The sequence below is a fragment of the Coregonus lavaretus genome, assembly GCF_964263955.1.
Source record: "Coregonus lavaretus genome assembly, contig: HAP1_SCAFFOLD_564, whole genome shotgun sequence".
Lineage (NCBI taxonomy): Eukaryota > Metazoa > Chordata > Actinopteri > Salmoniformes > Salmonidae > Coregonus > Coregonus lavaretus.
Window position 1 is genome coordinate 127,115 of NW_028165848.1, and position 70,386 is coordinate 197,500.

The window sequence follows — 70,386 nt, forward strand, 5'->3', positions numbered from 1 at the left end:
CACCAAAGAATAGCAGTGTGATTTGAAAATTATTTGACTCTTTGCAGGCTGTCAGGCTGTGGATTCAAAGAGAAAGTCTGTGCTTCTCTGGTCTCAGCTCTGAAGTCAAATCCCTCACACCTGAGAGAGCTGGATCTGAGCTACAATCACCCAGGAGACTCAGGAGTCAGACTGCTCTCTGCTGGACTGGAGGATCCACACTGCAGACTGGAGAAACTCAAGTATGTAGAGGGTTTATGTCAATGTTCATATCAGACATGTTGAGTTATCAGGCTAGTTAAGACAAACATTCTGACCACCACTTGGACTAAGTTATATAAAGACTGTGTGTGTGTGTGTCCAGTGTGTGTGTGTGTGTGTGTGTGTTTGTGTGTGTGTGTGTCCAGTGTGTGTGTCCAGTGTGTGTGTGTCAGAATTCCTGTATCACACAATGAACACACACACACTGGACACACATACAGGACACACACACACTGGACACACACACACACATACAGGACACACACACTGGACACACAGACACACACACACATAAGGATTAATTTAGTAGTGTTTAGAAACATGTTATCTATTGTTAATAATGATGCATTCATTCATGTATATACAGTACCAGTCAAAAGTTTGGACACACCTACTCATTCAAGGGTTTTTCTTTATTTTTACAATTTTTTACTTTGTAGAATAATAGTGAAGACATCAAAACTATGAAATAACACATCTGGAATCATGTAGTAACCAAGAAAGTGTTAAACGAAATTCTTCAAATAACAACACTTTGCCTTGATGACAGCTTTGCACACTCTTGGCATTCTCTCAACCAGCTTCACCTGGAATGCTTTTCCAACAGTCTTGAAAGAGTTCCCACATATGCTGGGCACTTGTTGGCTGTTTTTCCTTCACTCTGCCGTCCGACTCATCCCAAACCATCTCAATTGGGTTGAGGTCGGGTGATTGTGGAGGCCAGGTCATCTGGTGCAGCACTCCATCACTCTCCTTCTTGGTAGAATAGCCCTCACACAGCGTGGAGGTGTGTTGGGTCATTGTCCTGTTGAAAAACAAATGATAGTCCCACTAAGCCCAATCCAGATGGGATGGCGTATCGCTGCAGAATGCTGTGGTAGCCATGCTGGTTAAGTGTGCCTTGAATTCTAAATAAATCACAGACAGTTTCACCAGCAAAGTACTCCAACACCATAACACCTCCTCCTCCATGCTTTACGGTGGGAAATACACATGCAGAGATCATCCGTTCACCCACACCGCGTCTCACAAATACACAGCGGTTGGAACCAAAAATCTCCCATTTGGACTCCAGACCAAAGGACAAATGTCCACAGGTCTAATGTCCATTGCTCGTGTTTCTTGGCCCAAGCAAGTCTCTTCTTCTTATTGGTGTCCTTTAGTAGTGTTTTCTTTGCAGCAATTCGACCATGAAGGCCTGATTCACACAGTGTCCTCTGAACAGTTGATGTTGAGATGTGTCTGTGACTTGAACTCTGTGATGCATTTATTTGGGCTGCAATTTCTGAAGCTGGTAACTCTAATGAACTTATCCTCTGCAGCAGAGGTAACTTTGGGTCTTCCATTCCTGTGACGGTCCTCATGAGATCCAGTTTCATCATAGCGCTTGATGTTTTTTGCGACTGCACTTGAAGAATCTTTCAAAGTTCTTGAAATGTTCCGTATTGACTGACCGTCATGTCTTAAAGTAATGATGGACTGTCATTTCTCTTTGCTTATTTGAGCTGTTCTTGCCATAATATGGATTTGGTCTATTACCAAATAGGGTTATCTTCTGTATACCCCCCTACATTGTCACAACACAACTGATTGGCTGAAACGCATTAACAAGGAAAGAAATTCCACAAATTAACTTTTAAGAAGGCCCACCTGTTAATTGAAATGCATTCCAGGTGACTACCTCATGAAGCTGGTTGAGAGAATGCCAAGAGTGTGCAAAGCTGTCATCAAGGCAAAGGGTGGCTGTTTGAAGAATCTCAAATATAAAATATATTTTGATTTGTTTAACACTTTTCTGGTTACTACATGATTCCATATGTGTTATTTCATAGTTTTGATGTCTTCACTATTATTCTACAATGTAAAAATAAAGAAAACCCCTTGAATGAGTCGGTGTGTTTAAACTTTTGACTGGTAGTGTATATATCAATATATGAATAGATATGGTTTCAGGACTCTGATTTATCTGAAAATGTTGAAAAAATATATTTTCACCACCAAAGAATAACAGTGTGATTTTAATATGATTTGACTCTTTGCAGGCTGTCAGGCTGTCTAGTCACAGAGGAAGGCTGTGCTTCTCTGGTCTCAGCTCTGAAGTCAAACCCCTCACACCTGAGAGAGCTGGATCTGAGTAACAATGACCTGAAGGATTCAGGAGTGAAGCTGCTCTCTGCTGGACTGGGGAATCCTCACTGTAAACTGGAGACTCTGAGGTCAGTATTCCTGTAGTTGGTCAACAAGTGATAACTGTTCACCAGATCCACATGTGTTTACCAGGAACACATAGTCCACACCATATGTGTTTGGACAGTGAAATTTACAGTTTTAAATTTGTTGCTATGCTCCAGCATTTTGGATTTGAGATAGAATGTTTCATATTAGGCGACAGTACAGAATGTCACCTTTTATTTGATGTTAATGGTGAGAGGTTAGCATGTTTTGTTGTAGCCTCTGTAACTTTCTCATTCATTATTATTCATGATTCATTCATTATTTTTATTAATCATGGCATCATTAGGATAATTTAGTAGTGTTTAGAAACATGTTATCTACTCACTTAGACAGAAAATTACTCCAGACATCATCCACCATTCAGTTACTATTGGACAAAACATAACCCAAAACACAACCAAAACAAACTGCAAATGCAACCAACGAGTTTGGGACCAAATACTAAACTTTTGACTAATTTAATACACAATGAGTGAATTGGTCAGAATATTTATGACTTCTTCAAATAGGGGGACTAGATACATAAAGTGCTTTCATTTCTAAACGGTGAAACAGATATGTATGAAAATACCCTAAAATAAAAGGTGACATTATATACTGTCACCTCATAGGAAACATTTGATCTCAAATCCAAAATGCTGGAGTATAGAGCCACATTTAAAATGTTAGCTTCACTGTCAAAATAGATATAGTGTGGACTGTATACTCAATACAATCTAAATCTGATACCTCACTGTCTGTCTTTTGACTGATACTGCTTTTTAAACTGGTCTGGTCAGTCTACTCAAATATTCGTAATATACATTTTACTCTCTACACACAATATTATGATTTTTTCTAATAATGATATATATATGGCAGGTTTCAGGACACTGGTATAAATGAAAATGTAGAAAAAATATACTGCCACTATTTTCAACACCAAAGAATAGCAGTGTGGTTTTAAAATGATTTGACTCTTTGCAGGCTGTCAGGCTGTCTAATCACAGAGGAAGGCTGTGCTTCTCTGGTCTCAGCTCTGAAGTCAAACCCCTCACACCTGAGAGAGCTGGATCTGAGTAACAATGACCTGAAGGATTCAGGAGTGAAGCTGCTCTCTGCTGGACTGGGGAATCCCCACTGTAAACTGGAGACTCTGAGGTCAGTATTCCTGTATCACTCAATGAACACACACTCATTGGACACACACACACACTGGACACGGACACACACACACACTGGACACACACACACACACAAGGATTAATTTAGTAGTGTTTAGAAACATGTTATCTACTGTTAATAATGATACATTAATTCATTAATTCATGTATATACAGTACCATTCAAAAGTTTGGACACACCTACTCATTCAAGGGTGTGTCTTTATTTTTACTATTTTTTACACTGTAGAATAATAGTGAAGACATTAAAACTATGAAATAACAAATATGGAATAATGTAGTAACCAAAAATTGTTAAACAAATGAAAATATATTTTATATTTGAAATTCTTCAAATAGCCACCCTTTGCCTTGATGACAGCTTTGCACACTCTTGGCATTCTCTCAACCAGCTTCACCTGGAATGCTTTTCCAACAGTCTTGAAGGAGTTCCCACATATGCTGAGCACTTGTTGGCTGCTTTTCCTTCACTCTGCCGTCCGACTCATCCCAAACCATCTTAATTGGGTTGAGGTCGGGTGATTATGGAGGCCAGGTCATCTGATGCAGCACTCAATCCCTCTCCTTACACAGTCTGGAAGTGTGTTGGGTCATTGTCCTGTTGAAAAACAAATGATAGTCCCACTAAGCCCAAACTAGATGGGATGGCGTATCGCTGCAGAATGCTGTGGTAGCCATGCTGGTAAAGTGTGCCTTGAATTCTAAATAAATCACAAACAGTGTCACCAGCAAAGCACCCCCACACCATAACACCTCCTCCTCCATGCTTTACGGTGGGAACTACACATGCCGAGATCATCCGTTCACCCACACCGCTTCTCACAAAGACACGGTGGTTGGAACCAAAAATCTCAAATTTGGACTCCAGGCCAAAGGACAAATGTCCACCTGTGTAATGTCCATTGCTCGTGATTCTTGGCCCAAGCAAGTCTCTTATTATTATTGGTGTCCTTTAGTAGTGTTTTCTTTGCAGCAATTCGACCATGAAGGCCTGATTCACACAGTCCCCTCTGAAAAGTTGATGTAGAGATGTGTCTGTGACTGGAACTCTGTGAAGAATTTATTTGGGCTGCAATTTCTGAGGCTGGTAACTCTGATGAACTTATCCTCTGCAGCAGAGGTAACTTTGGGTCTTCCATTCCTGTGGCGGGCCTCATGAGAGCCAGTTTCATCATAGCGCTTGATGTTTTTTGCGACTGCACTTGAAGAAACGTTCAAAGTTGTTGAAATGTTCCTTATTGAATGACCGTCATGTCTTAAAGTAATGATGGACTGTTGTTTCTCTTTGCTTATTTGAGCTGTTCTTGACATAATATGGACTTGGTCTTTTACCAAATAGGGCTATCTTCTGTATACCCCCCTACCTTGTCACAACACAACTGATTGGCTCAAACGCATTAAGAAGGAAATAAATTCAACAAATTAACTTTTAAGAAGGCACACCTGTTAATTGAAATGCCTTCCAGGTGACTACCTCATGAAGCTGGTTGAGAGAATGGCAAGAGTGTGCAAAGCTGTCATGAAGGCAAAGGGTGGCTATTTGAAGAATCTAAAATATATTTTGATTTGTTTAACACTTTTTTGGTTACTACATGATTCCATATGTGTTGTTTCATAGTTTTGATGTCTTCACTATTATTCTACAATGTAAAAAATCGTTTTAAAAAAACTAAACAAAAACTTGAATGAGTAGGTGTGTTCAAACTTTTCACTGATAGTGTATATATACATATATGAATAGATATGGCAGGTTTCAGGACTCTGATATATCTGAAAATGTTGAAAAAATATATTTTCACCACCAAAGAATTGCAGTGTGGTTTTAATATGATTTGACTCTTTGCAGGCTGTCAGGCTGTCTAGTCACAGAGGAAGGCTGTGCTTCTCTGGTCTCAGCTCTGAAGTCAAACCCCTCACACCTGAGAGAGCTGGATCTGAGTAACAATGACCTGAAGGATTCAGGAGTGAAGCTGCTCTCTGCTGTCCTGGGGAATCCCCACTGTAAACTGGAGACTCTGAGGTCAGTAGTCCTGTAGTTGGTCAACAAGTGATAACTAATCACCAGATCCACATGTGTTTGCCAGGCACACATAGTCCACACCATATGTGTTTGGACAGTGAAGCTTACAGTTTTACATTTGGTGCTATGCTCCAGCATTTTGGATTTGAGATAGAATGTTTCATATTAGGTGACAGTATATAATGTCACCTTTTATTTGAAGGTATTAATTCATATCTGTTTTACCGTTTAGAAATGAAAGCACTTTATGTGTCTAGTTCTCCCATTTGAAAAAGTCGTAATATTATGGACATATTCACTTATATTGTATTAAAGTAGTCATAAGTTTAGTATTTGGTCCCATATTCCTTACCTGCAGTGATTACATCAAGCTTGTGATTCTACAAATTTGTTGAATGCATTTGCAGTTTGTTTTGGTTGTGTTTTAGATTATGTTTTTCCCAATAGAAACTGAATGGTGAATAATGTCCTGTCATTTTGGAGTCACTTCACTTGTATTGTCAGTAAGAATAGAATATGTTTCTGAACACTTCTACATTCATGTGGATGCTACCATGATTATGAATATTCATGAATGAATGGTGAATGATGATGAATGAGAAAGTTACAGAGGAACAAGGATCATACCCCCTCTGTTATTGGTAATGGTGAGAGGTTAGCATGTTTTGTTGTAGCCTCTGTAACTTTCTCACTTATTATTATTCATGATTCATTCATGATTTTACTTAATCATGGCATCATCAGGATTCATTTAGTAGTGTTTAGAAACATGTTATCTACTCACTTAGACAGAAAATTACTCCAGTCATCATCCACCATTCAGTTACTATCGGGAAAAACATAACCCAAAACACAACCAAAACAAACTGCAAATGCAACCAACCGGTTTGGGACCAAATACTCAACTTTTGACTACTTTAATATACTATAAGTGAATTGGTCAGAATACTTATGACTTCTTCAAATGTGGGGACTAGATACATAAAGTGCTTTCATTTCTAAACGGTGAAACAGATATGTATTCAAATACCCTAAAATAAAAGGTGACATTATATACTGTCACCTCATATGAAACATTTGATCTCAAATCCAAAATGCTGGAGTACAGAGCCACATTAAAAATGTTAGCTTCACTGTCAAAATAGATATAGTGTGGACTGTATACTCAATACAATCTAAATCTGATACCTCACTGTCTGTCTTTTGACTGATACTGCTTTTTAAACTGCTCTGGTCAGTCTACTCAAATAATTGTAATATGCATTTTTCTATCTACAAGCAATACTTTGATCATTTGTCATTTCTAATAATGCTACATTAATTTATGAATAGATATGGCAGGTTTCAGGACACTGATGTATCTTAATATGTTGAAAAAAATATACTGCCACTATTTTCACCACCACATTTTTATATGATTTGACTCTTTGCAGGCTGTCAGGCTGTCTAGTCACAGAGGAAGGCTGTGCTTCTCTGGTCTCAGCTCTGAAGTCAAAACCCTCACACCTGAGAGAGCTGGACCTGAGCTACAATCACCCAGGAGACTCAGGAGTCAGACTGCTCTCTGCTGGACTGGAGGATCCACACTGCAGACTGGAGAAACTCAAGTATGTAGAGGGTTTATGTCAATGTTCATATGAGACATGTTGGAGTTATCAGGCTAGTTAAGACAAACATTCTGACCACCACTTGGACTAAGTTATATAAAGACTGTGTGTGTGTGTGTGTGTGTGTGTGTGTGTGTGTGTGTGTGTGTGTGTGTGTGTGTGTGTGTGTGTCCAGTGTGTGTCCAGTGTGTGTGTGTGTGTGTGTGTGTGTGTGTGTGTGTCCAATGTGTGTATGTGGGTCCTTTGTGTGTGTGTGTGTGTGTGTGTGTGGGGGGGGGGGGTCCTGTGTGTATGAATGTGTGTGTGTCCAGTGTGTGTGTCCAGTGTGTGTGTGTGTGGGTCCAGTGTGTGTGTGTTTGTCCAAACACACACACAAACAGATTGTACACACACACACACTGGACAAACACATACACACATACACACACACACTGGACACATACACATACACTGGACACACACACATTCACACACTGGACAAACACACACACACTGGACAAACACACACACACTGGACACACACACACACTGGACACACACACACTGGACACACACACACACACACACACACTAGACACACACACACACACTGGACACACACACACACACAAACACTTACACTGGACACACAAACACACACACACACACACTCTTTACACACAAACACTAAACACACACACAAACAGACTGTACACACACAGACACTGGACAAACACACACACACATACACACACTGGACACACACACACACACTGGACAAACACACACATGCTGGACAGACACACACACACACACTGGACACACACACACACACCGGACAAACACACACACACTGGACACACACACACACTGGACACACACACACACACACACTGGACACACACGCACACACACACTTACACACTGGACCCACACACACACACACACACACACACAGAGACACACACTGGCAAACACACACATACTGGACACACGCACTGGACACACTCACACAAACTGGACACACACACACACACACACTGGACACACACACACTCACACTGGACACACACAGACACACACTGGACACACACACACACACACACACACACACACTGGACACACACGCACATTGGACAAACACACACACACTGGATACACACACACTGGACACACACACTGGACACACGCACACACTGGACACACAAACACACTTACACACTGGACAAACACACACACACTGGACACACACACACACACACACTGGACACACACACACACTGGACACACACACACACACACACTGGACACACACGCACACACACTTACACACTGGACCCACACACACACACACACACACACACACACACACAGACACACACTGGCAAACACACACATACTGGACACACGCACTGGACACACTCACACACACTGGACACACACACACACACACACACACACACTGGACACACACACACTCACACTGGACACACACAGACACACACTGGACACACACACACACACACACACACACACACTGGACACACACGCACATTGGACAAACACACACACACTGGATACACACACACTGGACACACACACACACACTGGACACACACACACACTGGACACACGCACACACTGGACACACAAACACACTTACACACTGGACACACACACACACACACACACTCACACTGGACACATACACACACTGTACACACACACACAATGGACACATACACAAAGGACACACACACACTTGACACACATGCACACAAAGGACGCACACACACACACACTCACACACTGGACACACACACACAGAGTGGAAACACACACAAACACACACACACACACACACACACACACACACACTTGGACAAAGTTATAAGCTGACTGTGTGTGTGTGTGTGTGTGTGTGTGTGTGTGTGTGTGTGTGTGTGTGTGTGTGTGTGTGTGTGTGTGTGTGTGTGTGTGTGTGTGTGTGTGTGTGTGTGTGTGTGTGTGTGTGTGTGTGTGTGTGTGTGTGTGTGTGTGTGTGTGTGTGTGTGTGAGTTCAGGTGTATCCATCAATGACTGTCTGTTCTTCTGCTTACCACTACAGTGTGGAACATGGTGGAGAGAACACAATGAAACCTGGACTTAGAAAATGTGAGTGTTGACTGCTGTGAAGAATATGACTAAGAATAAGTCTTAATACAAGTGAAGTCAAAGTCAAAGACCACCATCATTACTTACTTGGTCATATTAAATATCAGCTGTAGTTCTACAGAAGCAGAAATCAGGGACACCAAAGTTTACAAAGAGTTGCTTTGACAATGTGTGTGTGTGTGTGTGTGGCGTGTTCCTGTTACATTAGAAATGTGTGTGTGTGTGTGTGTGTATTCAGTGTGTGTGTGTGTGTGTTCAGGATGTGTGTGTGTGTTCAGGATATGTGTGTGTTCAGGATGTGTGTGTGTGTGTGTGTTCAGGATGTGTGTGTGTGTGTAATTAATGGGAATAAGTGTATTTTATATTACCATACAGTATAACATATGATCATTCAACAAGTCTCAAGTTACCTTAACTTCTCCTTTTGATACCTAGAAACATCTACATTAAATGAATTAGTGAAACGTGAGTTAACATTCTAATGTGAATGATGATGATTTCTAATATTTTGTCTGGTTTCATCCATCAGATGTCTGTGATCTCACACTGGACCTAAACACAGTAAACATACGCCTCTCTCTGTCTAAGGAGAACAGAAAGGTGACATGTAGGAGAGAGAAGCAGCCGTATCCTGATCACCCAGAGAGATTTGAGGACTATCAACAGGTGCTGTGTAGAGAGGGTCTGACTGGGCGCTGTTACTGGGAGGTAGAGTGGAGTGGGAGAGGGGCTGGTATAGGAGTGACATATAAAGGAATTAGCAGGAGAGGAGGGGGTAATGACTGTGTGATTGGATCCAGTGACAAGTCCTGGAGTCTGTTCTGCTATGACAACAGTTACTCTGCCTGGCACAATAATAAGTCCACTACCATAGACGTCCCCTCCTCCAGCTCCCACAGAGTAGGAGTGTATCTGGACTGGCCAGCCGGCACTCTGTCCTTATACAGAGTCTCCTCTGACACACTGACCCTCCTGAACACATTCCACTCCACATTCACTGAGCCCCTCTATCCAGGGTTTTGGGTTAATGTTGACTCCTCAGTGTCCCTGTAAATAATAACCATGGTAACACTGACACACACACACACACTGGACACACACACACACACTGACACACTGGACACACACACACACACTGACACACTGGACACACACACTGGACACACACACACACTGGACACACACACACACTGGACACACACACACACACTAGACACACACACACACACACACTCGACACACACACACACACACTGGACACACAAACACACTGACACACTGGACACACACACACTGGACACACACACACACACACTGGACAAACACACACACACACACTGGACAAACACACACACTGGACAAACTCACACTGGACACACACACACACACACACCGGACACACACACACACACACATACACTGGACACACACACACACACACACTGGACACACACAAACACACACACACACACACACACACACACACTGGACACACACACTGGACACACACACACACACTGGACACACACACACACTGGACACACACACACACACACACACCGGACACACACACACACACACATATACACTGGACACACACACACACTAGATACACACACACTGGACACAAACACGCAGGACAAACACACACACTAGACAAACACACACACAGAACACACATACACACACACACACACACACACACACACTGTACACAAACACACACACACACTGGACACACACACACACTGGACACACACACACACACACACACCGGACACACACACACACACATATACACTGGACACACACACACACTAGATACACACACACTGGACACAAACACGCAGGACAAACACACACACTAGACAAACACACACACAGAACACACATACACACACACACACACACACACACACACACACTGGACACACACACACACACACACACACACACACACACTGGACACACACACTGGACACACACACTGGACACACACACACACACTGGACACACACACACACACACACACACACACACACACACACACACACACACACACACACTGGACACACACACACTGGACACACACACACACACACACACACACACACACTGGACACACACACACACAAACACACACACACACACACACACTGGACACACACACACACAAACACACACACACACACACTGGACACACACACACACTAGACACACACACACACACACACACACTGGACAAACACACACACACTGGACACACTCACACTGGACATACACACACACACACACTGGACACACACACACACTGTACAAATACACACACACACACACTGGACACACACACACTGGACACACTCACACTGGACACACACACACTGGAAACACACACTAGACACACACACACACTGGACAAACACACACACTGGACACACTCACACTGGACATACACACACACACACTGGACACACTCACACTGTACACCCACACACACTGGACACACACACACACACTCTGGACACACACACACACACAGTGGACAAACACACACACACACTGGACAAACACACACACACACACACTGGACAAACTCACACTGGACACACACACACACACACACCGGACACACACACACACACACATACACTGGACACACACACACACACACACACACACACACACACACATACTGGACAAACACACACACACTGGACACACACACACACTGGACACACACACACTGGACACACACACACACACACACTGAACACACACACTGGACACACACAAACACACACGCACACACACACACAGACTGGACACACACAAACACACAAACACACACTGGAAACACACACACTGGACACACTCACACTGGACATACACACACACACACACACACTGAACACACGCACACACACTGAACACACACACTGGACACAGACACACACTGGACACACACACACACACACTGGACACACACACACACACACACACACTGGACACAAACACACACACACACACACACACACACACTGGACACACACTGTACACACACACTGGACACAGACACACACTGGACACACACACACTGGACACACACACACACACACTGGACACACACACACACACACTGGACACACACAAACACACACACACACTGGACACACTCACACTGGACACACACACACACACACATACACACACACACACTAGACACACACACACACACACTGAACACACACACTGGACACACACACACACACACACACTGGACACACACACACTGAACACACACACACACTGAACACACACACACACACACACACTGGACACATTCTGGACACACACTGGACACACACACAAACTGGACATACACACACACACACACTGGACACACACACACATACACTGGACACACACACACTGAACACACACACACTGGACACACACACACTGAACACACACACACTCACACACTGGACACACACACACACACACACACAATGGATACACACACACACTGGACACACACACACACACACTGAACACACACACACACTGGACACACACACACTGAACACACACACACTGGGGACACACACACACACACTGGACACACACACACACACACACACACACACACTGGATACACACACACACTGGACACACACAAACAAACACACTTGATACACACACACACACACTGGACACACACACACTGGACACACACACACAGACACACACACACACACACAATGGACACACACACAAACAGTGGACACACACACGCACACACACTGGACACACACACACACACACAGGACAAACACACACACACACACGAGACACACACACACATACACACTGAACACACACACACACACACACACACACTGAACACACACACTGGACACACACACAAACACACTGAACACACACACACACACACACACAAGACACACACACACTGGACACACACACACTAAACACACACGCTGAACACACACTGGATACACACACACACACACAAACACACACACACTAGACACACACACACAATGGACACACACACAACCAGTGGACACACACACGCACACACACTGGACACACACACACACACTGGACATACACACACACTCACACACACACACACACACACACACACACAGGACACACACTGGACACACACACACACTTGACACACACACACACTGGACACACACACACATACACACTGGACACACACACACTTGTTATGTCACCTCTGTAACCAGTTATCAAACATACTGACCTTTCTGACCCTATCCCATGGCCCTACTTTCTACAACTGAACAATTAAATTCCTCTATGAGTTTTGTTTCGTGTCCATTTACTTATCTATGTATTTGTTGTATATTGGGGTTTTGCTGCAGAGCATCATGGGGGTTTTTATGTGTTGAGATGATCACGTTCCAGATAAATGGTTGAACTGATTCCTGTCTCCCATCTCATCATTATTGAATTGTTATACAGACGTGGTTATGAAACCCACGAGACATAACAAAAGATTGGTGATGAGTAAGTCTGAATCTACAGGAACTATTCTGTCTGGAAGAAGTGGGTTTTTACAACTGTTTAAAACTGTTATTTTCTGTGGTACAGTCTAGGCTAATGTTAGCACAGTGTATTGCTAGCAGAGGCAAGTGCATAGTCCAGCTAGCTAAGAAAGAGAGTTAACATCGTCATGACGTCAGAAATGGACTCGAGACGGACGTCGGAGCGGGAAAACAACGTGATTACAGTTTTTTCCTTACTGCTTACACACAAAATCTTTTCATGTCACACGATTTTTGAAACATCTCACTCAAAGTGCAAAACTACACACCACATCTCCAAATCCATAAGCCATTTCTCAGCCTTTGACTCAGTTGTCAATTGCATAAAACACTTTTTTCAAAACACTACACACAATTCTCTACCTAAAACACAAAAATCTAACAGGAAGTGACTAGCTTTCCTTTTCCAAACACAACCAATCAAAATGCTACACTTATTCACCAGGTCACACACACACTCCTCACATGTGCAAACACTAATTGCTTAACTGATCACTAACCAATCACTGCTTTACTGTAGTATAGGCCTATAAATAGGTCAAAGGTCAGATGACCTGTTTTGAACAATGGATGCCAACAATGGACAGAGAGCAAGAGGAGTAGGAGGGAGAGGCAGGGGACAACAACGAGGACAAATTCAAAGACGAAGAGTTGGAAGAGGAGGAGGAGGAGGAGTAGGAGGAAGAGGAAGAAGAGGACGAGGACGAGGGCAAAGAAGAGAAGGAAGGAGAGCCATCTCTGATGAGATTAGGGCAACACTTGTTGATCATGTGATCAACCACGGTTTGACCATGAGAGAAGCTGGATTGAGAGTCCAGCCCAACTTGAGTCGATTTACAGTGGCGTCCATAATTCGAACCTTCAGAAATGAGAACAGGTATGCAACTATCTAATGACTATTTTAGCATTACAGTAATGTACTGTAAAATACGTATGACTGCATAGTATTGCATAAACATTTGTAACTCTAAGCCATCCATTTACTGCACTGCATTGAATGAATGAGGTTGGTTATCATGCTGTACTACATTTTTGTGTACATTGTTTACAGTTCCTATGCTGAACACATACTGTGTTTGAATTCTGTACAGAGTGGAAAGGCAAAGACATCATGGAGGATGAGGACGCTTGTTTACAGATGTACAAGAGACTGCAATTATAAATATGGTTTTGGCCAACAATGCAGTTAGGATTCGAGAGATAAGAGAGCATATCTTGAATAATGACACCATATTTAACAACATCAATGCTGTAAGCCTGTCGACCATACAACGCATCCTCCAACGGCACCAAGTGACGATGAAACAACTTTACAAAGGTGCCATTTGAGAGAAACTCTGACAGAGTCAAGAATCTGCGACATGACTTTGTAGAGGTATGTATGCAACACTACTTCCAGTACTTCAGACATACCATATTTACTCATCTGTATGTCCTTTTGTCTGTTACAGAGAGTATTGGAGATGGATGCCCATGTAATTCGCCATTACAGTTTTTTCCAACTGCTTACACACGTTTTCAAAACTATGTCTCCTTTTTTCAAAACTCTACACACAATTCCCAAAACTGCACACACAAAATGCAAAATGCCTCACATCTCCTTCAAAATGTAACACTGCATTCAAAATGCCGTAAACACATGTCAGAATGAAGCATTTGCATCAAATGGCAAACACTTCTTTCATAATAGTACATTTTTGGATATACCATGTAAACACTGTTGTTCTAAATCTAAAGCTCTTTGGTCTTTCATAGGCTTATATCTACATTTCAATACAATGTTCTACAGTGAAAGTAATCTGCTGAGAGGGGTAACAAGTACACTGTAAACACCAATGCAATGTAGAAACAGAAAATATTTATTAGGCCAAACATTACTGTTGTATACAGTAGCACACAACAAAACCATAAACATATGTAAACCAAAAGTATATTCTTTAGAATACAGTAAAGAACACAATTGTGTGTGTGGGGTCCCGGGGGGCAGTCCAGGAATTGGTAGGGGGGTGGGCAGTCACCAGTGCTAAGCTACGCTTCATCTCTTCTCCGGGCTGGGTCTGGCCACAATACTTTGTCCACATCACAAGATACGTTTTCTCTTGCCAAACATCGAGGGAAGTATCTCCTAGCATGGCGTATCCAACCTTGGACAGAGGCAACCTCTATGTCCCCACATGCGTCCTCCATTGCCTGGAGAAGCGGCATGCGGGCATAGGGTTGGCAATCATACACTTTCCAGCGCCAGGCTGAGAACAATTCCTCTATGGGATTTAGAAAAGGTGAATATGAGGGTAGGTACAAAACTACAAATTGTGGATGGGTGGCAAACCAGTTTTGGACCAGAACAGCCCGGTGAAAACTAACATTGTCCCATATAACCACAAATCCAGCAGGCTCCTGATCTGGATCAGGGACAAGCATTGTGTAAATTGCATCCAGAAAAGTGAGCCTATGGCCGGTCTTGTACGGACCCAGTGTGGCATTGTGATGGAGGACCCCGTTTTGAGTGATGGCAGCACACATAGTTATATTACCCCCACGCTGTCCAGGGACATTGGTAATTGCCCTCTGTCCTTTTACATTTCTTCAGCGGCGCCTGGTTTTGGTGAGGTTGAAGCCAACCTCATCCACATAAATAAATCTCCTTCCTTCTCTTCTTTGCCCTCGTCCTCTTCTTCCTCTTCCTCTTCCTCTTCATTTTCCTCTTCCTCCTCCTCCTCCTCTTCCAACACTTCGTCTTTGAATTTGTCCTCGTTGTTGTCCCCTGCCTCTCCCTCCTACTCCTCTTGCTCTCTGTCCATTGTTGGCATCCATTGTTCAAAACAGGTAATCTGACCTTTTACCTATTTATAGGCCTATACTACAGTAAAGCAGTGATTGGTTAGTGATCAGTTAAGCAATTAGTGTTTGCACATGTGAAGAGTGTGTGTGTGACCTGGTGAATAAGTGTAGCATTTTGAATGGTTGTGTTTGGAAAAGGAAAGCAAGTCACTTCCTGTTAGATTTTTGTGTTTTAGGTAGAGAATTGTGTGTAGTGTTTTGAAAAAAGTGTTTTATGCAATTGACAACTGAGTCAAAGGCTGAGAAATAGCTTATGGTTTTGGAGATTTGGTGTGTAGTTTTGCACTTTGAGTGAGAGGTTTCAAAAATCGTGTGACATGAAAAGATTTTGTGTGTAAGCAGTCGGAAAAAACTGTAATTTATTTATGTGGATGAGGTTGGCTTCAACCTCACCAAAACCAGGCGCCGCGGAAGAAATGTAATAGGACAGAGGACAATTACCAATGTCCCTGGACAGCGTGGGGCTAATATAACTATGTGTGCTGCCATCACTCAAAACGGGGTCGTCCATCACAATGCCACACTGGGTCCGTACAACACTTTTCTGGATGCAATTTACACAATGCTTGTCCCTGATCCAGATCAGGAGCCTGCTAGATTTGTGGTTATATGGGACAATGTTAGTTTTCACCGGGCTGTTCTGGTCCAAAACTGGTTTGCCACCCATCCACAATTTGTAGTTTTGTACCTACCCCCATATTCACCTTTTCTAAATCCCATAGAGGAATTCTTCTCAGCCTGACACTGGAAAGTGTATGATTGCCAACCCTATGCTCGCATGCCGCATCTCCAGGCAATGGAGGACGCATGTGGTGACATAGAGGTTGCCTCTGTCCAAGGTTGGATACGCCATACTAGGAGATACTTCCCTCGATGTTTGGCAAGAGAAAACTTATCTTGTGATGTGGACGAAGTATTGTGGCCAGACCCAGCCCAGAGAAGAGATGAAGCGTAGCTTAGCACTGGTGACTGCCCCCCCCCACCAATTCCTGGACTGCCCCACCGGGATCCCACACAGACAATTGTGTTCTTTACTGTATTCTAAAGAATATACTTTTGGTTTACATATGTTTATGGTTTTGTTGTATGCTACTGTATACAACAGTAATGTTTGGCCTAATAAATATTTTCTGTTTCTACATTGCATTGGTGTTTACAGTGTACTTGTTACCCCTCTCAGCAGATTACTTTCACTGTAGAACATTGTATTGAAATGTAGATATAAGCCTATGAAAGACCAAAGAGCTTTAGATTTAGAACAACAGTGTTTACATGGTATATCCAAAAATGTACTATTATGAAATAAGTGTTTGCCATTTGATGCAAATGCTTCATTCTGACATGTGTTTATGGCATTTTGAATGCAGTGTTACATTTTGAAGGAGATGTGAGGCATTTTGCATTTTGTGTGTGCAGTTTTGCGAATTGTGTGTAGAGTTTTGAAAAAAGGAGACATAGTTTTGAAAACGTGTGTAAGCAGTTGGAAAAAACTGTAAACAATAGGTTTATATTTCAATACATCAACGCAACAAGTTGAACAGATTACATTACCGAAAAGGGGTTATAGATTTGCATATTTTGAGAGATTTTATGTCTTCTTCTGGAGTAGTTGGGATGTTTCAAAGGTCTGTGGGCTAGGGGGAGCAGTTAGTAAAATTAGGCAGTCTTATAATTAGGTCATAAGAGGGAGCTACCAAATTAAATAAGGCCTGGCTAGTTTTGTTTGTTGTTATCCAATAGGGTTTTTCAAATAACCACACACAACCCACCTATTATAATGGTTATATAGGGTTGTTATTTTGATTTTAGGGGGTTTTAACGGGTCAAAGAAGATAAGTCTTAAAGGAACACACACATGGAACTTTCTGAAGTTTTTTGTTTTATATGTGAGTTTTGGGTAAACACGTGATTTATTTTGAGAAGAAATGTAATGAGGACTTACTGTACACTGGGGATGCAAAACATTTATGAAATGTTTTGACTGTGATTAATGATTAGTTTATACTATACAATGGAACACTTCTTTGAAGGGTTTGAATGACCTCTGAACTCTGTCTTGACTTTCTAGTGTGAATTGATCACCCACACTGGAAAGCCAAGAGGCAGAGGATGAGAAATTTAAGGTAATTTATTATACAGAGTTTAGGGTAATTTATAATACTGATAATTATGAAGAATTGTATAATTTGGCAATAGTCATATCTATGATTCAGACCATACTAAGGTCAGAGTGAGAGAGCTAGTCCTGAATGAGGAACACATGGCGCTAGTCAATGTTGATATTACTTGAATTACTTAATGGGATACAATTAAGTTAAGGTATTATCAAATGTTGTCATTTTAATTTCATTTATTATTTTGGTTTAACAGGCAATGTTGTTATTTTGGTTTTTTGAATGCAATAATCACCATGTGAGTCATGTGTCCAAAGGGGGGAAGTAGTGCTCGCATGAGGCTTTTTGGTAAATATGCAAATTGTATTAAGAATATGAGCAGTAGTGATTAATGTGTTATGGGTTAGATTACATGTTTTAGGTGAAAGTGTATTTGTGGTATAAGGCAGGATGTAGGGGAGGCCTGTTTATGAAACTAGTGACTTATAACTTCCTAATATCAAGGCTTCTCCTGACTGATAGGAAGACAGGGTATGGTAGCATATGGTGTCTCACCTAATAATGTGCCTAAGACTTCCCACGGGTGAAGGCTTCTCTGCCAAACCTAACAGGAGAATCTGGACATTGTATGCACCCTGGAGACTGGCGGTAAAAGATTAAAGAAGTCAGAGATGGACAAAACCCAGGTGGGGAGGTCAGTACTAGGTGTTGCTGGTTACCTCTATGGAGGGGAAAGTACCAGAGAGAGATACCTGCATCAATCCCACTGTAGGAACCCAGGATGTAGGGGAGCAAAACAAGTCGACAATATTTATTTTACTACAACATTTGGTCTGGTCTTACCATCTTCCTTAGACTTCACTGGTACCAGACAAGGTGGTTTCTGGTCTCACCATCTTCCTTAGGTTTCACTGGTACCAGAAAAGGTGGTTTCTGGTCTCACCATCTTCCTTAGGCTTCATTGGTACCAGACAAGGTGGTTTCTGGTCTTACCATCTTCCTTAGGTTTCACTGGTACCAGACGAGGGGGTTTCTTGCAAGAGAGTTCTGAACAACCTTCGCTGGCTTCTGATCCTGGATCCAAGTCTTCTTGGGCCTCTTTCTGGTTTCTCTGTCTTGACTCTGTAGTGAGCTTTTTCTGTCCTTTCTGATGCTTGCCTGAAAAACTAAAAAGATATGGAACATACAGATGATGAACAACAAATCTACATCTAATGTTCTTCTTAGTCAGTGGTCACCAAACGGTCGATCCCAATCAACTGGTTGATCTCCAAGGCATTCCAATTAGATGGCCAAACATTTATATAAAAACCCCAACGATAAAGCCTTTCGTTACTACTTTTTTAATTTGTTTGGCACTGTTGGCAATAGGTGCCCTTGATTCAGCTGCGCTGCGTGTCGGGTAGGCGAAGTGATCACATTTTTAACCATTTAATGTGTCTGAAAGTACAAACTCCGCCTACCCGCCGGGTCTGGAGCTCAAATCAAGTGCACCTATAGGCCCCCTACTGGCCAATCAGATCAATCAGATTACTGTGTCTGCAGCTCCTTGAGCGGACAGCAAAGTTGATACTCTGAGATTTCAAAACTTCTAAAACCATGACTAGAGAAGAGTCTTTGCTGTATTCTTTGACACAGTGCAGTACATGTAGAAGTTTTTATTCAGCACTGTCAACACTTTTATTCAAAAAAAAATTCAGCCAAGATATGCACTTCTACCTCCACTCTACAACCAGCAAACCAGCACTGCAGTTTCAATGAATGAGTAAAAATGAATGGATTAGTGAGAAAAGGTGGAAGAGAGGATGAGAGAGAGAAGAGATACGAGAGAGAGAAGAGAGGATGAAAGAGAGAAGAGAGGATGAGAGAGAGAGAAGAGAGGATGAGAGAGAAGAGAGAAGAGAGGATGAGAGAGAGGAGAGGATGAGAGAGAAGAGAGGATGAGAGAGAGAAGAGAGGATGAGAGAGAGAAGAGAGGATGAGAGAGAGAAGAGAGGACGAGAGAGAGAAGAGAGGATGAGAGAGAGAAGAGAGGATGAGAGAGAGAAGAGAGGATGAGAGAGAGAAGAGAGGATGAGAGAGAGAAGAGAGAAGAGAGGATGAGAGAGAGAAGAGAGGATGAGAGAGAAGAGAGGATGAGAGAGAGAAGAGAGGATGAGAGAGAGAAGAGAGGATGAGAGAGAGAAGAGAGGATGAGAGAGAGAAGAGAGGATGAGAGAGAGAAGAGAGGATGAGAGAGAAGAGAGGATGAGAGAGAGAAGAGAGGATGAGAGAGAGAAGAGAGGATGAGAGTAGGAGTGAGGGAGGAAACGAGAGCAAAAAAAGAAAAGTCCCTTTTTCAATATACTGAGCTTTACTAAACGTCCCTGAGTTTTACTAGGATCATTCTGAACCTAACACGCTTAAGGTGTTGGCTTGACAGTTGATGGACCCAGGTTCAAAACGCATTTTGGGCTACCCCCTGAATTCACTACAATATATTTGTTTGCCTATGGGCAGGGAGACCCGGGTTTGAGACGAAAGGGGAATTACACCGTTGCTGTTTGCAAAAAAAACACTACATTGGGGGAATCAGTGGAATGGTGCCTTGGGAGAGGTGTGTACATTTCATGGGCAGGATCTGTACCCAGGTGTCCCATGGGAAAAACCAGTGTCTTGACCATTAGACCAAGAGGTAATGCCCTCTTGACCTGAGGGTGACACTGATTTTGAAGTTGAAGGCAGGACTACCTCATTACCAGATCATGAGACAGACTCATGTTTTCTACACACATGGGATAGTGTAAAAGGAAATTTGCCTAGGAAGCAATGAAATAATAGAATTATGAAATAGGCTGAATCAAAATTGTGTTTACATATGTTTAAGACTCACACTTACCTCAGCCTGTTTCTTCCACTTCATGATCTGGGTATCATAGCCGACCCTCAACCTGTTAACATGTCCTCTAGTGGCATCAGAACATAGGCAGATGGCCATGGAGTTCAGAGTGAAGAATATCTTCTCACAGCATCCTCCCCTCCACAGCTCCATCTCCAGGCATGTTGGTACAAACTTCATTTTATTTTGCCTGCTGGTGAACAAGGCCATTGACAGCACCATCCATGTCCCTCTGTCAAGGAGGTCCTGCTTCTTACGTTGAAAGTCGTCTCTGAAAAGAGGAGACATTAGAAGGTTTCTTCTCTTAGTTTAGTCTTTTGTCTCGGACAAGGCTTACATGTCAGAGGCGTACTTACTTTACTAAGTTACTTGTAGAAACGGTACAACTATATACAACATGTCAATTGTGAAATGATTGATATTGGATATCTAGTGTGAACATGATATTGGGTTAATCCTCACATTGTGGTGATTTCTCTACCTTTGATGAGGTCTACTTTGAGGTTTCTGGCCTGGGGAAGGGTTGCCCTCTAACAGGTGGTCATCAAAGGTGCCTTCTCCTCTGCCCCACGCCAGAGTCTCACTCCAGGAAAAGGTCTGAAAGACCTCTGTCTCCACCGGTTGGGACAAGGGACCATCCTTTTCTCTGAAAGTACATAGAAATCACACAAACCTATGATCCTACATTGTAGATGTATGGTATGGCATATCAACTGAATTATAATCTCAAGTCTAAAAAATAATCACTCTCATCACATACTTCTACTACCTTACCTCTTGATGATTTCCTCTTTGTACTTCTTCACGTGTGACCTCATAAACAAAGCATGGAGGTATTGATGGCAATCCAGGTAATATCTGGCCATGGCAAGGGGACCAGACCCATAGACTGGAGGTGTCCTCTTCCCCTCGGGGACAGGGGACTTTGTTGGTCTTAAAGTCAATAAAGTTATGCACCACATTCTGTGTTTACTGATGCCTGTAATGATCTGCGAAATGTTGATTGGTTGACACCCCATCTGTAGTGTCACGGATCCCCCCGGTACTGCTGCTCATTCCGTTCACCAGCTCCGGAGGTCTACGTCACCGGCTTTCTAGGCGCCACTGACATGGATCATTACCACCAACCCCGGACTGTCTTGTCTCATTACCACACCTGGTTCCCATTCCCCCTGATTAGTATGTGTATATATGTGCCCTCTGTTCCCCATTGACCTTGTCCATTATTGTCCCATGTCCGTTGGTCTCCTGAGTACCGTGTATTGTGCTCTTGTTATTACGGGTCTCATCCCGTGTATTATATAGAGGTTTACAGCTCACTCCTTTGTTTGGGTTACAGCCCTGTGTTATATATATATATATATATATATATATATGTATATACGTGTTTGGGTTACAGCCCTGTGTTATATATATATATATATATATATATATATATATATATATATATGTGTTTGGGTTACAGCCCTGTGTTATATATATATATATGTGTGTATATATATATATATATATATATATATATATATATATATATATATATATATATATATATATATATAAATATATACGTGTTTGGGTTACAGCCCTGTGTTATATATATATTTAGAGCTCTATCATACTATCCAGGTCTGTGCCCAAACAGTTTGAGCTTCTACTTCTAAAAATCCACCTTTCCAGAAATAAGTCTCTCACTGTTGCCGCTTGCTACAGACCCCCCTCAGCCCCCAGCTGTGCCCTGGACACCATATGTGAATTGATTGCCCCCCATTTATCCTCAGAGTTTGTACTGCTTGGTGACCTAAATTGGGATATGCTTAATACCCCAGCCATCCTACAATCCAAGCTAGATGCCCTCAACCTCACGCAAATTATCAACGAACCTACCAGGTACAACCCTAAATCCGTAAACATGGGTACCCTCATAGATATCATCCTGACTAACATACCCTCTAAATACACCTCAGCTGTCTTCAACCATGATCTCAGCGATCACTGCCTTATTGCCTGCGTCCGTAACGGGTCAGCGATCAAACGACCGCCCCTCATCACTGTCAAACGCTCCCTAAAACACTTTAGCGAGGAGGCCTTCCTAATTGACCTGGCCCAGGTATCCTGGATGATATAGATCTCATTCCGTCAGTAGAGGATGCCTGGTTGTTCCTTAAAAGTAATTTCCTCTCAATCTTAAATAAACATGCCCCATTCAAAAAATACAGAACTAAGAACCGATATAGCCCCTGGTTCTCCTCAGACTTGACTGCCCTTGACCAGCACAAAAATATACTGTGGCGTACAGCATTAGCATCAAATAGCCCCCGCGATATGCAACTTTTCAGGGAAGTTAGGAACCAATATACACAAGCAGTCAGGAAAGCAAAGGCTCACTTTTTCAAACAGAAATTTGCATCCTGTAGCACTAACTCCAAAAAGTTTTGGGACACTGTAAAGTCCATGGAGAATAAGAGCACTTCCTCCCAGCTGCCCACTGCACTGAGGCTAGGAAACACTATCACCACCGATAAATCTACAATAATCGAGAATTTCAACAATCATTTTGCTACAGCTGGCCATGCTTTCCATCTGGCTACCACTAACCCGGCCACCAACTCTGCACCCTCTGCTGCAACTTACCCATGCCCCCCCCGCTTCTCCTTCACACAAATTCAGACAGCTGATGTTTTGAAAGCGCTGCAAAATCTGGACCCCTACAAATCAGCTGGGCTAGACAATCTGGACCCTTTCTTTCTAAAACTAGCCGCCGAAATTGTCGCTACCCCTATTACTAGTCTGTTCAACCTCTCTTTCATAACGTCTGAGATCCCCAGAGATTGGAAAGCTGCCGCGGTCATCCCCCTCTTCAAAGGGGGTGACACTCTAGATCCAAACTGCTACAGACCTATATCCATCCTGCCCTGCCTTTCGAAAGTATTCGAAAGCCAAGTTAACAAACAGATCATCGACCATTTCGAATACCACCGTACCTTCTCCGCTATGCAATCCGGTTTCCGAGCTGGTCACGGGTGCACTTCAGCCACGCTCAAGGTCCTAAACGATATTATAACCGCGATTGATAATAGACAGTACTGTGCAGCCGTCTTCATCGACCTGGCCAAGGCTTTCGACTCTGTCAACCACCGCATTCTTATTGGCAGACTAAATAGCCTTGGTTTCTCAAATGACTGCCTCGCCTGGTTCACCAACTACTTCTCAGATAGAGTTCAGTGTGTCAAATCGGAGGGCCTGTTGTCTGGACCTATTGCAGTCTCTATGGGGGTGCCACAGGGTTCAATTCTTGGGCCGACACTTTTCTCCGTGTATATCAATGATGTCGCTCTTGCTGCTGGTGACTCTCAGATCCACCTCTACGCAGATGACACCATTTTGTATATATCTGGCCCTTCATTGGACACTGTGTTAACAAACCTCCAAACGAGCTTCAATGCCATACAACAATCCTTCAGTAGCCTCCAACTGCTCTTAAACACTAGTAAAACTAAATGCATGCTTTTCAATCGAACGCTGCTGGCACCCGCCCACCCGACTAGAATCACCACTCTCGACGGGTCTGACCTAGAGTATGTGGACAACTACAAATACCTAGGTGTCTGGTTGGACTGTAAACTCAACTTCCAGACTCACGTAAAGAATCTCCAATCCAAAGTTAAATCTAGAATCGGCTTCCTATTTCGCAATAAAGCCTCCTTCACTCATGCTGCCAAACATGCCCTCGTAAAACTGACTATCCTACCAATCCTTGACTTCGGCGATGTCATTTACAAAATAGCCTCCAACACTCTACTCAGCAAATTGGATGTAGTCTATCACAGTGCCATCCGTTTTGTCTCCAAAGCCCCATACTCTACCCACCACTGTGACCTGTACGCTCTTGTTGGCTGGTCCTCACTACATGTTCGTCGTCAAACCCACTGGCTCCAGGCCATCTATAAATCACTGCTAGGCAAATCCCCGCCTTATCTTAGCTCATTGGTCACCATAGCAGCACCCACCCGTAGTCTGCGCTCCAGCAGGTATATCTCACTGGTCATTCCCAAAGCCAACACCTCCTTTGGCCGCCATTCCTTCCAGTTCTCTGCTGCCAATGACTGGAACGAATTGCAAAAATCTCTGAAGCTGGAGACTCTTATCTCCCTCAATAACTTTAAGCATCAGTTGTCAGAGCACCTTACCGATCACTGCACCTGTACACAGCCCATCTGAAATTAGCCCACCCAACTACCTCATCCCTATATTGTTATTTATTTTGCTCTTTTGCACCCCAGTATCTCTATTTGCACATAATCTCTTGCACATCTAGCATTCCAGTGTTAATACTATTGTAATTATTCTGCACTATAGCCTATTTATTGCCTTACCTCCATAACTTGCTACATTTGCACACACTGTATATATATTTTCTGTTGTATTTCTGACTTTATGTTTTTTACCCCATATGTAACTCTGTGTTATTTTTATTGCACTGCTTTGCTTTATCTTGGCCAGGTCGCAGTTGTAAATGAGAACCTGTTCTCAACTGGCTTACCTGGTTAAATAAAGGTGAAATAAAATAAAAATAAAAATATATAAATATATATAGGTGTTTGGGTTACAGCCCTGTGTTATATATATATATATATATATATATATATATATATATATATATATATATATATATATATATATATATATATATATATATATATATATATATATATATATATAAATATATATAGGTGTTTGGGTTACAGCCCTGTGTTATATATATATATATATATATATATATATATATATATATATATATATATATATACGTGTTTGGGTTACAGCCCTGTGTTATATATATATATATATATAAATATATATGTGTTTGTTTTGGGCTTCGTCCCCATCGTTGTTCATGACGTACCTTGTGTTGGGGGGAGAAAATAAAACCCCTATTACCTATTCCTGTCTTCAAATCCTTATACAACGTGACATGTAGATTGTGTGATTTGATTGGATAACGAGTATTTGGAGACCTAGGCCTAAGTCAATGGATATTCAATTGACACATGCTCATTCGCGCTGAGTTTCCACCTTCAAGAAACAGAAAGGAGCGGAAAGTCTGGGTTTTACAGTGGGGGAAAAAAGTATTTAGTCAGCCACCAATTGTGCAAGTTCTCCCACTTAAAAAGATGATAGAGGCCTGTACCTTTCATCATAGGTACACGTCAACTATGACAGACAAAATGAGGGAAAAAAATCCAGAAAATCATATTGTAGGATTTTTTATGATTTTATTTGCAAATTATGGTGGAAAATAAGTATTTGGTCAATAACAAAAGTTTCTCAATACTTTGTTATATACCCTTTGTTGGCAATGACACAGGTCAAACGTTTTCTGTAAGTCTTCACAAGGTTTTCACACACTGTTGCTGGTATTTTGGCCCATTCCACCATGCAGATCTCCTCTAGAGCAGTGATGTTTTGGGGGCTGTCGCTGGGCAACACAGACTTTCAACTCCCTCCAAAGATTTCCTATGGGGTTGAGATCTGGAGAATGGCTAGAACACTCCAGGACCTTGAAATGCTTCTTACGAAGCCACTCCTTCGTTGCCCGGGCGGTGTGTTTGGGATCATTGTCATGCTGAAAGACCCAGCCACGTTTCATCTTCAATGCCCTTGCTGATGGAAGGAGGTTTTCACTCAAAATCTCACGATACATGGGCCCATTCATTCTTTCCTTTACACGGATCTGTCGTCCTGGTCCCTTTGCAGAAAAACAGCCCCAAAGCATGATGTTTCCACCCCCATGCTTCACAGTAGGTATGGTGTTCTTTGGATGCAACTCAGCATTCTTTGTCCTCCAAACACGACGAGTTGAGTTTTTACCAAAAAGTTATATTTTGGTTTCATCTGACCATATGACATTCTCCCAATCCTCCTCTGGATCATCCAAATGCACTCTAGCAAACTTCAGACGGGCCTGGACATGTACTGGCTTAAGCAGGGGGACACGTCTGGCACTGCAGGATTTGAGTCCCTGGCGACGTAGTGTGTTACTGATGGTAGGCTTTGTTACTTTGGTCCCAGCTCTCTGCAGGTCATTCACTAGGTCCCCCCGTGTGGTTCTGGGATTTTTGCTCACCGTTCTTGTGATCATTTTGACCCCACGGGGTAAGATCTTGCGTGGAGCCCCAGATCGAGGGAGATTATCAGTGGTCTTGTATGTCTTCCATTTCCTAATAATTGCTCCCACAGTTGATTTCTTCAAACCAAGCTGCTTACCTATTACAGATTCAGTCTTCCCAGCCTGGTGCAGGTCTACAATTTTGTTTCTGTTGTCCTTTGACAGCTCTTTGGTCTTGGCCATAGTGGAGTTTGGAGTGTGACTGTTTGAGGTTGTGGACAGGTGTCTTTTATACTGATAACAAGTTCAAACAGGTGCCATTAATACAGGTAACGAGTGGAGGACAGAGGAGCCTCTTAAAGAAGAAGTTACAGGTCTGTGAGAGCCAGAAATCTTGCTTGTTTGTAGGTGACCAAATACTTATTTTCCACCATAATTTGCAAATAAATTCATAAAAAATCCTACAATGTGATTTTCTGGATTTTTTCTCTCTCAATTTGTCTGTCATAGTTGATGTGTGCATATGATGAAAATTACAGGCCTCTCTCATCTTTTTAAGTGGGAGAACTTGCACAATTGGTGGCTGACTAAATACTTTTTTTCCCCACTGTATTTGATGAATGTTTATTGAAAAAGTCTGGTTTTCAGAAGAAGAAGAAAAAAAAGCTAATTGAAGGTCTCAAAAATAATATTTTTATTTTTATAAAGAACATCAGTGAAGAACACTGCATCCCAGCTACGGTACAGAATAGCATTGTTGAGGACCTCAGAACGATTTTGGATGCATTTATGACACACTACAGTGATCCCCTCAGGTTTCATCTTACAAATAAGCAAATACATGTGGATGAAGATGGGACTTGCTTAACAACTCTGCAGTATTTGAGGAATGCATTAGATGCATAAGCTCTGAGTGGATGCTGGAGCATTACCGTGTGAAAGAATTGGGCATGGTCAGGCCAATTGAAGTACCACTGAGCAACAAAGAAGGTTATACAACAAGGTGATTTCAATACAGCTACATGGTCCCCAGGGTATATTAATATAAAGAGACATGAGACAAAACAATGGACCTGTAGAATGGAATAAGTTATAAGACCTCTATGATTCATTTCATTTGTCAGTTCTTCCAGCTAATGTGAGATGTTTAGATGACATAACATTTGAGGACACATACTGTAATTTAGCTGGCCATCTTTTCCCCTCCCTTTCTGGCTGTCCTCCCCCTTCCCTTCTAAGTTCAAGTCTGTTTATTTGTCATATACATGGAGTTAACAGTGCAATGAAATGCTGACTAGCAGGTTAACCTCTTGACAACAACAATAGAACAAGTCAGTAGCTAAGTTAATATAAAGAGTAATACAATAGTAATAAACCCTGCATTCATAATTATCCTTAACATACCTGGGGTGTTTCTGGGATAGAGGGTTGATATAAAAGTCAATATAATCAGCAATACAGGAAGATTCTGAGACACAATCACTTACTATTGGTCAGCCGTAGGGAACCGCCAACGTCTCAGGAGATATGTATTTTAGGCAGTAAGTAAAACTGCCTAGGCCTTGGACAATAGGTGGAGCAGGAGGAAGAATGGTGTTCCTGATTTTCAGAGGAATTCCCCTTTTTTCTTTAGAGCTTCAGATTGAGATTGTTGTTATTCTCCAATATGTTTTTCTTCAGTGAGCCACTCTGGATTCTCCAAGGGGAAAACTCCCTCTATTCTCCACTAGAGAGTTGGATCTCCATGCTTTTGCTGGGGATTGTCCACAGTTGGTATACATTTATTTGGTCCCCAAAATACCAAAATAAAAAGGTGTATTTGTCTAGTTTTAGCTGTCCCCAGTTAGCATCCATGTGGCTCATTTAAAAGTTTCACAAAAAAATACGTACTCCTGACGTTTCACCACAATAGGCTTCTTCAGACAATGGTACAAAAAGTAGCCAAACAAAGCCAAAGGAGAGTGATGAGCAGCAGCAGCATCATCAAACCAGCGAGGCCGCCGGCAAGCCCAACAGTGATGATGCTGCCGAGCTCCAGTTAGCTCCGTGTGCAGAGCCTACCCACCCTTCCACAAGTACCGCCAGGATAATGGCTCCACAGCCCCTTCCACCTCCGACTGTTCCTGACTATCTTGGAACAGAGGTGCCAGCCCAGATTAGCCTAGAATCCTACCGTAGCCATAGGTTTTTCTGTAAAAAAAAAAAGTCATTTAATAGCAACTGGTTAATAAGAAGAGAGTGTCTGGAATACTCGCTTACTGAAGATGCTGCATTGCTGAAAGTTCTGCGTGGGGTCCATCTATTGGGAGATGGCTAACTAGTCTGTATATTCCACTGATTCATATGGATACCAGTCCATACATTGGCTGTAAAAGTGGGTAAAACCTGACAAGCATATAACTGTAGCTATGTGGGTGTGTTTCAGCAGGGTGAGGTCAGAGAGATGCTTCCAAGTCAGTATTTTTCTCAACTCATAAAATCCTTTACACAATCTGATGGGATGAATGTTCAACCCCATTTAAATGACCATAAAGTCTATATAGTACCTTTAAGTTAAGACGTCACAGATCTGTTCATGGCAAAGCAGTTCAATTAATGATATTAATTGATTCTTAAAGAATATAACTTATAAATCATGAGCCTCATCTTGAGGAGTCACCGGTGACAGTATTCATAAAGAGTAGGAGTACTGATCTGGGATCAGTTTAGCCTTTTAGATCATAATGAAACAGATTAAATGGACAGGGGGGACCTGATCCTAGATCAGCACTCCTCCTCTGGGAAACTGCATGTATGAAACCGAACACATAGTCGTAGTCTAGTTACAGCAGGTGTTTACTGCCATCTAGTGGAAGATACCAATAAAACACTTTATTATCAGGATGGGGAGACAGCTGAGCTGAAACAGAAAGTAAAGTTGTTCTTTTGTACAGGATCCATTTTAAGACGACTGAGCAGAAAACGCTATATGGAGTGAACAAAAAAATAAAGTGAGTATTTCTGAATAATAATCTATTCTAAAGGACAGAGTAAGAGAATGAATACCTGGAATGAGATAGTACTAGTTAGTAGAACTGCTACTTGAGCTGAGTTGCTGACAGACAGCAGTTTTCAAAGTGTTATCACATGTTATCAGTCAAACGTCTGGTAAAGATGGTGGAGGAGCTTTTAAATGATAGGTTTTGATGTTTATCTCAGGGTTTCTCAATCCTTTTGTTCTTGCCCAGCATTTACACACCTGATTCAACTAATCATCAGATATTTGAAGACAGTTTAATATTTGAGGCATACAAATGAACATTCTCAAATTAAAACCTTTTGGATTTGTAGGCCTGTTTACAATAATACAGTAATTCACATTTAATAGGAAAAAAACACAGCTAAACCTGGTGGACATTTAATTTAAGGACCAATGGAATGGTCTAAAACGTGCCAACTCTGCTCACCCGGGGAGCCGGCCAATGGAAAACGAATTTACCCAGTCACCGTTATAACTTTATTTCCTTATTTGGAATTGAAAGTAACTTTGTAGCCTACGCAGTTACAAAATGTCTGTTCAAACTGTGGCGCAAATGGAACATTAGAACAGTGGTGGAAAAAGTAAAGATTCCTTAATAAAAAATGACTCAAGTAAAAGTGAAAGCCACCCAGTAAAATACTACTTGAGTAAAAGTCTAAAAGTATTTGATTTTAAATATACTTAAGTATCAAAAGTAAATGTGTAATTGCTAAAATATACTTAAGTATCAAAAGTAAAAATAAAGTAGGAATAATTCAAATTAAAATGACTTATATGAAGCAAACCAGTACTAGTAACAAGTACTTTTGGGTGTCAGGGAAAATGTATGGAGTAAAAAGTACATAATTTTCTTTATGAATGTAGTGAAGTAAAAGTAAAAGTTGTTAAAAATATAAATAGTAAAGTACAGATATCCAAAAAAAACGACCTAAGTAGTACTTTAAAGTATTTTTACTTAAGTACTTTACACCAGTGCATTAGAAGACGGATAAATGTGTTGATTTTGAAAGAAAGACGGGCAGATTCTGCTAGGTAGGCTACGAACTATTATAAAGTTAGGTCGTCATCACAGTAGGTTTGAGCTACAGTATGATGACTTACCAACCTGATGGTCTCCGTTGGAAATGTTGTGGAAAATGTTGTACACTCAGTGTATTAAAATATATGACATAAACAACAAATTATATGCTCAGATTCACAAAATACATCTGGTTTCAGATCTAGAAGATTATCCTCTTCAATAGTAATATCATAAATTCTGACCAGTAACTTACCGGGGGTCAATGGTCCCTGATTTATCACTAAAATATATAGGATGATCCATAGATATGTCACTCTTCATGGACATATGACTTGGTACTGGAGAGGCTGATCTCCGAGTTTGGTTGGAGATTCTGGAAAACAAAATAAATGACCATGAAACTACATTTTAAACTATATCAAAATTATATTTCAATAGATAAAATACATTACATAAAGCATTAAAATATATGCCATTACATAAAGCAACAAACATGCAGCTCTAGCAGGGCAGGAATTTGACGAACTGACTTGTTGGAAAGGTGGCATCCTATGACGGTGCCACGTTGAAAGTCACCTATGCATCGTTTTTCAAAACATAGTGAACCTGGAGGCAAAAAACGAACCCCACATTCTAACTAAATGTTGTTTATTAGCACTCAAATCTATCAATGGCATTTTCGGCACAATTTGGTGAAAGCCCCAAAGCGTTCAGAAAGCCTCTGATTCCCTTCACTAGTGGACACCCCCATGAGTGTCTTTCAGAACCCCTCCTAAAACCACCTGTTTCGTTTTGGTTGTTGTTAGGGACTCTTTGTTAGTTACTTCTTCTGTTTGAGAGACAATGTTTTATTTCTTGTTGAGGAATGTAACAATGTTCATGTGATTAAATTAAATCACCCGATTATTTGCATATGTCTGTTAGTAAATGTTTTATTTCTAAGAGATCATGAGTAAAAGAGAACAATTGACATTCTAGAATGAGTTGTCACTGTGTTCACCACAACCAACATGCTGCATCTCTGTTTAGGGGTCAGTGGTCTAAAATGAGTCTCTCTGGGGAGAGAGAGGAGGGGGTTCCTGCCTCTAAAATGAGTCTCTCTGGGGAGAGAGAGGAGGGGGACCCTGCCTCTAAAATGGGTCTCTCTGGGGGACATGACACCAAAGCTAAGAGGTGAGATGACAATTTAATGAAGAATGTATTAATTTTATTTACAAAATAGATAGCTATTTTAAGATGAATGCACTTACTGTAAATCGCTCTGGATAAGAGCATCTGCTAAATCAGGAGTTCTCAATCCTGGGTCCGCAGAGGTACTGCAGGGGTTCTGCAGCACCCTGACTGGACTCGTTGCAATGGAAGACATTTGATAGAATTTTCACGACACGACCACTTTGCCTACTCTTCATTATTGCCAAATATAATGGAATGCATATTTTTTTTAACCAATTCTGATGGTTGTTACAAGCAGAATTTTGACAATATTACCATTATACCAACACACTCTTCACACCCGTTTAACAACTCTAAATAGCTTTGGCATCGTAGGCATCAGGGTCCCTTGTCAATAATGTTGCCTACAACTTTGCATACAATGTTCATTTTCATCGAACACATATGTCGCCCTAGATGCCTTCAATTGACCAATTTATAGCCATGGCCAATTTAGGATTCTTTTTTAACAACGTGATGTTGCGCTCCAAAGGGATAACTTGAAATAACATGATGTAGGTAATTAAATAATCAAAAGAAAAACGTGTTTATTATACACTTAGAAAATAAGGTTCCTTATAGAACCAAAAAGGCTTCTATCACTTCCTTAATATATGGAACCACTAAAAGTTAGATATATTTTGGGGTTCAGTGAAGAAGAACCTCTAGAGTTCTGATCAACGAAAGGTGAATGTTTTGAGGATGTGAACCCAGCAGCCTTCCAGTGGTCAGATCAAGCCCGCCCGTTTTTTCCAGCGCCCGGCCCGTGATTCGAACCAGCCACCTTTCTGCCATAGGTCCAACTCCTGCCACAGCTCCAACTCCTTAGCCGCTGGGCAAAAACCTGAGTTTAGCTTCAGAAATAAGCATGAGTTAATCTGCCAAACCGAAGACAAAATGCTATGCATTCATTTATACCCATAAGAGTAAAATGTCTTAATTCTCAGCACTTATACGACCAATTTTCTACTCTGAGATACAGTGGGGAAAAAAAGTATTTAGTCAGCCACCAATTGTGCAAGTTCTCCCACTTAAAAAGATGAGAGAGGCCTGTAATTTTCATCATAGTTACACGTCAACTATGACAGACAAAATTAGAAAAAAAAATCCAGAAAATCACATTGTAGGATTTTTTATGAATTTATTTGCAAATTATGGTGGAAAATAAGTATTTGGTCAATAACAAAAGTTTCTCAATACTTTGTTATATACCCTTTGTTGGCAATGACACAGGTCAAACGTTTTCTGTAAGTCTTCACAAGGTTTTCACACACTGTTGCTGGTATTTTGGCCCATTCCTCCATGCAGATCTCCTCTAGAGCAGTGATGTTTTGGGGCTGTCGCTGGGCAACACAGACTTTCAACTCCCTCCAAAGATTTTCTATGGGGTTGAGATCTGGAGACTGGCTAGGCCACTCCAGGACCTTGAAATGCTTCTTACGAAGCCACTCCTTCGTTGCCCGGGCGGTGTGTTTGGGATCATTGTCATGCTGAAAGACCCAGCCACGTTTCATCTTCAATGCCCTTGCTGATGGAAGGAGATTTTCACTCAAAATATCACGATACATGGCCCCATTCATTCTTTCCTTTACACGGATCAGTCGTCCTGGTCCCTTTGCAGAAAAACAGCCCCAAAGCATGATGTTTCCACCCCCATGCTTCACAGTAGGTATGGTGTTCTTTGGATGCAACTCAGCATTCTTTGTCCTCCAAACACGACGAGTTGAGTTCTTACCAAAAAGTTCTATTTTGGTTTCATCTGACCATATGACATTCTCCCAATCCTCTTCTGGATCATCCAAATGCACTCTAGCAAACTTCAGACGGGCCTGGACATGTACTGGCTTAAGCAGGGGGACATGTCTGGCACTGCAGGATTTGAGTCCCTGGCGGCGTAGTGTGTTACTGATGGTAGGCTTTGTTACTTTGGTCCCAGCTCTCTGCAGGTCATTCACTAGGTCCCCCCATGTGGTTCTGGGATTTTTGCTCACCGTTCTTGTGATCATTTTGACCCCACAGGGTGAGATCTTGCGTGGAGCCCCAGATCGAGGGAGATTATCAGTGGTCTTGTATGTCTTCCATTTCCTAATTTTTGTTCCCACAGTTGATTTCTTCAAACCAAGCTGCTTACCTATTGCAGATTCATTCTTCCCAGCCTGGTGCAGGTCTACAATTTTGTTTCTGGTGTCCTTTGACAGCTCTTTGGTCTTGGCCATAGTGGAGTTTGGAGTGTGACTGTTTGAGGTTGTGGACAGGTGTCTTTTATACTGATAACAAATTCCAACAGGTGCCATTAATACAGGTAACGAGTGGAGGACAGAGGAGCCTCTTAAAGAAGAAGTTACAGGTCTGTGAGAGCCAGAAATCTTGCTTGTTTGTAGGTGACCAAATACTTATTTTCCACCATAATTTGCAAATAAATTCATAAAAAATCCTACAATGAGATTTTCTGGATTTTTTTTTCTCAATTTGTCTGTCATAGTTGACGTGTACCTATGATGAAAATTACAGGTCTCTCTCATCTTTTTAAGTGGGAGAACTTGCACAATTGGTGGCTGACTAAATACTTTTTTTCCCCACTGTACTTTGTGGATATGGGCCCAGATCTCAAAATATTGTTATAAAAAAACTTTGAATGTTTGTTTTACATTAAAAAAAATATATATATATATATTACTAATGTAAGCCACTGTAAAGACTGGGGAATAGTTTATTGTGTGGCAGTGCTCATGTCCGCGTTCTGGAACTGTCCGCGTCCACATACGGTTTGGCGCCAAGCAGATTGTCCAGTTGCGCGCAGAGTGGGCTGAGGTGATCTCGGGGAATAACGACGGAGTTCGTTACAGTGTTGAGACGCCGAAGTTTCTTGTTCAATTAGCTTTTTTTGCGTAATGGTCAGTGACAGTATGAGTGTAGCCAGATCCTTTTCACTCGCTATCCTTGTTTCATCTTGTGGTTCACCGGATTCGTCATCATCCTCGAGGGACAGACGAACGACCTGCTAGTTAGCCAAGCTAGTCGGTACAGCTAGCTAAGCTAGCTACTCTACCAGCAGCATCCTAGTTATCCTAGCTACCACTACATCATCACCGGCTGCCTGCATTTCTTGTGGACCGATGAAGCTCCAGGGTTGTTTCTTCCACCTGTTAAATACCGTGGAGGGCTTCTCCCTCTCTTGTTGACGGATGCTGGCTACCTACCATCCCTCTGTCCGGTTCTCCTCTTCACTAGATGGACGGTAACTTTAGTGTTTAACCCCTCTGTGTCCAAGGACTGAACCTTTTGAATATTATTTTCGGGGCGCCTCAAGTTACATTTTTTCCAACGTTTATTTCTGATAAAATTAGTTCATTGCATCCGCCATGGAGCCCAGTTTCATAATATTACCTTCTATCCCTGGTTATGAAGTAATCGCGAAAAAACAGGCCTTATGTTTGGGCATTTTTCCCCCTGCCAGCTCCTATTCAATCAATCAATTTTATTTTATATAGCCCTTCTTACATCAGCTAATATCTCGAAGTGCTGTACAGAAACCCAGCCTAAAACCCCAAACAGCTAGTAATGCAGGTGTAAAAGCATGGTGGCTAGGAAAAACTCCCTAGAAAGGCCAAAACCTAGGAAGAAACCTAGAGAGGAACCAGGCTATGAGGGGTGGCCAGTCCTCTTCTGGCTGTGCCGGGTGGAGATTATAACAGAACCATGCCAAGATGTTCAAAAATGTTCATAAGTGACAAGCATGGTCAAATAATAATCAGGAATAAATCTCAGTTGGCTTTTCATAGCCGATCATTAAGAGTTGAAAACAGCAGGTCTGGGACAGGTAGGGGTTCCATAACCGCAGGCAGAACAGTTGAAACTGGAATAGCAGCAAGGCCAGGCGGACTGGGGACAGCAAGGAGTCACCACGGCCGGTAGTCCCGACGTATGGTCCTAGGGCTCAGGTCTCTCAGTTGGCTTTTCATAGCCGATCATTAAGAGTTGAAAACAGCAGGTCTGGGACAGGTAGGGGTTTCGTAACCGCAGGCAGAACAGTTGAAACTGGAATAGCAGCAAGGCCAGGCGGACTGGGGACAGCAAGGTGTCATCATGCCCGGTAGTCCTGACGTATGGTCCTAGGGCTCAGGTTCTCAGAGAGAAAGAGAGAACGAGAGAATTAGAGAGAGCATACTTAAATTCACACAGGACACTGGATAAGACAGGAGAAGTACTCCAGGTATAACCAACTAACCCCAGCCCCCCGACACATAAACTACTGCAGCATAAATACTGGAGGCTGAGACAGGAGCGGTCCGGAGACACTGTGGCCCCATCCGAAGAAACCCCCGGACAGGGCCAAACAGGAAGGATATAACCCCACCCACTCTGCCAAAGCACAGCCCCCGCACCACTAGAGGGATATCCTCAACCACCAACTTACAATCCTGAGACAAGGCCGAGTATAGCCCACAGAGGTCTCCACCACAGCACAAACCAAGGGGGGGCGCCAACCCAGACAGGAAGATCACGTCAGTAACTCAACCCACTCAAGTGACGCACCCCTCCCAGGGACGGCATGAAAGAGCACCAGCAAGCCAGTGACTCAGCCCCTGCAACAGGGTTAGAGGCAGAGAACCCCAGTGGAGCGGGGAACCGGCCTGGCAGAGACAGCAAGGGCTGTTCGTTGCTCCAGAGCCTTTCCGTTCACCTTCACACTCCTGGGCCAGACTACACTCAATCATATGACCTACTGAAGAGATAAGTCTTCAGTAAAGACTTAAGGGTTGAGACCGAGTCTGCGTCTCTCACATGGGTAGGCAGACTGTTCCATAAAAATGGAGATCTATAGGAGAAAGCCCTGCCTCCCGCTGTTTGCTTAGAAATTCTAGGGACAATTAGGAGGCCTGCGTCTTGTGACCGTAGCGTACGTATTGGTATGTACGGCAGGACCAACTCGGAAATATAGGTAGGAGCAAGCCCATGTAACGCTTTATAGGTTAACAGTAAAACCTTGAAATCAGCCCTTGCCTTAACAGGAAGCCAGTGTAGGGAAGCTAGCACTGGAGTAATATGATCAAATTTCTTGGTTCTAGTCAGGATTCTAGCAGCCGTATTTAGCACTAACTGAAGTTTATTAAGTGCTTTATCCGGGTAGCCGGAAAGTAGAGCATTGCAGTAGTCTAACCTAGAAGTAACAAATGCATGGATTAATTTTTCTGCATCATTTTTGGACAGAAAATTTCTGATTTTTGCAATGTTACGTAGATGGAAAAAAGCTGTCCTTGAAACAGTCTTGATATGTTCGTCAAAAGAGAGATCAGGGTCAAGAGTAACGCCGAGGTCCTTCACAGTTTTATTTGAGACGACTTTACAACCATCAAGATGAATTGTCAGATTTAACAGAAGATCTCTTTGTTTCTTGGGACCTAGAACAAGCATCTCTGTTTTGTCCGAGTTTAAAAGTAGAAAGTTTTCAGCCATCCACTTCCTTATGTCTGAAACACAGGCTTCTAGCGAGGGCAATTTTGGGGCTTCACCATGTTTTATTGAAATCTACATCTGTGTTTCATCCGCATAGCAGTGAAAGTTAACATTATGTTTTCGAATAACATCCCCAAGAGGTAAAATATATAGTGAAAACAATAGTGGTCCTAAAACGGAACCTTGAGGAACACCGAAATGTACAGTTGATTTGTCGGAGGACAGACCATTCACAGAGACAAACTGATATCTTTCCGACAGGTAAGATCTAAACCAGGCCAGAACTTGTCCGTGTAGACCAATTTGGGTTTCCAGTCTCTCCAAAAGAATGTGGTGATCGATGGTGTCAAAGGCAGCACTAAGGTCTAGTAGCACGAGGACAGATGCAGAGCCTCGGTCTGACGCCATTAAAAGGTCATTTACCACCTTCACAAGTGCAGTCTCAGTGCTATGATGGGGTCTAAAACCAGACTGAAGCATTTCGTATACATTGTTTGTCTTCAGAAAGGCAGTGAGTTGCTGCGCAACAGCTTTTTCAAAAAATTTTGAGAGGAATGGAAGATTCGATATAGGCCGATAGTTTTTTATATTTTCCGGGTCAAGGTTTGGCTTTTTCAAGAGAGGCTTTATCACTGCCACTTTTAGTGAGTTTGGTACACATCCGGTGGATAGAGAGCTGTTTATTATGTTCAACATAGGAGGGCCAAGCACAGGAAGCAGCTCCTTCAGCAGTTTAGTAGGAATAGGATCCAGTATGCAGCTTGAAGGTTTAGAGGCCATGATTATTTTCATCATTGTGTCAAGAGATATTGTACTAAAACACTTAAGTGTCTCTCCCGATCCCAGGCCCTCGCAGAGCTGTGCAGATCCAGGACAGCTAAGCCCTGGAGGAATACGCAGATTCAAAGAGGAGTCCGTAATTTGCTTTCTAATGGTCATGATCTTTTCCTCAAAGAAGTTCATGAATTTATTACTGCTGAAGTGAAAGCCATCCTCTCTTGGGGAATGCTGCTTTTTAGTTAGCTTTGCAACAGTATCAAAAATAAATTTTGGATTGTTCTTATTTTCCTCGATTAAGTTGGAAAAGTAGGATGATCGAGCAGCAGTGAGGGCTCTTCGGTACTGCACGGTACTGTCTTTCCAAGCTAGTCGGAAGACTTCCAGTTTGGTGTGGCGCCATTTCCGTTCCAATTTCCTGGAAGCTTGCTTCAAAGCTCGGGTATTTTCTGTATACCAGGGAGCTAGTTTCTTATGACAAATGTTTTTCGTTTTTAGGGGTGCAACTGCATCTAGGGTATTGCGCAAGGTTAAATTGAGTTCCTCAGTTAAGTGGTTAACTGATTTTTGTCCTCTGACGTCCTTGGGTAGGCAGAAGGAGTCTGGAAGGGCATCAAGGAGTTTTTGTGTTGTCTGAGAATTTATAGCACGACTTTTGATGCTCCTTGGTTGGGGTCTGAGCAGATTATTTGTTGCGATTGCAAACGTAATAAAATGGTGGTCCGATAGTCCAGGATTTTGTGGAAAAACATTAAGATCTACAACATTTATTCCATGGGACAAAACTAGGTCCAGAGTATGACTGTGGCAGTGAGTAGGTCCAGAGACATGTTGGACAAAACCCACTGAGTCGATGATGGCTCCGAAAGACTTTTGGAGTGGGTCTGTGGACTTCTCCATGTGAATATTAAAATCACCAAAAATTAGAATATGATCTGCTATGACTACAAGGTCTGATAGGAATTCAGGAAACTCAGAGAGGAACGCTGTATATGGCCCAGGAGGCCTGTAAACAGTAGCTATAAAAAGTGATTGAGTAGGCTGCATAGATTTCATGACTAGAAGCTCAAAAGACAAAAACGCCATTTTTTTTTTTGTAAATTGAAATTTGCTATCGTAAATGTTAGCAACACCTCCGCCTTTGCGGGATGCACGGGGAATATGGTCACTAGTGTAACCAGGAGGTGAGGCCTCATTTAACACAGCAAATTCATCAGGCTTAAGCCATGTTTCAGTCAGGCCAATCACATCAAGATTATGATCAGTGATTAGTTCATTGACTATGACTGCCTTTGAAGTGAGGGATCTAACATTAAGTAACCCTATTTTGAGATGTGAGGTATCACGATCTCTTTCAATAATGGCAGGAATGGAGGAGGTCTTTATCCTAATAAGATTGCTAGGGTGAACACCGCCATGTTTAGTTTTGCCCAACCTAGGTCGAGGCACAGACACAGTCTCAATGGGTATGGCTGAGCTGACTACACTGACTGTGCTATTGGCAGACTCCACTAAGCTGGCAGGTTGGCTAACAGCCTGCTGCCTGGCCTGCACCCTATTTCACTGTGGGGCTAGAGGAGTTAGAGCCCTATCTATGTTGGTAGATAAGAGGAGAGCACCCCTCCAGCTAGGATGGAGTCCGTCACTCCTCAGCAGGTCAGGCTTGGTCCTGTTTGTGGGTGAGTCCCAGAAAGAGGGCCAATTATCCACAAATTTTATCTTTTGGGAGGGGCAGAAAACAGTTTTCAACCAGCGATTGAGTGCTGAGACTATGCTGTAGAGCTCGTCACTTCCCCTAACTGGGAGGGGGCCAGAGACAATTACTCGATGCCGACACATCTTTCTAGCTGATTTACACGCTGAAGCTATGTTGCACTTGGTGACCTCTGACTGTTTCATCCTAACATCGTTGGTGCCGACGTGGATAACAATATCTCTATACTCTCTACACTCGCCAGTTTTAGCTTTAGCCAGCACCATCTTTAGATTAGCCTTAACGTCGGTAGCCCTGCCCCCTGGTAAACAGTGTATGATCGCTGGGTGATTCGTTTTAAGTCTAATACTACGGGTAATGGAGTCGCCAATGACTAGGGTTTTCAATTTGTCAGAGCTAATGGTGGGAGCCTTCGGCGTCTCAGACCCCGTAACGGGAGGAGTAGAGACAAGAGAAGACTCAGACTCAGACTCCGACTCGCTACATAATGGGGAAAACCGGTTGAACGTTTCTGTCGGCTGAATGAGCGACACCGGTTGAGCATTCCAACAGTATTTCCCTCCAGAAGCCATGAGAAAGTTGTCCGGCTGCGGGGACTGTGCGGGGGGATTTATACTAACGTTACTGTCTGTACTTACTGGTGGCACAGACGCTGTTTCTTCCTTTCCTACACTGAAATTACCCTTGCCTAACGATTGCGTCTGAAGCTGGGCTTGTAGCACAGCTATTCTCGCCGTAAGGCGATCGTTCTCCTGTATATTATGAGTACAGCGACTGCAATTAGAAGACATCATGTTAATGTTACTACTTAGCTTCGGCTGTTGAAGATGTTGACGAACCATGTCCAGATAATGCGTCCGGAGTGAAAAAGTTGAATAAGGGAAAAAAGTTGCGATGGAAAAAAGGAAAATAAAGTAAAGTTGGCAGCTAAAACGCACAGGAAAATGACTCTTCTGTCTCGGGATAAAACGTCCGGGGTGAAAAAGTTTAACGAAAAAAGATGAGTGAGGACAAAACTAAAAAGTTGGTAAATTTGTTGAACACAGAGATTGATTAAACGTTTATTAAAAGTAAAACGTGAATAGTTTGGCAGGTAGCCAAGTAGCAACAAACAGCACAGCAGCACGGAGACAATGCGGAAGCGAGACGGAAGTCACGTGTGTGTCACAATGTTACCAGTCTATCTTCACACAGACGACCTTGACTATTAGTTCTACTGTAGGTTTACCTCAGGTAACTTATTATTTACAAGGTTATGGATACTTGGTGAGCGTTAACCCTGTAGGTTTACCTCAGGTAACTTATTGTTAACAAGGTTATGGCTACTTGGTGAGCGCGCACACTGTTCACCTGAGTATATGTTGTGGTGAGCCACAGGCTAAGAGGTGATGTCTGGCGCAAAGCCATCAAACGTTAAACATTTTCTGGTCATGGTTAAACATATTTGTTTTAAGAAAAAAGTGTACAATATAAACAAAACGCATGTCCCTGTCCTCTTTTTCAAGATGTGGCAGATTTAAACAGCCAGAAGACATTTTTTAATTAAGAAATAACAATTTTTCTGATGACTTGTTGTTTCTAAATGGCTGCTGGGTAATTTGATATGCATCGAAATCTTCGTTCGTAGGCATCAAATTGAGCGAATGCTGCGCAGGTTCACTGAATTGCAAACCAAATGGATATAATGGGGTGATTGTTGTCTAATCGGGTTGTCTAGCTAATTGATTTGTAGATCTGACGCAGTTGCTACCTCAGATTATGAGCCTAGCAAGTGTCATATAGCTCAGTTGGTAGAGCATGGCGCTTGCAACGGCAGGGTTGTGGGTTCATTTCCCACGGGGGGCCAGTATGAAAATGTATGCACTCACTAACTGTAAGTCGCTCTGGATAAGAGCGACTGCTAAATATGTAAAATGTAAATGTAAAAATGTAATGAATGAGTTATGTAGTACCCACCGATGGCCAAAGGGAGGCGCAAGAGTGCTATAAACCCATACAGTTTTTTTGCCATAAAAACCCTTAAACTAACAATCAATCAAATGTATTTATATAGCCCTTTTTACACCAGCAGATGTCACAAAGTGCTATACAGAAACTCTTACCCTACTTATAACCTATTTTAGCCGTAACCCCTAATTGTAGGGAAGGGGAGCCTAGAACACTTTTAGAAACTATGTTAGTAATAATATTATATTAGTAAATACAATTATAGTATTAAATTGCGTTTTGATAATTTTGTTGTTATTTTATTATATGTATAATTGCAAGACAGAACACTTGATAAATAAGACACATTTGTTTTATTTTTCAAATGTGGTTTGAATTGGGTGACCTAGTAACCTCTGTGTGAAAGTCCAGCAATTGGCGTGGGGCAGGTTTGAGACTGATCTAATACACTTTATTTCTCAGCTGCCTCACCAATGTCTGTACGTGAATTAATAACTTTTAAGAGCTAAATATTTCCAATAGATGGCAGCATAAGACCGCGAAGCATCAGTTATAGGCTACAAGCAGCAATATGATTGACATAAAATAGGATGCAACCAAAAACTATGTGTCCCATGATTTTCTGAAATGGTCACGCATTACTTTAGTTAGCTATATATCTCGCATTAGGCCTGTGATGCTTTTGGAAGAGCAATTAAATAGTGACTATAGCAGGTGTTAAACCCCGGGTAAATAATCACTAGTCAGATGCTCCAACCTCAACCCTAGTATACATGCATTTTTAAATATCTAATATTACGATTAAACAACCTCGGAATAGATAAGACAAGAGTGCGTCTTCCAGCCCGCCAATAAATTAGATTGTGCAACCCTCGCGATTAGCAAATGTACCTCAACATGCCCCTCGCTTGTGCTAGAAGGCAGAGTGCTCGCTGCTGGTTGATGATTCTGACAATGAATGTACTAGGATAATACGTTTTTCTCAACCAGAGGTGACTAAATTAATGTTCAGGGTTATTGATAATCGTTATAGTAATGAAGTAGAATTTCAAAACATGAGCATAAAAACAGCTAATAATAAACATGAATCATCATTATATTATTTCACAGTAATCTGTTAAATGCTTTTTCAGTCGTTCCTCTTGCGTTAGCAGTGTGGAAAGGGACAGTAAAAAGCGTGTGCAGGAGTTTTCCTGTGAGGGGGAGTGGTGGTGTATGCAGGGAGAAAACTAAACTAACCTTCTGAAATGTCATTCATGGTCTTATGCTGCCATCTATTGGAATTATTTAGCAACTGCAGTAGTACTGAATAAAGTATATCCTTACTAAAGGAGTAATTACTCAGAATTGCAAAATATGACATTTTCTAGTTCATTTTACCACTTACAACCATAAAATAACCATTTATAGCATAACAAACAATGAAACTGACATAAACCAAAAGCACCATACATTTAGTTAACTATATATATATATATATATATATATATATATATATATACTATTTATTTAGATGGGTGACATTATCTGCCAAAGTAACACCACTGTAGATAAAGAAGAGCTCTCCAGTAGGTGAACCAAAACATTCAAAGGTAATTTTCTCAAAATTGAGGTTACAAGTTTATCATCTTTCAAAGCAGAATTACTTTCCCATTGTTCCTCAACTGTAGTGTATGATATACCTTTTTCTAGCTGAGTCTCTACATTTATCCAATGTAAAAAAAACACATTTCAAACTATGCTACATAAAATCGAATCGAGCCGGTCGGTCACATTTGACTGTGTCAAACCTAGCTGTATTACTTATTTCTCTGAGAGTGAGGCAGATATATTATTACAGTGTAAAACCTAGCTGTATTACTTATTTCTCTGAGAGTGAGGCAGATATATATTATTACTGTGTAAAACCTAGCAGTACTACTTATTTCTCTGAGAGTGAGGTAGATATATATTATTACTGTGTAAAACCTAGTAGTACTACTTATTTCTCTGTGAGTGAGGCAGATATGTATTATTACTGTGTAAAACCTAGTAGTATTACTTATTTCTCTGAGAGTGAGGCAGATATATTATTACTGTGTAAAACCTAGCAGTACTACTTATTTCTCTGAGAGTGAGGCAGATATATTATTACTGTGTAAAACCTAGCAGTACTACTTATTTCTCTGAGAGTGAGGCAGATATATATTATTACTGTGTGAAACCTAGCAGTACTACTTATTTATCTGTGAGTGAGGCAGATATATAGCATTTTGCAAAAAAACATGATTATTTATCTCTCTGAAATGAATCCATCAAGTGATAGATTTTAAACAAACACATGTCTGTCATTGAACAATCCCATACCATGATTAGATAGTGAAAAAACACACCAATCTCTTTCATAATTTCTTTAAACTATAAAAGCTAATTTACCAACATTTCTGAAAATGGATATATAGCGTTTTGGAATGAAACTCTTGTTATGTTTCCCCATCTGAGCTCAGAGTAGATGAGAGAGGTAATGTTTGTCTCTGTTGTATTGAAGCCCAATCAAGCAGGAGAGACCAGCCTCCCCTGTACCCAGCTGTGTGTCCATGAAGAGTGACTGGTCTATGCATCGTCCTATATACTTCAGAGAGGGAGACTTTTCTACTGAACAAAGGTAAGAAGAACTCATGGGTCATGGTCAGTGAGTTAAACAACACTGTCTCTAGTCATTTCTCCTCTCCCATTTTCCCATTTATTTTTGTTGTTTTCATAATCAATAGGCTAATCCTTTTTTCCATTTTCATAGTCCTGAAACAATATTAAACAAAAACAACATTCCCTCCCTGTGTGTGTGTTTGTGTGTGTGTGTGTGTGTGTGTGTGTGTGTGTGTGTGTGTCAGTGTGTGTGTGAGTGTGTGTGTGAGTGTGTGTGTGAGTGTGTGTGTGAGTGTGTGTGTGTGTGTGTGAGTGTGTGTGTGTGTGTGTGTGTGTGTGTGTGTGTGTGTGTGTGTGTGTGTGTGTGTGTGTGTGTGTGTGTGTGTGTGTGTGTGTGTGTACTCCCTGGATGAGGAGATGTAATCTCATGGTTTTGTCCACAGAAATCAACAGGAGAGATCAGAGTCAGAGATTCTCAGTAGTCAGTCTTCCCAGAGTCATCAAACAGACCTGGACTCCATATTCAGTGTATGTGGTCCTGTTATGTATATTTGTTTTTGTTTACCTCAAGTAAAGTTGATCTGTCAATCATTCATTAATGTGTTAATGAGAAAGCATTTAGTCTCTTGCTTAACTTATTTACTTGATTTATTTCAGTTGCTTGAAGAGAATATTATGACATTTGTGAAGAACGAGCTGAAGATGTTCAAGAGGATTCTTAGTCCAGAACTCCCAGAAGGCTTTGAGAGTCAGAAGCAGGATAAGGAAGTGGTGGATGCTGAAGATGAGAAGCAGGAGAGCAGTGCCAGAGAGGGGGCTCTGAAGATCACACTGCACGTCCTGAGGAAAATGAACCAGAAGGAGCTTGCTGACACACTGGAGAAAAGTAAGAGCTGTCTGCCTCATGTTGAATACTCTTTTATAACATTTAAAAGCTGTAGCTAAAGTACAGCTAAAGTAGCTCAATGATATTGTAGCAGCCTTAACACAACACCTAGTGACCTCATCAAGTAGCAGCAGGTATGTGTTGTGTTGTGTTGTGTTGAGAGAGAGAGAGAGAGAGAGAGAGAGAGAGAGAGAGAGAGAGAGAGAGAGAGAGAGAGAGAATAATCAGTCAATCCAGTGTGTAATGCATTATGAAAACATTTACAGATTTATACAGTCAGTTAAGAGAATAAATGATTATAATTAAAACTTTATAAGACAGTCTTACAATACTGTAGGCATTAAAACAGACGTAATATTAATATCCTCTGTGTTATTTCTTCATTCAGATGAGCTTGCTGTGATTTGCCAACGTGAACTCAAATCTAATCTAAAGAATAAGTTTCAATGTGTATTTGAGGGGATCGCTAAACAAGGAAATCCAACACTTCTCAATAAGATCTACACAGAGCTCTACATAACAGAGGGTGGAACAGGAGAGGTCAATAATGAACATGAGCTGAGACAGATTGAGACAACAACCAGGAAACAAGCAAGACCAGAGACTGCAGTCAAATGTAACGACATCTTCAAACCCTTAACTGGACAAGACAAACTTATCAGAACTGTGCTGACAAAGGGAGTCGCTGGCATTGGAAAAACAGTCTCTGTGCAGAAGTTCATTCTGGACTGGGCTGAAGGAAAAGCAAATCAGGATGTCCAATTTGTATTTTCATTCCCTTTTCGGGAGCTGAATTTGATGAAAGGGGAAAAACACACTTTCATTGAACTTCTCAATCACTTCTCAAAGGAAATCAAAGAATCAAGAATCTCCATCTACGACAAGTACAAAGTTCTGTTCATCTTTGATGGTCTGGATGAGTGCCGACTGCCCTTAGACTTCCAGAAGAACAAGATCTGTTGTGACGTCACAAAGTCAACCTCAGTGGATGTTCTGCTGACAAATCTCATCAAGGGAAATCTGCTTCCCTCTGCTCTCCTCTGGATAACTACCCGACCTGCATCAGCCAATAAGATCCCTTCAGTGTGTGTTGACCAGGCGACAGAGGTACGAGGGTTCAATGACCCACAGAAGGATGAATATTTCAGGAAGAGATTCAGTGATCAGGACCTGGCCAGCAGAATCATCTCACACATAAAGACATCAAGGAGCCTCCACATCATGTGCCACATTCCAGTCTTCTGTTGGATTTCTGCAACAGTCCTTGAACACCTGCTGAAACATAAGAGAGAAGAGATGCCCAAGACTCTGACTGAGATGTACACACACCTTGTGGAGTTTCATACCAAACAGAAGAATGAAAAGTATCTTGGGAAAGAAGAGACAGGTCCACACTGGAATAAAGAGAGCATTCTGTCACTGGGAAAACTGGCTTTTCAACAGCTTGTGAATGGCAATCTGATTTTCTATGAAGAAGACCTGAAAGAGGCTGGCATTGATGTCAATGAAGCCTCTGTGTACTCAGGATTGTGCACACAGCTCTTTAAAGAGGAATGTGTGCTGTACCAGGACAAGGTGTACTGCTTCGTGCATCTGAGCATTCAGGAGTTTCTGGCTGCTGTATATGTGTTCCTCTCATTCATCAACAACAATGAGAATCTAATGGCAAAACCTCAATCAACCAGGAACTTTTTTGCGCTGTTCAGAGACAAGCCTGAAGTTACTTTCTACAAGAGTTCTGTGGATAAAGCCTTACAAAGTGAGACAGGAAACCTGGATCTTTTCCTCCGCTTCCTTCTGGGCCTCTCACTGGAGTCCAATCAGAAGCACTTACGAGGTCTACTGACAAAGACAAGAAGCAGCTCACAGAGCTATGAAGAAACAGTCAAGTACATCAAGGAGAAGATCAGGGAGAATCCCTCTCCAGAGAGGTGCATCAATCTGTTCCACTGTCTGAATGAACTGAATGACCATTCTCTAGTGGAGGAGATCCAAAGCTACCTGAGCTCAGGAAGTCTCTCAGAAGCCAAACTGTCACCTGCACAGTGGTCAGCTCTGGTCTTTGTGTTGCTGACTTCAGAAAAGGAGCTGGATGTGTTTGACCTGAAGAAATACTCCAGATCAGAGAAAGGTCTTCTGAGGCTGCTGCCAGTGGTCAAAGCCTCCAGAGCTGCTCTGTGAGTACATAAAATGACATTTAAGTACTAATCATCAGGAAGAAATATTCAGTTTAGACAAATATATATATTATAATATGTATATAATATATTATATTATATTAAAAAACTTACTGAATCAATGCATTGGTGTTCACATTAGTATAACAATATGACCATACAATTCTAGGATACAGAATATGAATCTATATGTTGTTTGAGAGAATAAACCAAATGCATCTGCCATTGTCCTTCTACACTACTGGTGTTAAATTAACAGTGTGTTTGTGAAATCATGATGATCTCTCTGTCAGGCTGTCAGGCTGTGGAGTCACAGAGGAAGGCTGTGCTTCTCTGGTCTCCGCTCTGAAGTCAAACCCCTCACACCTGAGAGAGCTGGATCTGAGTAACAATGACCTGAAGGATTCAGGAGTGAAGCTGCTCTCTGCTGGACTGGGGAATCCCCACTGTAAACTGGAGACTCTGAGGTCAGTATTCCTGTAGTTGGTCAACAAGTGATAACTGTTCACCAGATCCACATGTGTTTACCAGGCACACATAGTCCACACCATATGTGTTTGGACAGTGACGCTTACAGTTTTACATTTGGTGCTATGCTCCAGCATTTTGGATTTGAGATATAATGTTTCATATTAGGCAACAGAACAGAATGTCACCTTTTATTTGAGGATATTTCATACATATCTGTGTTACTGTTTAGAAATGAAATCACTTTATGTATCTAGTTCTCCCATTTGATAAAGTCTTAATAATTTGGACATATTCACTTATATTGTATTAAAGTAGTCATAAGTTTAGTATTTGGTCCCATATTCCTTACCCACAGTGATTACATCAAGCCTGTGATTCTACAAACTTGTTGAATGATTTTGCAGTTTGTCTTGGTTGTGTTTTGGATGATGTTTTTCCCAATAGAAACTGAATGGTGAATAATGTCCTGTCATTTTGGAGTCACTTCACTTGTATTGTCAGTAAGAATAGAAGATGTTTCTGAACACTTCTACATTCATGTGGATGCTACTATGATTATGAATAATCATTAATGAATCGTGAATGATGATGAATGAGAAAGTTACAGAGGAACAAGGATCATACCCCCTCTGTTATTGGTAATGATGAGAGGTTAGCATGTTTTGTTGTAGCCTCTTTAAATCTCTCACTCAATATTATTCATGATTCAATCATGATTTTTCTAAATCATGGCATCATCAGGATTAATTTAGTAATGTTTAGAAACATGTTATCTATTCACTTAGACAGAAAATTACTCCAGTCATCATCCACCATTCAGTTACTATTGGACAAAACATAACCCAAAACACAACCAAAACAAACTGCAAATGCAACCAACGAGTTTGGGACCAAATACTCAACTTTTGACTACTTTAATACACTATAAGTGAATTGGTCAGAATACTTATGACTTCTTCAAATAGGGGGACTAGATACATAACGTGCTTTCATTTCTAAACGCTGAAACAGATATGTATTAAAATACCCTCAAATAAAAGGTGACATTATATACTGTCACCTCATATGAAACATTTGATCTCAAATCCAAAATGCTGGAGTACAGAGCCACATTTAAAATGTTAAATTCACTGTCAAAATAGATATGGTGTGGACTGTATACTCAATACAATCTAAATCTGATACCTCACTGTCTGTCTTTTGACTGATACTGCTTTTTAAACTGGTCTGGTCAGTCTACTCAAATATTTGTAATATGCATATTTCTCTCTACAAGCAATACTTTGATAATTTGTCATTTCTAATAATGATACATTCAATTATGAACAGATATGGCAGGTTTCAGGTCACTGATATATCTTAATATGTAGATAATATATACTGCCAATATTTTCACCACCAAAGAATAGCAGTGTGGTTTTAATATGATTTGACTCTTTGCAGGCTGTCAGGCTGTCTAGTCACAGAGGAAGGCTGTGCTTCTCTGGTCTCAGCTCTGAAGTCAAACCCCTCACACCTGAGAGAGCTGGATCTGAGTAACAATGACCTGAAGGATTCAGGAGTGAAGCTGCTCTCTGCTGCACTGGGGAATCCCCACTGTAAACTGGAGACTCTGAGGTCAGTATTCCTGTAGTTGGTCAACAACTGATAACTGTTCACCAGATCCACATGTGTTTACCAGGCACACATAGTCCACACCATATGTGTTTGGACAATGAAGCTTACAGTTTTACATTTGGTGCTATGCTCCAGCATTTTGGATTTGAGATAGAATGTTTCATATGAGATGACAGTATATAATGTCACCGTTTATTTGACGTTTTTCATACATATTTGTTTTACTGTTTAGATACGAAAGCACTTTATATATCTAGTTCTCCCATTTGAAGAAGTCTTATTTATTTGGACAAATTCATTTAGTCAAAAGTTTAGTATTTGGTCCCATATTCCTTACCTGCAATGATTACATCAAGCTTGTGATTGTACAAACTTGTTGAATACATTTGCAGTTTGTCTTGGTTGTGTTTTGGATTATGTTTTTCCCAATAGAAAATGAATGGTGAATAATGTCCTGTCATGTTGGATTCACTTCACTTGTATTGTCAGTAAGAATAGAAGATGTTTCTGAACACTTCTACATTCATGTGGATGCTACTATGATTATGAATAATCATGAATGAATCGTGAATGATGATGAATGAGAAAGTTACAGAGGAACAAGGATCATACCCCCTCTGTTATTGGTAATGGTGAGAGGTTAGCATGTTTTGTTGTAGCCTCTGTAACTTTTTCATTCATAATTGTTCATGATTCATTCATGATTTTTATTAATCATGTCATCATCAGGATTCATTTAGTAGTGTTTAGAAACATGTTATCTACTCACTTAGACAGAATTAATCCAGTCATCATCCACCATTCAGTTACTATTGGGCAAAACATAACCCAAAACAAAACCAAAACAAACTGCAAATGTAACCAACGAGTTTACAACCAAATACTAAACTTTTGACTACTTTTATACACTATAAGTGAATTGGTCAGAATACTTATGATTTCTTCAAATGGGGGGACTAGATACATAAAGTGCTTTCATTTAAAATGTTAGCTTCTCTGTCAAAATAGATATGGTGTGGACTGTATACTCATACAATCTAAATCTGATACCTCACTGTCTGTCTTTTTACTGATACTGCTTTTTAAACTGCTCTGGTCAGTCTACTCAAATATTTGGACTATACATGTTTCTATCTACAAGCAATACTTTGATAATTTGTCATTTCTAATAATGATACATTAATTTATGAATAGATATGGCAGGTTTCAGGACACTGGTATAAATGAAAATGTTGAAAAAATATACTTCTATTATTTTCACCACCAAAGGATAGCAGTGTGGTTTTAATATGATTTGACTCTTTGCAGGCTGTCACACTGTCTAGTCACAGAGGAAGGCTGTGCTTCTCTGGTCTCAGCTCTGAAGTCAAACCCCTCACACCTGAGAGAGCTGGACCTGAGCTACAATCACCCAGGAGACTCAGGAGTCAGACTGCTCTCTGCTGGACTGGAGGATCCACACTGCAGACTGGAGAAACTCAAGTATGTAGAGGGTTTATGTCAATGTTCATATCAGACATGTTGGAGTTATCAGGCTAGTTAAAACAAACATTCTGACCACCACTTGGACTAAGTTATATAAAGACTGTGTGTGTGTGTGTGTGTGTGTGTGTGTGCAGTTTGTGTGTGTGTGTGAGTGTCCAGTGGACACACACACACACACACACACACACTGGACACATACACACAAAGGACACACAAACACACACAAAGGACGCGCACACACACACACACACTGGACAAACACACACACTGTACACACACACACTCACACTGGACACACACACACACTAGACACACACACACACACACACTAGACATACACACACACACATTGGACACACACACACACAATGGACACACATACACACTGGACACACACACACACACACACACACTGGACACACACTGGACACACACACTGGACACACACGCACACACACACACATACACACACACACACGCACACACACACACTGGACACACACACACACACACACTGGACACACAAACACAAAAACACACTGGACAAACACACACACACTGGACACACACACACACACACTGGACACACACACACACACACACACACTTGGACAAATGTATATACTTACTGTTTGTGTTTGTGTGTGTGTGTGTGTGTGTGTGTGTGTGTGTGTGTGTGTGTGTGTGTGTGTGTGTGTGTGTGTGTGTGTGTGTGTGTGTGTGTGTGTGAGTTCAGGTGTATCCCTCAATGACTGTCTGTTCTTCTGCTTACCGCTACAGTGTGGAACATGGTGGAGAGAACAGAATGAACCCTGGACCTAGAAAATGTGAGTGTTGACTGCTGTGAAGAATATGACTAAGAATAAGTCTTAATTCAAGTGAAGTCAAAGTCAAAGACCACCATCATTTCTTACTCTGTCATATTAAATATCAGCTGTAGTTCTACAGAAGCACAAATCAGGGACACAAAAGTTTACAAAGAGTTGCTTTGACAATGTGTGTGTCTGTGTGTGGCGTGTGCCTGTTACATATTAAATATGCGTGCATGAAGGTGTGTGTGTGTCCAGTGTGTGTGTTAGTTCTGGATGTGTGTGTGTGTGTGTGTGTGTGTTCAGGATGTGTATGTTTGTGTGTGTGTGTGTGTGTGTGTTCAGGATGTGTGTGTGTGTCCAGTGTGTGTGTGTGTGTGTGTTCAGTGTAAGTGTGTGTGTGTGTGTGTGTTCAGGGTGTGTGTGTGTGTGTAATTAATGGGAATAAGTGTGTTTTATATTACCATACAGTATAACATATGATCATTCAACAAGTCTCAAGTTACCTTAACTTCTCCTTTTGATACCTAGAAAAATCTACATTAAATGAATTAGTGAAAAGTGAGTTAACATTCTAATGTGAATGATGATGATTTCTAATATTGTGTCTGGTTTCATCCATCAGATGTCTGTGATCTCACACTGGACCCAAACACAGTAAACAGATTCCTCTCTCTGTCTGAGGAGAACAGAAAGGTGACATGTAGGAGAGAGGAGCAGCCATATCCTGATCACCCAGAGAGATTTGAGGGCTGGGAACAGGTGCTGTGTAGAGAGGGTCTGACTGGGCGCTGTTACTGGGAGGTAGAGTGGAGTGGGAGTGAGGCTGCTATTGGAGTGACATATAAAGGAATCAGCAGGAGAGGAGAGGCTAGTGACTGTTGTCTTGGACGCAATGACAAGTCCTGGAGTTTGATCTGCTCTGACAACAGTTACTCTGCCTGTCACAATAATAAGTCCACTACCATAGACGTCCCCTCCTCCAGCTCCCACAGAGTAGGAGTGTATCTGGACTGGCCAGCCGGCACTCTGTCCTTCTACAGAGTCTCCTCTGACACACTGACCCACCTGAACACATTCCACTCCACATTCACTGAGTCCCTCTATCCAGGGTTTTGGGTTTATGATGTTGACTCCTCAGTGTCCCTGTAAATAATAACCATGGTAACACTGACACACACACACACACACACACACACACACACAAACTGGACACACACTGGACACACACACACACATTCACACTGGACACACACACACACTGCACAAACACACACACACACACACTGGACACACACACACACACACACACACTGGACACACACACACACACATTCACACTGGACACACACACTGCACACTGCACACACACACACACACACACAATGGAGACACACACACTGGACACACACACACTGGACACAAACACTGGGTACACACACACACACATTGGGCACACACACACACACTGGACACACAAAGACACACACTGGACACACACACACACACAGACACACACTGGACACACACACACACTGGACACACACACACCAACACACACTGGACACACACACTGGACACACAAACACTGGACACACACACACACACACACACACACACTCACATACACACACACACAGGACACACACAGGAGACACACACACTGGACACACACACACACTGGACACACACACACACACTGGACACACACACACTGGACACACACACACTGGACACACACACACTGGACACACACACACCGGACACACACACACACCGGACACACACACACACACAGGACACACACACACACTGGACACACACACACTGGACACACACACACCAACACACACTGGACACACACACCGGACACACAAACACTGGACACACACACACACACACACACACACACACACACACACTCACATACACACACACATACAGGACACACACAGGAGACACACACACTGGACACACACACACACTGGACACACACACACACACTGGACACACACACACACTGGACACACACACAGTGGACACACACACACTGGACACACACACACCGGACACACACACACACCGGACACACACACACACACAGGACACACACATACACTGGACACACACACACAGGACACACACACACACATACTGGACACACACGCAGACACACACTGGACACACACACACACACTGGACACACACAAATGCTGGACACACAAACACTGGACACACACACACTGGGTACACACACACACACACACTGGACACACACACGCACATATACACACACTGGACACACACACTGGACACCTACACACACTGGACACACACAGGAGACACACACACTGGACACACACACACACTGGACACACACACACACTGGACACACACACACCAGACACACACACAGGACACACACACACACACTGGACACACACACTGGGTACACACACACACACACACACACTGGACACACACACTGGACACACACGCACACATACACACACTGGATACACACACTGGACACACACACACACACACACACACACACTGGACACACACACAGGAGACACACACACACATATTGGACACACACACACACACACACTGGACACACACACACACACTCTGGATACACACACACGCTGGACACACACACACACACACTCACACATCTTCCTATAATACTGAGGACCTTGACTCAGGACCTTCAAATGAGGACCATCATTTCTAATAGAATTGGGAACAAACAGACTCCTCATTCCAGCACTAAGTGTCCAACAAACACAGACATCACTTCAACACCTGATAAACTCCAATGAACAAATAGACATGCAGGGCACCAGTCTAGTGAGGACCAGTGGTTGCTAGGCAGTTTCTGGATCCCAGGTTCCAGAACAGCTTCTATCCCAGTTCTATCTGCCTGTTAAATCAAGCAACCTAAACTGTTTCCATCATATTTTTAGAACATGACTGAACATTTTTTCCATTTATGATCTTACCACTTTTTGCATTTTTTATTGATGTTCTTATGATATATTTTACTGTTTGTGTGTACGTACCACAGGAGGTTGGTGGGACCTTAGTTGGGGAGGACAGGCTTGTAATGGCTGGAGCGGATTGAGTGGAATGGTATCAAATACATCAAATACATGGTTTCCATGGTTTCCATGTGTTTGATGCCATTTAATTGGCTCCGTTCCAGCCATTATTATGAGCCGTCCTCCCCTCAGCAGCCTCCACTGGTATGTACTGTCCTATATGAGCTCCAACAAGGAATTACAATGTATGTATTACTTTTAATACCTGCAAATGGCAAATAAACTACTTGAACTCCTTATGAGTGTCTGCAGCCGACTAGACTGTTGCCGTCTGACAAGATGCCATCTGACATTACAGGAATATTCTGCAAATGTTGATGAATCCACCCAAAGCAACATGCAGTCTATCCACAAGACTCCCATGATGTTATAGTGTGACATTATGTGTTGACGTTAAAGTAACATACTCAGAACATACTGTACTTTTTGATAGTGTTTTACGTGTATCTCTGTTTAAAAATGTAAACTCTTACAATAACACCGTTAAAATACATTTACATTACATTTTAGTCATTTAGCAGACGCTCTTATCCAGAGCGACTTACAGTTAGTGAATACATATATATTTTTTTTATACTGGCCCCCCGTGGGAATCGAACCCACAACCCTGGCGTTGCTACCTAGTGGTAGCATGAGACGGAGTCTACAACCCACACAAGTGGCTCAGGTAGTGCAGCTCATCCAGGATGGCACATCAATGCAAGCTGTGGCAAAAAGGTTTGCTGTGTCTGTCAGCATAGTGTCCAGAGCATGGAGGCGCTACCAGGAGACAGGCCAGTACATCAGGAGACGTGGAGGAGGCCGTAGGAGGGCAACAACCCAGCAGCAGGACCGCTACCTCCGCCTTTGTGCAAGGAGGAGCAGGAGGAGCACTGCCAGAGCCCTGTAAAATGACCTCCAGCAGGCCACAAATGTGCATGTGTCTGCTCAAACAGTCAGAAACAGACTCCATGAGGGTGGTATGAGGGCCCGACGTCCACAGGTGGGGGTTGTGCTTACAGCCCAACACCGTGCAGGACGTTTGGCATTTCCTAGAGAACACCAAGATTGGCAAATTCGCCACTGGCGCCCTGTGCTCTTCACAGATGAAAGCAGGTTCACACTGAGCACGTGACAGACGTAACAGAGTCTGGAGATGCCGTGGAGAACGTTCTGCTGCCTGCAACATCCTCCAGCATGGTGTGGGGTGGCATTTCTTTGGGGGGCCGCACAGTCCTCCATGTGCTCGCCAGAGGTAGCCTGACTGCCATTAGGTACCGAGATGAGATCCTCAGACCCCTTGTGAGACCATATGCTGGTGCGGTTGGCCCTGGGTTCCTCCTAATGCAAGACAATGCTAGACCTCATGTGGCTGGAGTGTGTCAGCAGTTCCTGCAAGAGGAAGGCATTGATGCTATGGACCGCCCGTTCCCCAGACCTAAATCCAATTGAGCACATCTGGGACATCATGTCTCGCTCCATCCACCAACGCGACGTTGCACCACAGACTGTCCAGGAGTTGGCGGATGCTTTAGTCCAGGTCTGGGAGGAGATCCCTCAGGAGACCATCCGCCACCTCATCAGGAGCATGCCCAGGCATTGTAGGGAGGTCATACAGGCATGTGGAGGCCACACACACACTACTGAGCCTCATTTTGACTTGTTTTAAAGACATTACATCAAAGTTGGATCAGCCTGTAGTGTGGTTTTCCACTTTAATTTTGAGGGTGACTCCAAATCCAGACCTTCATGAGTTGATACATTTGATTTCCATTGATAATTTTTGTGTGATTTTGTTGTCAGCACATTCAACTATGTAAAGAAAAAAGTATTTAATAAGATTATTTCATTCAGATCTAGGATGTGTTATTTTAGTGTTCCCTTTATTTTTTGGAGCAGTGTATATGATTCCTATAGCTAAAACAGATAACTTTGAGACCAAACGGTGGTGTGAGGAATGCAGGTCCATTGTGGTTCCAAAGGTTTGGTAGAGCTTTAGACACGGCAGAAAGAAGGTTTAGAGGTCATACAGGACGAATAAACATAGAAAAAAATAGATACTAGAGAGTGGGTGGAAAATGAATATGAAATGATATTTACAATAATCAAAACAAAAACCAAAATGTCGATTTAAACAATAGATTAGCAAATAAAATGATGTAATTTTTGGTTGAAGCAGAGGAAGGATAATAATGGAGGTAGAGGCAGGTCCAATGGTAATTCCAGAGGAGGAAGAAGGAGGTTTAACAGAGACAGGGATACTTGCGATTATTGTAAACACTGGGGACATTGGGTTGGAGACTGTAACGTTAGAATACAGGATGAGGAGAGACGAAGATATGGAGATAGAGAGAGGGGAAATTGGACTCCTGCCCAACCGCACCCTAATTCCCAGAATACACCTAGAGAGGAGAAGGCCGGGTAAACTATCATGTGGACAATGACATACAACACCAATAAGCAGGAAGGAGGTTAAACACATGATCAATGCACCACGACACCGATAAGCAGGGAGGAGGTTAAACACATGATCAATGCACCACAACACCGATAAGCAGGGAGGAGGTTAAACACATGATCAATGCACCACAACACCGATAAGCAGGGAGGAGGTTAAACACATGATCAATGCACCACAACACCGATAAGCAGGGAGGAGGTTAAACACATGATCAATGCACCACAACACCGATAAGCAGGGAGGAGGTTAAACACATGATCAATGCACCACGACACCGATAAGCAGGGAGGAGGTTAAACACATGATCAATGCACCACAACACCGATAAGCAGGGAGGAGGTTAAACACATGATCAATGCACCACGACACCGATAAGCAGAAAGGAGGTTAAACACATGATAAATGCACCACAACACCGATAAGCAGGGAGGAGGTTAAATACATGATCAATGCACCACAACACCGATAAGCAGGGAGGAGGTTAAACACATGATCAATGCACCACAACACCGATAAGCAGGGAGGAGGTTAAACATATGATCAATGCACCACAATTGCATATTTCGGTTAGCCCATTAGAAATACCACAGTTAAGTTTATGTGTATCTGGTAAAATAATTCCATTTCTAATAGATACAGGGGCAACTATGTCATGTTTAAGGCAACAAGATTGAAGGTGTCCTTTAAGTAATCAGAAAGTCCAGTCTAGCGGAATTAGTGGAACTATGCAAATTGATCCTATATCTCTCCCATTACAAATTGATCCTATATCTCTCCCATTACTAATTGATCCTATATCTCTCCCATTACAAATTGATCCTATATCTCTCCCATTACAAATTGATCCTATATCTCTCCCATTACAAATTGATCCTATATCTCTCCCATTACAAATTGATCCTATATCTCTCCCATTACAAATTGATCCTATATCTCTCCCATTACAAATTGATCCTATATCTCTCCCATTACAAATTGATTTGGAAGATTGTATTTTTCAACATTCATGTATAGGAAGCGCTACAACTCCTATGGCGTTAATGGGAAGAGACCTTTTAAGTCAACTCAATGCCACCATTTTTTGTTATAAATGTGTATGATGGTTTGATATAAGTTTGGATAATAAGCTTTGATATAACATTATATTGTGGTTCCGTACATCAATGACAATCATATAATATCAAGGAGTGGTATGGAGAGCGTGAGGTTATTTTAGAGTGTAGTGGAAAAGTCTATGTTTTAATGAAAGGCTTGACTTTGACGGAGTTTCCTGAAGGTTAGAGAACCGGTGAGGATCCAATGACAGGAAGGTCAGTGTCCTTGACACTACAGTCTGGTTGTTTTGGTTCCGCTGGGAGTTTGTTTGAAGAAGTTGATTTGTGTCGATTAAGAATCGTTAAAAAAAAACAGGAAAGGATTATTTGATGTGAGTACCTAGGAGTTTCTAACGTTCTATATGGAGTATGTGACGATGTGAAAATAGGATGAATTTTATGTGTGTGTAATCGATTACTAGAGAGGTGATAAAGTGATCATTTGAATAATATGTATGTATTAACTTGCTCACCCAAACGTAGACGTACGTCAAGGGGGGGGGGAAATAATAAATAAAGGTTTTCTGAGTTTGAGCCGTTGATCGATCATTTGATAGAGATAAGGGTTAAGAAATGAACTGCCCATAAGGAGTGGAATTTATAGACGTAACTTATAACATAACAAACCAGTATAATTGGGCTATTTGTGGGATTTATTTGTCATTTCAATAGCATTGAGTAAATGGAATAGAGTAAAATCTGGGTTTCTGAGTGTAATTCAACTGTTGGTATGTGTTACAAAGTATTTGGTTTGGTGATGTAGAATGGAAGATTTAGCGGCGTGATTGGTTCAAATTGAAAGACACAATTATTTAACAGGAATAGCGAGACAATTTCGAGGTATTCATTTTTTTGCGTTGCCTAATGCTTTGCTTGATTAAACGATAGAGAACGGTGACATAATGTCAATCAATAAATTGGATATTAATACTATGGATACAAATTCAATATATGCTGATCAACTACAGCAAGTGTTTGGTTTGTTACTTGTAGCCTCCTCAGAAAGGACAGTTACCCAGATCTGCTGACTTCCAATAATGGTGGATTGGTGGATTCATAAGAGCTGTGGTTATGATCTTAGTTGATAACAGGGGATACTAATAGTATAGTGACGAAGCACAGGGAAGTGAGTGTGTTTTCTTAATGGGAAGTGAAGCAACGGGACAAAGAGAATAAAAAGACTATTAAAAAACAGCAGGGATAAAAAAGCTGTTGGAAAGAAGCAGAGTATGAAAGATAACATTAACTGAGGAATATATAAACTTTTAGCTGAGGTAACTACAGAAATATTACTGACCCAATATCGTAACAGATAAACTGAACCCAAACATGAAGCTACTATAGCCATCTAGGATTGTTAAAGTTGTAAAGTTAGTATTTAAACCCTACGATAGAGGGAAAGGCAGAACGCTGTTTGAGAATGGTTTTTATTTGTTGTCTGGAGAGTTTCTAGGTATTATTGATCTGTGGGTGTTAGCAACTGGGGTTGGCTGAACGTGAGAGAGCTGTAAGTGTCATAATGGGTTAAGTTTGGTGTACCCGGATCACTGGTTGCTGTGGAAAGGGAGAAGGTAAAAGGGTGGTGAGTGTTAACAGTGAGAAATGGGGAGCTAGTTAGTGGTGTTAACTAGTAGCGTTTCCATTGGTGACGTAACTTGCTCTGAGACCTTGAAGTAGTTGTTTGCCTTGCTCGTGCCTTTTGTTGAATGACGGGTAATGGTGCGTCGAGGTTGACTGTTGTTAATGTGTGCAGAGGGTCCCTGGTTCAAGACCATGTAGGGAAGGAAGCAAAACTGTTACATTGATGCTGTTGACCTAGATCACTGGGTGAATTGATAAGATTATACGAAAGGGATTGTCCTACCAACCCATGGCTATTAGGATAACAGAGTAGTTTCAGTGGCATCCCTGTGAATAGATGTTTTATTAGTTTTGACTATAACTTAACAATAATTTGTCACCTGCTAAAGTACCGTTAGATGGAAAGACAGAGGTAGAGGATAATAGAGATTGTAGAGGGTTTTCTGGGTTAAAAGGAAAGTAGGTTAATTGGGAGATGAGAAATGTCGAATTGGATTGTTTGAAAAGGAAAGTAGGTTAATTGAGAGATGAGGAATGTCGAATTGGATTGTTTGAGTTGACTAATATTAAAATAATGCTGTCTAGTTATGTGAATGCAAATATGTTATTAGGTAGTGGTGGTTTGTGGATAGAATTTACTGATACCATCTACTAACAGATTAGCCTCTATAAAGTCTTAGGATGTATTTGAAGTGTGATTATAGTGTGTTCTGTGTAATTCCTTTGTCTTTTCCAACACTAACTGAATGGTGAATGAATGTATTTGCAGTCAATGTTATAACATGTTATAAAGATGGTTAAAGCTCCTAAACTGAATTACATCATCAGCATGTTTCCACTGTCCATACCTGCCTACACCTTTAACACCATAGACAAAATGATTCATTTGGACTATTAAAAGGGCCAGGATGAACCAAGCTAGATTACAGGTAAAGACTTAGAAGGGAGGATTAAAGCTCCCTAACATGTAATTATAGCAAGACGCCTTTATAACTGCCCAAATAGACTCTCTTTATTGAGAACTCTAATAGGCCAATTTGGGTTGACATGGAAGAAGATCTTAATGCCCCATTTGGAGCATCATATTATCTGAGTCAACACTTAAATGTGGGACTGCAGAATCCCATATTATAAGAGACAGACATCTTCACCTTTCCTGACAAGCTCTGCTTCTTTATGGAACAACCATAAATACAAATTAGGAGGAAAGGTGGTTGTCTGGAAAGAGTGGGATAGGTTTGGTTTTAGCCTCAACACTAATACATTTCACTTTTGCGCTATGTGTCAACTTTTATTTGAGTGTGGCTGTGGAAGACTGGTCCCTTGATGATGTCTGCAAGTGGCTGAGTACCAATGATCTCCATGATTTCATCCCATCATTCCAAGGTTCACAATCTTTCTGAAGAATGCCAACTCTCTTCAATTGTCCACTTTGCAACGAGCATTCTTTCTCTGTGTCCAAACTACTCACACATTGGCCTCTATCACCAGCATGAACCACATTTTCTAATTACCTGTGGACTTCATGGGTGTGGGAAAACAAATAGATGTTTCAGCGCCTATCGGTCTCACATCTACCAAAACCACAGAGCTTTTAAGCGCCAACTTAGGTGAGAATTGCCCTCATGATGAATTTGAGACTGGGACTGATCCCATTGAAGATGACATGAGCGATGTAGAAGGTCTGCCAGAGGCTGAATATGTTCAAGCCACAGAGATCAACACTGAGCAGCTAATTGAAGGTCTCAAAAACGATCTGTCTTTTTATTTTGAAAATCAGGAAAGAACACTGCATCCCAGCTACGGTACAGAATAGCATTGTTGAGGACCTCAGTACCATTTTTGATGCATTCATGACACACTACAGTGATCCCCTCAGGTTTCATCTTACAAATAAGCAAATACATGTGGATGAAGATGGGACTTGCTTAACAACTCTGCAGTATTTGAGGAATGCATTAGATGCATAAGCTCTGAGTGGATGCTGGAGCATTACCGTGTGAAAGAATTGGGCATGGTCCGGCCAATTGAAGTACCACTGAGCAACAAAGAAGGTTATAAAACAAGGTGATTTCAATCCAGCTACATGGTCCCCAGGGTATATGAATATAAAGAGACATGAGACAAAACAATGGACCTGTAGAATGGAATAAGTTATAAGACCTCTATGATTCATTTCATTTGTCAGTTCTTCCAGCTAATGTGAGATGTTTAGATGACATAACATTTGAGGACACATACTGTAATTTAGCTGGCCATCTTTTCCCCTTTCTGGCTGTCCTACCCCTTCCCTTCTAAGTTCAAGTTGGTTTATTTGTCATATACATGGAGTTAACAGTGAAATGAATTACTGACTAGCAGGTTAACCTCTTGACAACAACAATAGAACAAGTCAGTAGCTAAGTTAATATAAAGAGTAATACAATAGTAATAAACCCTGCATTCATAACTATCCTTAACATACCTGGGGTGTTTCTGGGATAGAGGGTTGATATGAAAGTCAATATAATCAGCAACACAGGAAGATTCTGAGACACAATCACTTACTATTGGTCAGCCGTAGGGAACCGCCAACGTCTCAGGAGATATGTATTTTAGGCAGTAAGTAAAACTGCCTAGGCCTTGGAGAATCTGCCCCAAAAAGATAGACCATCTGTTTATCTGTAATGTACTTATCCTCATATAGTTTACTCACTATCTCCTGGATTAATCTTTGTGTTTTCCGGTTGTGTTGAGTGGGACAATGGAACATAGTGTTTACCATTATCCTATTGTCTATTGGTTTCAAGAAGATATTCACTTTATCCATTGCAACAATCTGAGCCCCCTTATCTGCTGGTTTAATCACTATATTCTGATTGATGTTCAATGTTTCTAGAGCTTGATTTTTTGAAAAATGTGTAAGGTTAAGCTGATATACAGGTCTGGCTCTGAATTGTGAAAAGGAAGCCACATCCCAACGTATAACAGTCTGTATAGTTTCTGACACTGACTCCAACTGAGGTTCCCAATGTGAGGGGTTTGGAAATAGTATATGAGGAAAATCTGTTTCATAATCAAAATGATCTAATAACTTCAATCTTCTATGATAGAAGTGTAGATCCCTCCGGAGCTCCCCGCAGTCCACCTGTTTAGGAGTTGGTATGAAAGTCAGTCCTCTTTCTAGAACCTCACTCTCGGCTTGGTTGAGCCCAATGGGACATTGCTGGTCAACACCTCAAATTGGTTGTGAAGTAGTATGGACAAATTGATGGAACAAGGTCACTAAACTGGTGGTTAGACAGGGTAGATCCAAGAGCAGGCCTCTGCTGTCATCTAGAGGGCGTTTCTCTGTACTGCTTGACACATGGAGACTCAATTGAGGCACAGTGCAAAGTGCTCAAAGTAAGGCCCAAACAATTCTTTGTCAGGCTGGGATCTATAAAGCAGTATGTTCTCCAATTAGATGCCAACTAATATTCATACAGGGACAATAGGTGGGGCAGGAGGAAGAATGGTGTTCCTGATTTTCAGAGGAATTCCCCTTTTTTCTTTGTAGCTTCAGATTGAGATTGTTGTTATTCTCCAATATGTTTTTCTTCAGTGAGCCACTCTGGATTCTCCAAGGGGAATACTCCCTCTATTCTCCACTAGAGAGTTGGAGCTCCATGCTTTTGCTGGGAATTGTCCACTGTTGGTATACATTTATTTGGTCCCCAAAATACCAAAATAAAAAGGTGTATTTGTCTAGTTTTAGCTGAGTCCCCAGTTAGCATCCATGTGATTCATTTAAAAGTTTCTAAAAAGATTAAAAGTACATTTTAAAAATGCGCTCCTGATGTTTCACCACAATAGGCTTCTTCAGACAATGGACAAAAAGTAGCCAAACAAAGCCAAAGGAGAGTGATGAGCATCAGCAGCATCATCAAACCAGCGAGGCCGCCGGCAAGCCCAACAGTGATGATGCTGCCGAGCTCCAGTTAGCTCCGTGTGCAGAGCCTACCCACCCTTCCACAAGCACCGCCAGGATAATGGCTCCACAGCCCCCTCCACCTCCGACTGTTCCTGACTATCTTGGAACAGAGGTGCCAGCCCAGATTAGCCTAGAATCCTACCGTAGCCGCAGGTTTTCTGTCCAAAAACCTTCATTTAATAGCAACTGGTTCATAAGAAGAGAGTGTCTGGAATACTTGGTTACTGAAGATGCTGCATTGCTGAAAGTTCTGCGTGGGGTCCATCTATTGGGAGATGGCTAACTAGTCTGTATTTTCCACTGATTCATATGGATGCCAGTGCACACATTGGCTGTAAAAGTGGGTAAAAACAGAAAAGCATATAATTGTAGCTATGTGGTCTTTACTTGAGTGTGTTTCAGCAGGGTGAGGTCAGAGAGATGCTTCCAAGTCAGTATTTTTCTGAACTCATAAAATCCTTTACACAATCTGATGGGATGAATGTTCAGCCCCATTTAAATGACCATAAAGTCTATATAGCACCTTTAAATTAAGACCTCACAGATCTGTTCATGGCAAAGCAGTTCAATTAATGATATTAATTGATTCTTAAAGAATATAACTTTTAAATCATGAGCCTCATCTTGAGGAGTCACCTGTGACAGTATTCATAAAGAGTAGGAGTACTGATCTGGGATCAGTTTTGCCTTTTAGATTACATTTACATTTACATTTTAGTCATTTAGCAGACGCTCTTATCCAGAGCGACTTACAGTTAGTGAATACATTTTTTATTTTATTTTATTTTTTTATACTGGCCCCCCGTGGGAATCGAACCCGCAACCCTGGCGTTGCAAACGCCATGCTCTATCAACTGAGCTACATCCCTGCCGGCCATTCCCTCCCCTACCCTGGACGACGCTGGGCCAATTGTGCGCCGCCCATTAGTCTCCTGGTCGCGGCCGGCTGCGACAGAGCCTGGATTCGAACCAGGATCTCTAGTGACACAGTTAGCACTGCGATGCAGTGCCTTAGACCACTGCGCCACTCAGGAGTACTCAGATAGATCATAATGAAACAGATTAGATGGACAGGGGGGACCTGATCCTAGATCAGCAGCGTCCTCACAGCAACAGATTCACCTGTGTAAGTCTTTAACACGAGGTGCACTGGTTGAAGTGGAAGGTGTTTCAGTGTATTTTTTCTGACACAAGAGATACAGCTGCCCCTGTGTCAATCTCCATACCCACCGGCTGTCCCTCTAGCAAGGGGGAGACATAGTAGCCGTGCGGCCCGCCAGGAAAAGGTCAGGATTTTCAGTGTGACTTCCTGGTCTGATGAGTCACTCACCTCAGTGTTCTCTTACTCAACAGTGTGAACATGTCTATGTGTCTTTCGTTGGAATGTCTGTTTCTTGTTTCCCGTTTTTGTGATTTCTCTGTTCTCTTTTTGTTTCTGGAGACTTGTCCGATGTTGCCCTTTTTACCACATGCTGGAAAATCCATGTCCTTAAACCAGCATGTTGATACTTGATGTCCCACCTTGCCACAGTGGAAGCATGTGACTTGATTTCCCTGTCTCTGATTTTGAATTGAAACTCTGTGCACTTTTCCTTTTTTTATGATTCACTTTTTATTTATTTTCAAAGGAACACAGACAAGAACAAATAGCAGCAGGAATGGTTATACAGCTAGAGACACGATACTGTTAAAATATATATCAGTATATTATGGAAACTAGTTATAGCAGATAAATACAATTATAATAAACCACATATACAATCACCCACCTCAGCTGCATCATCCCACCCTCCAACCCCTCCTGGGACCACCCCAACCCACCCTCCAACCCCTCCTGGGACCACCCCAACACACCCTCCAACCCCTCCTGGTACCACCCCAACCCACCCTCCAACCCCTCCTGGGACCACCCCAACCCACCCTCCAACCCCTCCTGGGACCACCCCAACCCACCCTCCAACCCCTCCTGGGACCACCCCAACCCACCCTCCAACCCCTCCTGGGACCACCCCAACCCACCCTCCAACCCCTCCTGGGACTACCCCAACCCACCCTCCAACCCCTCCTGGGACCACCCCAACCCACCCTCCAACCCCTCCTGGGACCACCCCAACCCACCCTCCAACCCCTCCTGGGACCACCCCAACACACCCTCCAACCCCTCCTGGTACCACCCCAACCCACCCTCCAACCCCTCCTGGGACCACCCCAACACACCCAACCTGATCTCCATTAAATGAAATACTAAATCAAGGTACACATTTGCACAAAAATTATAATGAACGGTCAAACTGTTGGGTAAAACCCACTACAATAGTTATTTTATGGTTTCAGCTGCAATTGTTGTTTGGCTAGCCCCATGGATCCTAGCAGTGGATAGTTCTAAATAAATGATATCTATAAAAGTGCTGATCCAATGAGGTGTCGTGGATGCCATCTTAGTTCCAACATCTTTTTAGCTGCTGTCCAACCTGACAACATTATACGTCTTTGCTGTAATGACAGTGGTGAATTATCATTCAGTAATAACAGTTTGGGGGAACAAGGTATGAGGATACCTCTTTCCAAAACATGTCCCCTGGTCACTCCCAGTACATATAATTAAAGGAGGCCAATGCACCTTGATTACATAGATCACACAGAGGAGCGGTTGGGATTTCTATTAAATGATGTTTTCTAGGTGGAAGGTTTACCCTGTGTATGAGATTAAAATGTATCAGCTGGTGATTAGGATTGTTAGATGAACCCACTAAGTTCCTGATGAACTCAACTGGTGAGCCTCTTTAGCAGCTAGTTCCATGGACACACTGATTTCAATGTCCTTTGCCAAGGTCAGATGACTTTCAGTCAACAGTCTCTTTTGTGTAGCTTCACTCCGTAGCCCACATACTAGTCTGTCTCTAATGATGTCATTTAGAACAGCATTAAACTCAGTGTTCTGGTAGTTTCTTTAATGCAGCAGCAAACATTGTTACTGATTCTCCGTCTTCCTGATGTCTCCTGTGGAACCTGAACCTTTCAGCATTAACTAGTGGTTCTGGTGAAAAATGTCCTTTAAGTATCTCCACAATATCCCCATACGTCTTATTACCTGTTCTGTCTGGCTGTAGCAGGCTGCCTAGTAAATTAAATGTCTTTGGCCCCATTACACTAAAACATGTAGGCACAATGTTGTCCTCATCCATGTCATTTACAATAACAAAATATTCAAACTGTTCTGTATATGAGCTCCACTGCTCAATACTTTCATCAAACTGTCCAATGTTTCCAACATTTCCAATAATTTTTCGTATCTCAATATGCTCCTGATTGTCACTCACTTCAATATTGTCCTCAACCAAAGCAATATTTTCCTCAGTCATGTGATCTTCATTCACTTCACTCACTGACGTTTCCTCCTAAGTTCGCTCATTTAGCAGTTTTAAATCAAAGGTTTGTCTTCACAGTTGAATAAATGTCCTTTCCTGTAATCACGTTGTTTTCCCGCTCCGATGTCCGTCTCCAGTCCTTTTCTGCCGTCCATGACGATGTTAACTCTTTCTTAGCTAGCTCGACTATGCACTTGCCTCTGCTAGCAATACACTGTGCTAACATTAGCCTATTCTGTACCACAGAAAATAACAGTTTTAAACAGTTGTAAAAACCCACTTCTTCCAGACAGAATAGTTCCTGTAGATTCAGACTTACTCATCACCTATCTTTTGTTATGTCTAGTGGGTTTCATAACCACGTCTGTATAACAATTCAATAATGATGAGACGGGAGACAGGAATCAGTTCAACCATTTATCTGGAACGTGATCATCTCAATACATACAAACCCAATGATGCTCTGCAGCACAACCCCAATATACAATAAATACATAAATAAGTAAATGGACACTAAACAAAACTCATAGAGGAATTGAAATGTTCATTTCTAGAAAGTAGGGCCATTGGATAGGGTCAGAAAGGTCAGTATGTTTGATAACTGGTTATAGAGGTGACATAACAAGCATAAGGTCCATTATAACACAGTGAAGTAGAGGTGGGAGCTAAAAGCAGACATGGACAGTGAGACGGTGTGAGGAGGTCAGGGGTGAAACACTAGATCAGGACAGGTAGAAATGGCAGGGCTGGAAATAGACACAGAGACACATTCTGATCATGGCTCAGACCTGACCTGAGACACCCAAACAGAAGATGCCATTGCAAAGTCCTGTCCAGTAGGCTATATGGGATTTCCTTTCATCAAAATCCAACACATGGAAATGTGTCAAGAGTGTGTGTCCAGTGTGTGTGTGTGTGTGTCCAGTGTGTGTGAGTGTGTGTGTCCAGTGTGTGTGTGTGTGTGTGTGTGTGTGTCCAATGTGTGTGTCCTGTGTGTGTGTGTCCAGTGTGTATGTGTGTGGGTGTCCAGTGTGTGTGTGTCCAGCGTATGTGTGTGTGTCCAGTGTGTATGTGTGTGTGTGTCCAGTGTGTATGTGTGTGTGTCCAGTGTGTGTGAGTGTGTGTGTGTGTCCAGTGTGTGTGTGTGTCCAATGTGTGTGTGTGTGTCCAGTGTGTGTGAGTGTGTGTGTAAGTGTGTATGTGTGTGTGTCCAGTGTGTGTGAGTGTCCAGTGTGTGTGTCCAGTGTGTGTGAGTGTGTGTGTCTAGTGTGTGTGTGTCCTGTGTGTGTGTGTCCAGTGTGTGTGAGTGTGTATGTGTGTGTGTCCAGTGTCTGTGTGTGTGTCCTGTGTGTGTGAGTGTGAGTGTCCAGTGTGTGTGTCCAGTGTGTGTGTGTGTGTCCAGTGTGTGTGAGTGTGTGTGTCCAGTGTGTGTGTGTGTGTCCAGTGTGTGTGTCCTGTGTGTGTGTGTGTCAGGTGTGTGTGTGTCCAGTGTGTGTCCTGTGTGTGTGTGTGTGTGTGTGTCCAGTGTGTATGTGTGTGTGTGTCCAGTATGTATGTGTGTGGGTCCAGTGTGAGTGTGTGTGTGTGTGTGTGTCCAGTGTGTGTGAGTGTGTGTGTCCAGTGTGTGTGTGTGTGTGTGTGTGTGTGTGTGTGTGTGTGTGTGTGTGTGTGTCCAGTGTGTGTGTGTGT

At 42.0% G+C, this 70,386-nt stretch overlaps 3 protein-coding genes across 3 annotated transcripts in view; all 3 read left to right on the forward strand.

Annotated features, from left to right (window-relative positions):
* Positions 1–5,674, forward strand: part of LOC311115369 (NLR family CARD domain-containing protein 3-like) — a gene marked incomplete at its 3' end in the record, with an annotated part of 123,064 nt that extends 117,390 nt beyond the window's left edge. The window contains exons 8-9 of the mRNA XM_084190551.1: positions 3,442–3,615; positions 5,485–5,674. Coding sequence (XP_084046677.1) covers positions 3,442–3,615; positions 5,485–5,674 — 364 coding nt within the window. The remainder of the gene's footprint in view (positions 1–3,441; positions 3,616–5,484) is intronic.
* Positions 5,675–33,093: 27,419 nt separating this feature from the next.
* LOC311115370 (uncharacterized protein) lies at positions 33,094–46,554 on the forward strand (the record flags this gene model as incomplete). The annotated part of the gene is made up of 5 exons (XM_084190552.1): positions 33,094–33,151; positions 45,613–45,729; positions 46,154–46,238; positions 46,368–46,501; positions 46,536–46,554. The coding sequence occupies exons 1-5, from the start codon at positions 33,114–33,116 to the stop codon at positions 46,552–46,554; spliced, it is 393 nt and encodes a 130-aa protein (XP_084046678.1). The 5' UTR covers positions 33,094–33,113.
* On the forward strand, positions 46,554–54,598 carry LOC311115373 (NLR family CARD domain-containing protein 3-like). Its single transcript, XM_084190555.1, has 6 exons — positions 46,554–46,596; positions 46,985–48,773; positions 49,067–49,240; positions 52,170–52,343; positions 53,127–53,173; positions 53,781–54,598. The coding sequence occupies exons 1-6, from the start codon at positions 46,560–46,562 to the stop codon at positions 54,305–54,307; spliced, it is 2,748 nt and encodes a 915-aa protein (XP_084046681.1). The 5' UTR covers positions 46,554–46,559; the 3' UTR covers positions 54,308–54,598.
* Positions 54,599–70,386: the final 15,788 nt, after the last annotated feature.

What these genes read in the sequence shown, in the direction of transcription:
- LOC311115373 (XM_084190555.1), top strand. Translation starts at nt 46,560, where the DNA reads ATGAACCAGAAGGAGCTTGCTGACACACTGGAGAAAA. An exon ending in TGTAAACTGGAGACTCTGAG is followed by an intron (nt 49,241 to 52,169) that starts GTCAGTATTCCT and finishes GACTCTTTGCAG; the next exon opens with GCTGTCACACTGTCTAGTCA. An exon ending in TGCAGACTGGAGAAACTCAA is followed by an intron (nt 52,344 to 53,126) that starts GTATGTAGAGGG and finishes TTACCGCTACAG; the next exon opens with TGTGGAACATGGTGGAGAGA.